The 72,089-nt window shown below is 43.1% G+C and overlaps 7 long non-coding RNA genes across 7 annotated transcripts in view; all 7 read left to right on the top strand.

Annotated features, from left to right (window-relative positions):
• Window positions 1-19,539: 19,539 nt before the first annotated feature.
• On the top strand, window positions 19,540-23,476 carry LOC142485846 (uncharacterized). Its single transcript, XR_012798720.1, has 3 exons — window positions 19,540-19,644; window positions 22,247-22,366; window positions 23,387-23,476. It is a non-coding gene; the product is annotated as an uncharacterized LOC142485846 (long non-coding RNA).
• Window positions 23,477-26,267: 2,791 nt separating this feature from the next.
• Window positions 26,268-30,075, top strand: LOC142485841 (uncharacterized). Its single transcript, XR_012798715.1, has 3 exons — window positions 26,268-26,369; window positions 28,761-28,882; window positions 29,901-30,075. It is a non-coding gene; the product is annotated as an uncharacterized LOC142485841 (long non-coding RNA).
• A 2,737-nt stretch (window positions 30,076-32,812) lies between these two features.
• On the top strand, window positions 32,813-37,003 carry LOC142485847 (uncharacterized). The gene is made up of 3 exons (XR_012798721.1): window positions 32,813-32,871; window positions 35,792-35,911; window positions 36,932-37,003. It is a non-coding gene; the product is annotated as an uncharacterized LOC142485847 (long non-coding RNA).
• A 2,820-nt stretch (window positions 37,004-39,823) lies between these two features.
• LOC142485848 (uncharacterized) lies at window positions 39,824-43,531 on the top strand. The gene is made up of 3 exons (XR_012798722.1): window positions 39,824-39,925; window positions 42,324-42,443; window positions 43,464-43,531. It is a non-coding gene; the product is annotated as an uncharacterized LOC142485848 (long non-coding RNA).
• A 1,052-nt stretch (window positions 43,532-44,583) lies between these two features.
• On the top strand, window positions 44,584-51,210 carry LOC142485844 (uncharacterized). Its single transcript, XR_012798718.1, has 5 exons — window positions 44,584-44,680; window positions 45,909-46,019; window positions 48,433-48,554; window positions 49,573-49,668; window positions 51,113-51,210. It is a non-coding gene; the product is annotated as an uncharacterized LOC142485844 (long non-coding RNA).
• A 1,245-nt stretch (window positions 51,211-52,455) lies between these two features.
• On the top strand, window positions 52,456-57,733 carry LOC142485845 (uncharacterized). The gene is made up of 4 exons (XR_012798719.1): window positions 52,456-52,557; window positions 54,956-55,075; window positions 56,096-56,191; window positions 57,636-57,733. It is a non-coding gene; the product is annotated as an uncharacterized LOC142485845 (long non-coding RNA).
• A 1,245-nt stretch (window positions 57,734-58,978) lies between these two features.
• Window positions 58,979-72,089, top strand: part of LOC142485843 (uncharacterized) — a 17,598-nt gene continuing 4,487 nt past the window's right edge. Inside the window, exons 1-7 of the long non-coding RNA XR_012798717.1 lie at window positions 58,979-59,080; window positions 61,479-61,598; window positions 62,619-62,714; window positions 64,157-64,268; window positions 67,841-67,960; window positions 68,947-69,044; window positions 70,611-70,721. This is a non-coding gene — a long non-coding RNA (uncharacterized LOC142485843). The remainder of the gene's footprint in view (window positions 59,081-61,478; window positions 61,599-62,618; window positions 62,715-64,156; window positions 64,269-67,840; window positions 67,961-68,946; window positions 69,045-70,610; window positions 70,722-72,089) is intronic.

Below are 72,089 nucleotides of genomic sequence, written 5' to 3'. Positions count from 1 at the left end.
GAGAGAGAAGGAGAGAGAGAGAGTGATGAGGGAGTGACAAGGAAAAGGGAGAGAGAAGGGAGAGGGAGAGAGAAGGGAGAGGGAGAGAGGAGAGGGAGAGAGGAGAGAGAAGGGCGAGAGAGAGAAGAGGAGAGGGAGAGACAGAGAGAAGGAAGAGGGTGAGAGAGAAAGGAATGGTTGAGAGAGAGAGGAAGGAGGGGAGAGGAATGACGAGGGAGTTATAAGGGAGAGGAGAGAGAAGGGAGGGGGGAGAGAGAGAAGGGAGAGGGAGAGAGAGAGAGAAGGGAGAGGAGAGAGAGAGAAGGAGAGGGAGAGGTTGAGAATGGAAAGAGAGAGAAGGGAAAGGGAGAGAGAGAAGGGAGGTCAGGTGTTCAGGATATCCAAGCTTCAACACAGATGCTTTAATCAGTCCCTGCTTCAGCACAGGTGGCTCAATCAGGGTCTCTGTCTTCAAACAGCCTCTGTTTGAGCCACTTGTGCTGAAGCTGGAAAATCCTGAAATTCAGACATGTTTCGTGGCTTAAGGACTTGAGTTGAGCAGCCATTTGTTCAAATTCTATTATACTTTTTATTTACATTTGCATTCTAGAGTACTCTTTAGAAGCGGTTGTCTCACTTCAGAGTGGCTAGGATAGGCCGCAAAAGCCATTGAGGTTTACAGGGAAAAAAAGAGGCATAACAAACTAAGGCTGCCATCTCTTTATATCACAAGGTTACTCAGCAAACTTAACAGAAAAAACACAGAGAATACACAGAACTATGCAAAGAGCCACCCACAAACAGGGCTGGTTGATGATAAACCAATGAATACCATATTTCAACCAAAGAAAAATTAACATGTACAGTATTTAAAAGTACGTGAATGTGACCGCAATCACCGTTATGAATAGGTATATAGGATCAAACGACAGGTGCTCAAGGGGTATAGATATAATGTTTATCAGAGTTGATCAAAAAAGATTTGATCAGAAGAGTTCCCCTTATATACAGCACTCTATTGTCATTCGTATGGTAAAGGTAGACAACAATTGGTCTTGCAGTATATTACTGCAGATCTGTCAGGTTGGCCAGAATCACTGCGGATATCAGAAAATAATAAAATTTATTAATTCTACATAGATAATTAAAAACACATATACATGATTAAAATCCCTTTTTGTGGCTGATATGTAAATAGGATGAGGATTATTTGAATCTATTGCCATATATCATCATATCATGACTCTCAGAGTATAACAGCAGGTCTGTAATTGATTTGTATGTGGCTAGCTAGCAAACAAATTGGTCTTGCAGTATATTACTGCAGATCTGTCAGGTTGGCCAGAATCACTGCGGATATCAGAAAATAATAAAATTTTATTAATTCTACATAGATAATTAAAAACACATATACATGATTAAAAATCCCTTTTTGTGGCTGATATGTAAATAGGATGAGGATTATTTGGATCTATGCCATATATCATCATATCATGACTCTCAGAGTAATAACAGCAGGTCTGTAATTGATTTGTATGTGGCTAGCTAGCAAACAAATTGGTCTTGCAGTATATTACTGCAGATCTGTCAGGTTGGCCAGAATCACTGCGGATATCAGAAAATATAAAATTTTATTAATTCTACATAGATAATTAAAAACACATATACATTATTAAAAATCCCTTTTTGTGGCTGATATGTAAATAGGATGAGGATTATTTGAATCTATTGCCATATATCATCATATCATGACTCTCAGAGTAAATAACAGCAGGTCTGTAATTGATTTGCATGTGGCTAGCTAGCAAACAAATTGGTCTTGCAGTATATTACTGCAGATCTGTCAGGTTGGCCAGAATCACTGCGGATATCAGAAAATAATAACATTTTATTAATTCTACATAGATAATTAAAAACACATATACATGATTAAAAATCCCTTTTTGTGGCTGATATGTAAATAGGATGAGGATTATTTGGATCTCTTGCCATATATCATCATATCATGACTCTCAGAGTAATAACAGCAGGTCTGTAATTGATTTGTATGTGGCTAGCTAGCAAACAAATGTTGGCAAAAATCACAGTTTGAGATCATATCATAACTCACAGAGTAATAACAGCAGGTCTGTAAATGTTTTGTATGTTATTAACTCGCAGATAGATACTTGCAAAATTCACCATTCAAACCACAATCACTGTCTAACATATATACTGGTATTGCTGCTCTGATAGATAATTTACAGGGCAACTCTTCTGATCAAATCTTTTTGATCAACTGATAAACATTTACAGTATTTACAATCTTTATCAGAACTCTTATAGAGACAATAAAAAGTGGATATATATACACACACACACACACACACACACACACACACACACACACACACATTACAGTATGTGGGTGTGTATGTGTGTATATTATCTCTAGGGGTAGTTGCTCTGGGCTATTTCATACACAAGAGCCCCACAAACAGGGGTGGTTGAGCTTTCAGGTACAGACACATCTCAAATAAACACTGATACCTTATGAATATTTCTCTATTAAACAGAAAGTAATCAGCAGCTTGTGCTTTTTCAGTAACAGACCCTCTTTAATCACAGAAGATTCCCAGAGATAAAAAAATAAAGCAACTTACTGTATTTGAGACACACACCACTCGGTTAAACACTTTGAATTAAAGCCCAGGCCCATCTGACATCACATGATCAGTGACCAATTAGAGAATTTGTAGCAGACAAAAAAACTACAGTGCCCATGAAGCTTTGCTGCAAACTCATCCTGGAGTTCAAGAGTTTACAATGATTGATGTCTTACAACTGGGAGTGAGACAAATTGTAACAAAAACTAAATGTATCTATTCTGCTTATTGTAATGTCAGTGTGTGTGTCTGAGGTCCAGGGATATGTCATTTAATTGTGTGTGTTGTGTGTGTGTGTGTGTGTTGTATGTGTGTGTGTCATCTTAAATCAATCTATTCTTAACAAATAAAAATATTTTACATGTACTAATTCTCTAATTTCTTTTAATTCACTATGAATTGACTGAATTATTTTAGTATTTTTCTCTCCGCTCTTAATTATTGCTTAATTATATATTTTTTCATGTTTGTGGTTCTGAATCCACACATTAGGAAGTATAGACAGTTGCTTTCTTTCTTTCTTGCTTTCTTGCTCTCTTGCACTCTTGCACTCTTGCACTCTTGCACTCTTGCACTCTTGCACTCTTGTGGAGAGGGAGTGGCTCAGTGAGTAAAAGACACTGAGTGGCACTGAGAGTTTGAAGCCTGGGGCCTGGTTCAATTCCTGGTGTCAGATCCTTGTGACCTTGGGCAAGTCACTTTATCTCCCTGTGCCTCAGGCACCAAAAACATAGATTGTAAGCTCCATGGGGCAGGGACCTATATTATATTATTATAAATTATATTATTATATTATTGAGCATTTCCCATTTTAAATGCAAAATTACTAACTAATATGTTTTTCTCCTTGTGCTATGAAATGCCTTATTTGAATCCAAAACTCATTGTATGAGGATAGACGCCATTGATTTTTCTTTCATTATTGCACATATGAATGTACAGCTGCAGCAGCAGCGGCCTTTATTCGAACACTTCACGCTGTGTATACTTCAGAATACCCATGTAGTGGCACGTGATCTCTTCCAACCTTCCCGCCTTATCACCCACTATCACTGCTTACTGAATAGCAGTAGGCATTAAGTGCTTGATAAGTGGCTTATGAACGCTTACTGCATAGGCGTGTGTGTGTGTCTGTGTCTATCTGAGGTACTGAGATACAGTAGGTCATTTAATTGTGTGTGTGCATGTACAAACTAAAAAAAAGTAACAGTGTTATTATAGCAATTACCAGTGTTACAAATATAGAAGTGCAAATAGCTAAAATGTAAGGAATCTACCGTTTTTTTTAAAAAAGGGGGGGACTATTCCATTGTGCATTTCACTTAATGTGACTTATTACCTTGCAATTAGATTTCTAGATATCTCTTGTATTTTCTAGGGTTACTCTTTGGGAGTACACTGGCGACACACTTTATTCGAGCTTGGCTAGTCCCACGAATTCGGGTATACCCGGGTGTATTGAGGTTTGTGACTGTTTTCTGCCCGAGTGCATTGAGTTATTTTCCAGGCAGGGATTGAAGCATTTTATTCCCGCTGGCTGCAATACTGCACAGTATATATATATATACTGCATTACAATTCATGAATTTATGCCATCTGGCAGACACGCGAAGCATTGCAGCCTATTAAATCCTAATCATTATCATTTAACAGATCAGCCGCCCATCAGCCAGGCATGAACCCAGGCTGGGAAGGCAAATGCAACGGGGCTTGTCAGAGGTGAGGAGCGGCGCATTCCAGGTATCTGCCAGGTACATACCGGGTATTTGCTCTAATAAAGTGTGTCGTGCAGTATGTGTGAGAGCAAGAGACGGGTTGAGTGAAAGAAATAGAGTGGGAGTCAGGGTGAAAAAATGGAGAGAAGGGAAAGTGAGAGAGAAGGGAATGTGAGATAGAAGGGAAAATGAGAGAGAAGGGAGAGGGAGAGAGAAGGGAGAGGGAGAGAGAGCAGAGGTAAAGAGTGGTGTTTAAAGAGGGGGCAGTTTTAGTCGGGGAAGTAAGGCAAGGGTCATATCGAGAGAGATAAAGGGGGAGTGAGTGATAAAGGGAGAGAGAAAGGGGGAGAGAATGAGCTCTTAAAACAGGACTGCTTTAATGTTTTTAAAGCCTAAGAAATCAGATCAACATACACTGAAAATGAAGGATTTTTTAAAACCGATCGAATTGGCAGAACCAGACTGAAACAGCTTCGTACAAAGCCTTTTTAGATACAGATTGGACATGCGAGAAGGGCTTGCAGCATAGCAAACCATGCCAATTCGCATCTAGAGTGCTCTTTCGAAGTGATTTGTCTCACTTCAGAGTTTCTAGACTAGGCCGCAAAATCCTTTACGGTGTACAGGAAAAAAGAGACATAAAATACCAAGTCTATTTCAAAACAATGAATGCAACTTAAAGACTCAACATATCTGGCTGATGAATGCAAGGGTTAAACCTGGGAATACTATATTTTCAGTGTGACATGACCCTATTAAGATGCATTTCTCAAGGTTTACAAGTTACTGTATGGTTATTTTGCTGTTTAAAGTTTTTCTACCTTTTTTTGTTTAATTTCTTGAAATTACCTATGTACTGGTAGGAAGATAAATGTTTGAACAGGGGTTCTCAACTCCAGTACTCAAGCCTGTCCAACAGGTCAGGTTTTCAGGATATCCCACCTTAAGCACATGTGGTTCCATCAGGGGCTCAGTTTTCAACCAAGCCTCTGATTGAGCCAAGATATATGACACATATTACTAATGCAGGAATAAGTCATCAGAAATAGGCCCCTTGTTCAAAACAATATAACCATTTTCTCCTGGGATGTTGGAAGCATTAATATGCCTGATGACGCCATATGCTGGGCACAATGACCGAGATAGCAGCTGAGAGAAAGAGCAGAGAATGTAATAGTGTTTAAAATTGTTTCCCAATAGCTCAGATATAGCGATCAGTGAAAGAACAGTGTCCCATCAGCAGTGGCTGGACTGGATGTCTTGCTCACAAGTGCTATGTAATGTGGAAAAATGTTGCACACCAAAAATCAAAATAAATCTGAGATACTAATACCAGTGGGAGTCCGAGTGAAAAAATGGAGAGAAGGGAGAGTGAGAGAGAAGGGAGCGAGAAGGGAGTGGGAGAGGGAGAAGAGGTAGAGAGAGGTGATTAAAGATTGATTAGTTTGAGTCAGGGGAAGTGGGGCAAGGGTCATATAGAAGGAGATAAAGGGGGAGTGAGTGATAAAGGGAGAGAGAAAAGTTGAGAGATAAAGGGGGAGAGAATGAGCACTAAAAACAGGACTGCTATAACGTCTTGAAAGTCTAAGAAATCAGATCAACATACATAGACCTGAAAATGGAGGATTTTTTAAACCGATCGAATTGGCAGAACCAGACTGAAACAGCTTCTTATCAGCCGTCTACCACTGAGATGTATATTCTTTCAGTGGTAGAGAATGTATCATACCCTCCATTAGCAGTGTCTGATTACAATGGCTGCAGTGAAAGAAGTTAGGGTTAGGGTATCCTGAAAACCTGGCCTGTTTGCGGCTCTCGAGGACTGGAACTGTGCAGGCCTGGCTTACAGCATAGCAAAGTAGGCCAATTCACATAAAGAGAGCTATTTAGAAGTGGTTTGCCTCACTTCAGAGTTACTAGAATAGGCCACAAAATCCTTTGCGGTGTACAGGAAAAAAGAGGCATAACATACCAAGGCTGCCATCTCTTAATATTACAAGGTTACTAGATGCTCTGCAGAATTTTATAAATGCAGTAATTAATTGAAGCCAACTAAAGTGTCACTAATTTTAAATATCTTGGCATTTGGTTTCACTCCCATTTAAAATTTGAGTTGCATATTGATAATCTGACATCCAAAATCATTGCCAAACTGGGTGTACTTTATAGGAACAAATCCTCCCTAGGCCAAGGTGCATGATGGGTTAACTTTTGTATCTTACAGACATGCTTAAATGTAGTTAGTACTGCATTGCTGTGAACAGGACACATAGTGGAAAGTTACCTTAATTAAGAGAAACTCTCCAGAGTTGTATGGGAGTCTCCTGGGCCCTCCCCTAGGTCATGCTTATAGTGCCAGCAACGCGACTGGCGAAGTGACGGGTGACGTCACCTGCGAAAGTTATAATTTAACTTTCGGGGATGTCGCTGGCGACATGGGCATTGATTGGTTCAGAGGCTGTCACATGTGGCGACAGCCTCTGAAAAATCTGATTTCCCCAGCTCCAAATTTTGAGTCGCCAGCGTTACTCCCGTCGCGTCGCACTTACTATAAGCGCTGCCTAACTGGGATGTATACTGAATGCCTGGATGTGTTCTCTGACACATTTGTACAGCAGAGAAATGTGCCAGACTCTCAACTGTGGCAAAGCTGATAGTATACTCAGGACTGCGTGCAGTAAAAATTGATCACATAATAGCAACTATTGGGAGTCCCCTGGTTGTTGATGACATCATGAGCGCTATCCTGAGTGTCATAGAATGCTGAAATATATCCAAAGCTATGTATCCAATAAATTGAGCAGAAAGAGATAGGGGAAACTGTCCAAGCATTGCTGGAGTCAGAGGTAATATGGACCGCAGCCAGTTTGTTCAACTATCTGGGCTGTGGAAATACCAGATGGGTAGTGTAGGGTGGCTGTGCACTGTAGAACCCTAAACACAGTAGTGCCACTGTTGGTCGCTGTCATCGCTGACGTAGTTACTTTGGTGGAACATATGCTGTGAAGTATGTATATACAATTATACCAAGGTACAAAAATAGGAGAATGAGAAAAGGAACATAGAGTAGTACGTCTTTGGCTAAGAGAAGAAGAAACCACTTGATTGTCTCTCTCTCTCTCTCTCTCTTTTTAGATATATATATATATATATATATATATATATATATTTATATTTATTTATAAATAAATATATATATATAAAAAAAGAGAGAGAGAGAGAGAGAGAGAGAGAGAGAGAGAGAGATACTGACTGCACTGCACACAGATAGTGAGTATAACATGACCACACAATTATTACCCTATTTATTATTATCCTCTATCTACTCTATAATTCTTGATGCAATTCCTCAGATATACTACATACATTGTATCATTAATATGTCAGTGAGTTGACTGTATTACCCTGTTAATTTAATGTAATCATGTATGGTTATAACTCTGTTCCCAGGTCATTCTTGAAAATGAGAGGTAACTCTCACTGTATTACTTCCTGGTAAACATTTTATAAATACATAATCTAGTTTTTGTTAAACGAGTATAAATGGCTATTGGATTTCAGAGCGCCCTCCTGGATGCTACAAATGTGGGCGCAATGGTGTCTCACCAGTACACATATAGCAAATAGAAACAAAGAAACACAGAGTTTACAGCAGGTACAACCAAGGAATCCTTTCAGATAAAGGGATTCATCAACTGTAATACTCAATAGGTGGTATATCTCCTGACATGCACATGCGGCCTACACTATCTAGGCCATACGAAACGAACAATGTGCAAAAAGTTTTTAGAACATCGGCGCACTAATGTCAAGGGATTCGTAGTCCTTTCAGTAGCTATCAGGAAGGTGATAAACCAAATCAAGGAATTTTCTGATAAGGGGATATCAAGGGCTCAAGAGCACTATAGTCAGAGATGTACAGCGGTTCCTATGTAAATCTGAAGAGTCATTTAAAATGCATGCCCATTAAGTAATAGATATTGCAAGCTTACAAAAACTGTTGAATACAGGGACACCGATATAATCTAATACAATTAAAATTAGAATTTGAGATTGTATTATGCTTAATGAACCATTTATTGAACAAAACAGCCAGCAAATAAACGAGTGCACAGAGATATCTTCATAAGATCCCCTAATATTCTCTAAGTAGGTGGAGCATTATGAACTTTTCCCACTTTTGTTATATGAAGGGGTGATTAGATTTTCTAGGCCCAACGCCTGGAACAGGTTGAAATGTAACTTACACGAATAGCTTTGGGCAAACCTCAATGAATGAAAAGTGTTATGATATTGCCTAGATTGAATAGGATGCCTACCGAGCAGACATTATGTATTAACATTGTTTCCCATTTTGATTTTATCATTTTATTATTGTTAGAACTTTAATAAAAATTATTTTAACTTTAGTTCCTATATGGATTTCACTAGCACTATAAGTGCTATAATGAAAACACTTGGGTGAAAAAAAGAAAAATACTTTTAACCATTAAGTTTTTTTCTCATTATGGCTTTTTAAAAATATATTCATACCCATAATTACTTGCACTTTTATGTTTATTATTATTCATGTATGTTTAATAAATGGGCATCAAAGTGTCAAGGACCAAATAATACCTCTCTTAAAATGTTATTGTTGAGTTTTCCCTAGCTGAGGATGTTTGAGCTCATTCATATGTATTTTTATTCATGTCAATTTTATGCCATTATTTATTTTATTATATTTATTTAAAAAATCTTTTACCCAAGGAGCTGACAGTCAACCCATTTCACATGCTGGGAGGAGGTAAACTTAGGTCATATAGTGTTACACTGGCGACACACTTTATTCGAGCTGGGCTAGTCCCACGAATTCGGGTATACCCGGGTGTATTGAGGTTTGTGACTGTTTTCTGCCCGAGTGCATTGGGTTATTTTCCAGTCAGGGATTGAAGCATTTTATTCCCGCTGGCTGCAATACTGCACAGTATATATATATATACTGCATTACAATTCATGAATTTATGCCATCTGGTAGACACGCGAAGCATTGCAGCCTATTAAATCCTAATCATTATCATTTAACAGATCAGCCGCCCGTCAGCCAGGCATGAACCCAGGCTGGGAAGGCAAACACAACGGGGCTTGTCAGAGGTGAGGAGCGGCGCATTCCAGGTATCTGCCAGGTACATACTGGGTATTTGCTCGAATAAAGTGTGTCGGTGCAGTATACCACTTAATTTATTTGCACCAATCACCATCTATAGACATTGCACTCCCAGTGTATAAATTGGGGGCTGTTCCCCATCTGGGTTATCTCAGATGAAGTCACCTAGTGGCGAAATGCATTACGAGTTAGTGTTGGAGCATTTGCCACCAGCTAGCATGAGCTAGAACCCGTTGCCTTAGCTGCAGCACTCCTAGGCTGTGCAGAGGCACCCTGTATGATCACAGAGCTTTGTCAGCTGTTTGGAGACCAGCTACTGCGGGCCCAGGGAATCCCTTTCCTGATACAGGAAGTAGTCATATGTTTTTAAACGTATTGCGAGGGAGTGGGGGCTTCTATATACACTGGCGACACACTTTATTCGAGCTCGGCTAGTCCCACGAATTCGGGTATACCCGGGTGTATTGAGGTTTGTGACTGTTTTCTGCCCGAGTGCATTGAGTTATTTTCCAGGCAGGGATTGAAGCATTTTATTCCCACTGGCTGCAATACTGCACAGTATATATATATATACTGCATTACAATTCATGAATTTATGCCATCTGGTAGACACGCGAAGCATTGCAGCCTATTAAATCCTAATCATTATCATTTAACAGATCAGCCGCCCATCAGCCAGGCATGAACCCAGGCTGGGAAGGCAAATGCAACGGGGCTTGTTAGAGGTGAGGAGCGGCGCATTCCAGGTATCTGCCAGGTACATACTGGGTATTTGCTCGAATAAAGTGTGTCGGTGCAGTATGTCTTGGGGCTTTTTTTATATGAATTGGAGGGGTTTTATGTGCATTGGGGAGGTGGGTGGTTGTGTGAATTTGGGGGTTGCAGATTTTTTTGTATGTATTTGGGGGTGGGAATTTTTTTGCATTGGGGTGGTTTTTTTTTGGCATATATTTTGTGGGTGGAATTATGTGAGGGAGAGGGAATTGAGTCAGAGTGTTGTAATTGATGGAAGGGTGAGAGGAGAGAGGGAGAGAGAGAGTGAGGAAAAGAGGGAGTAGGGGTAAGAAATACATGTGAGGGGGGGTAGGTTTAGAGGGAGAGTTGGGTAATTGATGGCGGGGGGAGAGTGAGAGGTGAGACAGAGGGAAGAAAAATACATGGGAAAAGGGAGGGAAATAGAGAGGGCCTACAAAGTGTAAAATGGGGGGGTTTGTGAGGTGTGAAATAGGCCTTGCAACACTACCATTTGAGTAAAAGTTGTGCCCTAAAAAAAATGTCATGGTAGGTGTGCTATGGGGTAGGGAGGGGGGCCTGATCCTTGCATTTGTCCTGGGCCCCAAGATTTCTGCTGGCGGCCCTACTGACAAGGGATTCCTCAAATTGGGCCCAGCAGAAGCTACTTCCCAAGCAAGCAATTGCCTTTTTATATTATTTGTTCTGCTTTTTACTATTACCAGTATATATATGTAACATCGCCAAAAGAAGGGTCGTGCGGTCACTGCTGTATTTCATCTCCTGTCTGCACCGCTGATAAGAGGCATAGAGGAATTTGTGAGGGCGGACCCTCGCTCTCGCAGAGGGGAGGGGTTTGATGTCTGTCTGTGTGTGTGTGTGTGTGTGTGAGAGGGAGAGAGAGAGTGTGTGTGTAAGAGGGAGAGTGTGTGTGTGTGTGTGTGTGTGTGTGTGTGTGTGTGTGTGTGTGTGTGTGTGTGTGTGTGTGTGTGTGTGTGTGTGTGTGTGTGTGTGTGTGTGTGTCACCCACCCTGTTTCCCTCTGTCTCACTTTCTGTCGCCCTCTGTCTCACTTTCTGTCACCCTCTGTCTCACTTTCTGTCACCCTCTGTTTCCCCCTGTCACCCTCTGTCTCACCCTGTCACCCTTTGTCTCACCCTGTCACCCTGTGTCACACCATGTCACCCATTTTCTCCCTGTCAACCTCTGTATCTCTCGGTATCACCCTGTCATTCTCTGTCTCACCCTGTCACCCTCTGCCTCACCCTGTCACCCTCTGCCTCACCCTGTCACCCTCTGCCTCACCCTATCTCACACACTCTCTGTGTCTCACACACTCTCTGTGTCTCACACACTCTCTGTGTCACACACACACGCACACTCTCTCTGTGTCACACACACACTCTTAACAAGGACTAATTGTAGTATAATGTAATACAATAAATAAACATGTCAAAAACGAATGTTGTTCTTACTAGGAATTTATTCAATTTTTTTTAAAGCGGGCCTGGGGCGGGGCTAGGTGATGAGTAGATTTTTTTGTTCAGCGAGTAGATTTTTGGGTGATTTGTCAACCACAATATATATATATATATATATATATATATATATGTAAGGGGGCCACTCCCGGCTTCCCTGATGTTCCTTTGCCCCTTGCCTTACCCCTGTGGCAGTGGGGGAAGGGGATGGCGACTTTTCCCAGTTGGCGCCGCTATCTGTGCCGGCGCCGTCGGGGGCCCTGATGCTCGAGCATGCGCAGATAGCCACAGCGGCCATGTTGTGTTTGGTGCGAGGTTCGCGCAATACGCAGAGGTTGGCAAGGGTAGTGGTGGCCATTACAAGTGTACAGGAGATCTGGTAGGTTGCGCAGGTGCAGTTATGTGTAGCGGTGGCCACTACAGCTTTGCACAGGTGCAGTAGAGACCGCGCACACAGTCCCCATAGGAAAGAGGTTCTGAGTGGACTACATCCCCCAGCAGCCTCTGGTGAATGCCCTATGTTCCCTGTCACCTGCAACCAACCAGCCACTGAGACTTGCAGATTCTCTGCAGCAGGGAATTTGATACATTGTTTTGTGCAGTCAGGAAGCAGACTGGGAAGCACATGAGTGAGTGAGACTTAGGGGACAAAGGGGGAAAGAAGGTGGGCAGAGAGCTGCGAGATTCTGCCCTAGGCCAGAAATCCCCAGGCTAGAGTTGAGGCCCTGACTTCCCACTAGTGAGGGTGGGTGGTCACAGGGACAGGCCCTAGTACAGGAACCTGTCACTTTAGAGAGAGAGAGAAGTGAAGGAAGCAGAGACTGTCGCAGCACCATTACAGAGGTTTAGGATCAGACCTCTTCAAGCACAGCAGCAACCAACCGGGTGGGATCGCCCTGGAAGGTAACCCTGACGTATCTTCACCGTCGGATCCTTTGCGAAGTCTGTTTGCAGGTCCTAGCGCTGGAGCGCTCGGCAGGTAACATCCATAAGTGCACCAACTATAAATCAGTACATAGTGGCTGTGCAGTCACACACACACATACCTTACTTTGGGGGTGGGGTTGTGGTGTGGGGAGTTGGACATGGTGTGGGTACACGGTGAGGGGTTGCATCCTGCGAGACACGTGAGTTACTGTGTCTCCTAGAAGAGAGACACTTAATGTATGACATGCATAGTTATGTTACTGTTAGAAAAGTCACTGTTCTTTTATATGCTGTGTGCGTGATATTATATTATTGTCCTGTGAGGAACAACTCCCGCTCTGCTTGGAGCCATCACAGGTGGAGGCGCTGCACCATATAGTATTGTTCAGGAGGATACACCCCAGGCTCTCATTGGCGGAGGCTCAGGCCTCCTGTGAGCCTCACAGGTAAAGCACCACACTGGGTAATACATATAGCTCCCCTCACATGCACCCTATCTGCGATTGGGTGGGGGAATATGGGTTACATATATATATATATATATATATATATATATATATATATATATATATATAGTACCGACACACTTTATTCGAGTGTGGCCGGTACCGCAAGCCGGGAGATTTCCCGGCTTGCTAGTGGCCGCCCCTCGGCGTGCCGCGCGTCATAGACGCGCGGTCACGCGTCTTCGGGAGCGTGCGCCCCCTGCACGCGCGTCCAGGGGCTCCCCGAGGGAGCCCTGGTGTCCCGCGATCGCGGGACAGCGGCAGGGGGTTCCGGGGGACCCGGCGGACCCGGCAGCGGTAGGGAGAGCGCCCCGATCGGAGGGCGCTCTTCCGCTGCTTCGGCGCGCGCCCGTCACTCTCGGGCGCGCGCCAGGCTACTGCTGCGGCCAAGAACGGGCAAATGCTCGAATAAACTTGGCCGCAGCAGTATATATATATATATATATATATATATATATATATATATATATATATATATATATATATATATATATACTTATTATTAGGCTATAACTGCAGCACTGATTATTGTGCTACCTAGTTCTTGTTGGTTCTTAATAGATTGCTATGAGGGATATTGTTATATGCACTTATGATATAATACACCTCATTTAGCAATCAGGACGCCACACTCCATATATTTTAGCACCCTCCCCATCAGTTACATATGTTGCTGGTACCATGGTTTTTTACCTCACTACTTCTTATTGGGACTCACACTGGTACTGTCATTTAGCGCATGAATATTTATTTTGTTCTAACAAAATTAACACAGTATAGGAAAATATGCATTTGTCAGAGGGAAAGGCCAATAATCTGGAGTCAGGTCACCCTAATGTATATTAAAAATAAACACAGGCCTGTCTGATACTCCCTGATATTATAAAGTAAAGAGGCCACTCTATAATAAATATTTACACAGGCCTTTTTAAGTCTGTCCCTAATAATCTGTAATCAGGAGGTCATTATAAGTGTTAAACAGTAGTGGTACTGTGATATTAAAGTGACAATCCCATACAAGTTTAATTCAGCCCAAATCCACACAATAATGTTAATAAATGCATTATAAATATCACATGACCATATGTATACTGTCTTAGTTCATGGCTGTGTTATTACATCATTACATGTGTAATTAAATCCGTGACATTCTCAGGCTCCCCCCTTCTGTGACAATCATACAGCCGGGCCGTTACATTGCAACACACTAATCCCGCCCCTAGTGACATCACGTAATCAGTAACCAGTCAGAGAAGCTAGCAGGCAAAGAACTACATTTCCCACAATGCACCTCGTGGAGTGTGGCTAGCAGCTACACCTTCTCTCACTAGTTTGTCTCCTGCGAGCTTCCGTACACAGCGTCTTGTTAGAGTGGGGCGTGGACATGTGTAAACTTCAATGGTGGGAAAATGAGACAGTTTTAGCTGCTAGCTGAGCAGTGGTACAGCGCTCTGTAGAAGGCGCTCTCAGTCGGGTGAGTGATTTTTCAATGTGTGTGTTTATTTTATTTCATTTCTCATTTTACTTTCACTTTAAGTACTGCTGTGAGCCGATTCCTCCATTGAAGGAGGAGCTATGAGGCCAACCTATCACAGCTACTGTACCATCCTCAGTTGCTTTCAGTATACTGATTAATCCACGGCACAGAATATGCAACTTCAAATACATCTATCAACTGTCTATATGTTAAGCCCCCGGACAAGCATTTGCTTGTTAGTTATACACTAGTTTCATACAAGCACTTCACACAGGGGGCTTCAACTTAGGTAGTACTTGACCGGCCGGTCTGAGTGTTCTCATTTCCATATATTTCTTGCCTCTACACTTTATTTACATACTTTGTACTTATTACTGCAGTGTAGCATTTTTCCCCACACCTTAAGGTTCAGTTTATAACAGCTTTGTAGGTCACCACTGCTCCTCATTTTAACCATTTATGTGTATGTGATTAATAAACCTTTATTGATACAATTTGTGTATGTTAGAGTGCTATTCAGGGGATTCTTTTTTTCTGTGTTAGTTTTCATATATATGTGTGTGTGTGTGTGTGTGTGTGTGTGTGTGTGTGTGTGTGTGTGTGTGTGTGTGTGTGTGTATATATGTATATATTTATGTATATATATTTGTGTGTGTGTGACCTTGGGCAAGTCACTTCATATCCTCTGTGCCTCAGGCACCAATGTCATAGATTGTAAGCTCTATGGGGCAGGGACTTGTGTCTGCAAAATGTCTCTGTATAGCGCTACGTAAAACTAGCAGCGCTTTAAAAGAACATGCTGTTATTATTATTATATATAAATGTGTATGTATTTATTTATATAGCACTATTAATGTATATAGCGTTTCACAGTAGTAATACATGTGAAAATCCTATAAATAACAAATACAAATATCAGGTCATGGGAATAAGTGATTTGGACATAAAAGTAACATTTCGGAAGTGTGGACAACTAATACATCTTGTAGATTGCCTTTACAGTGTGATGTCATTGATTCAGTAGATTGTGTGCAGACCAGGACTGCAGTACAGTGTCACTCACATGGATGACTTGCGTGGTAGAAGCTCAAGAACAAGGATGTCAAACTCCAGTCCTCGAGGGCAGCAAACAGGCCAGGTTTTCAGGATATCCCTACTGAAAACCTGGCCTGTTTGGGACCCTCGAGGACTGGAGTTTGACATGCATGCTCTAGACGGAGCACAGCTGTGGGTGGGAGGTGGATTTGCTTTGCATCAAATGGTTTGGAGCAAGGTTTATTGTATGTATTATCATAATAACAATGCAATGCTTAACTTTTATTTCAGGAGGGATGACTGCAGAACAGAAGTGAATATTGAAGCCATGTGTTCCTTTTCTTGCAAAAGAGAAAATTTGAAGGACAGTTGAACAGAATGAAAATTACTACACAGAGACAGATAAGCAATGTGTATATTTCTCATTTACCATTTAGTATTTGTCGTTTTATTGACTCCACACAATCCGGCTGCTACGGGTTTCACATTGAACATTTTCATCTCTACTCTACCCCTTCCTGTGATCTGAACCATGCAAGTTTTCATTGATTCAATACATCATGAGTAGAGTGTGGCTACAGTATGAAGTAAAGACCCAAGGACCACATCTACTACCATTCATAACAAGAACATGTGCAGTAGCGCACAGCTGCAGTTCTATGTGATTGTTATGAAAGGTTGAGGTGGTTCAATTCTATGAATCTGGAGTGGGATGGATCCTGTTTGCATCACATGGTTTCATCTAGGCCAGTAGATTATATAACTCTCAGTACAGGTTACACATGGCATCAGTATTAGTGATGTAAAGAGGAGGAAAGCTTCAATGTGGAGAACAAAGCCAAGTAATGTTGAAGTTACTCCTTTTACCATTTACTTGGTCAGTCTGTACTGTCTACTCCCCACACAGCTGCTAAGGGTCTTCCATTTTAAATACTTTCACCTCCTATTCTGCACTGCTTTGCTGCCCATTATTTAGAGATGCGTTCCAGTCATGTTTACCACTCTGAATCTCTCTGCAGTCATTGATTCAGCACATCATGGGTAGAGCATGGCTACAGATACAGAAAGCTTTTATTATTTTACCGGCTGATCATCCATAATATTGCATTAAAACATAGAATATCACTTAATTTCCAAAAGATTCAGTGATGCTGATAATGCAGAATCTCACAACATTTCCCATCATAATGCCATAATGCACCAGAGGAAGAAATAATCCTTGCTATATCTGTACATTGTGTGACGTATTACCTCCATGACCATTGATAGCAAGTACATCTTCTGTATAGAGCAGCTGTGTTATGATGCAGTTATTGATCATCATTGACATAATCACAAGAATCTTATGCAAAGGGAAATTGTCCGCAGCGAAGTGAGATGTGTGCCTGTTTTAAGTCCTCCAGCTTAACGCCCCTACACCTCCCACTACACAGACATACTTACTTATGCATACACTGACATCTGGCATACCTACACACACCCCAGGGCCACTTCCTTCCCCTGATGTCAGGGAGAGGATGGGCATGCAGAGTGCAGTAAGTCTCCACGTTACTCTGGCCAACAGTCTTGGCCTACCCCCAGCATCTGTCACCCACAACATCTGTTCCCTCCTTGTAAAGTGCTGAACTATCTCACCTGGGTCAGTGCTATAGCTGATCACAGTGCCCGATCATGATGTCACTGTGACAGGCAGCAGTGCAGATTGACCGGTCAATCAATGCAGTGCCGCACCATATGCACTAAATGAGATTTCCGTGCCCCCTGTCAGGTTACTCCCTGGGCAGTGACCCTGCTCACCCCCTCCCCTAGTTCCACCTCTGACCACAATTATCTCTCTTGGAGAGTGTAGCAAATTGGTGTTGGTGGAATCTCACCTCTGCCATGCATGGTCACAATCTGGGCACAGGACCCAAATAGTGGGCAATGTGGCACTTCTTACAGTAGAGAATAAGTAACTATATTCTTTACTTGTGTATTAAGGACCTTATTTGCATTAAAATTCAGTCCCCATGGGACCAAGACTTTCTGGCTTACTGAACAAAGTGGAATTGTTTCGTAGAGGGTGGAGAATTGTATTTTATCTGAAATTACCCCCTCTGCACAAAATACAAACAATTATACACATACACGTACCTTGTGGAAGTTGTTGCCCTCTATCTTCCTGTGGTCTCTCCCTGTTTCTCACGTGCCTCCTCCCATTTCCTTGCACCTCTGCGTCTCCGCATATATCCCTATACTCAGAGCCGGCTCCGGTCAGTGACATGGGATGCCCAAATATGAGCATATCCATACATGGGCATCCATGCCACTGACCGGAGCCCACTCTGTTGCGGATATGGAGAGAGACTGGGAGATTTACATCCCCTTATAATTCATATGGTGCATAGTACCGGCACGTATTGTTTTACCGTTACTGTGTACCTTCCTACTTTCACACTGGTACAGTATGTGCTGCAGTGGGACTGAGAGGGATATATTGGTAACACATAGTTATTGTTGGGGGAATTCAATCCATTTTGAAAATAGTAATGCAATGTTTTATACTTTTTTTTTTGCAGTAATGAAGAATGAAAAAGTTCTGTTAAAATTGAATTGGAGGTGAACTGGAATCATCATCAACTCTGCACCAGTGTGAATTGATGTTCTTTAATGTTCTGATAAGGTACATGCAACATCTCTTCCTCAACCCCTACACCACTCTCTGCCTCTTGCCTCTCTCTCTCCACCTCCCTGCTAAGCGTATTAACCCATCTAATGTAATCCACATTCCTTGTCTCACTTTACTCTTCACTTCTCACGTGCCCTCTGGAATGTCTGCTCTCTGACTAACAAGGTCTATTTGTACATGACCTCTTCTGCTCTCATCATCCACCACTTCTCATTCCCCTCACCCCTGTCCTACTCGATACCTCAGCTTAATTGAACTCTCTCCTCTGACATCTACCCTTATCTCTAACCTCTCCTCACTTTCTGCTTAAACTAACTATCTTGTTAACTTTTACAATGCTATCATCTCCTCCTCCTCCCTCCTCCCTCCTCCATTATATATTTATATGCCCCTTCTAGGCTCTGACACACTCATCCCTCTAAGGCCATGATTATCATGGGCACATGCTTGGTCATCCACAGTGCGTGCGAGCGATGCAGAGCCGCCTCGGACCTCAGTGCAGGGATTGCTGCATACCCCAGCATCTTTCACCCACAAACAATACACACACTAATACTCCCCACAATACACACTATAATACCTCCTCAATACTAATCTCTCCAATAATATTATAGCTCCAAACACAATATACACAACACCCTTACACAAGATACACAATCTAGTACTCTCCTCTGCACCTCTACACACAATATAATACTCCCACACACACAATATACACACTACCCTCCTACCCCCATAAAATACAACCAATAATACACACACACTTTGTGGATGTTGGGACCAGCTCCCGGCATGCACCAGTGAAAGAGAGAGGCCAGCAGAAGCTCGGAAGAACTCCCTCTCTCCATCCGTGCCTCCCTCCGTTTCCCATCTTCTCCCTGTCTCTCTCCCTCCCTTTCCTTGCATCTCCCTGCGTCTTTACGTATACCCAGTCAGTGACGGCTCTGGTCACGTGATGCCTTAATATGGGCTTATCCATATATGTTCATCCACGTCACTAATGTGATGCCCGCACTGTTGCGGAGCTGGTACTTACGACGCGCACTTATTGTTTTATCAGTACTGCGTACCTGACTCTACCGGCCTACTTTCAACACTAGTACAATAAGTGCTTCACTACGAGTGAGTGGGGAATATTGGCATCACACAGTCACTGTTGAATATGCCATTCAATCCATTTTGAAAATAGTAATGCAATGTGGTTTTGTTTTGTTTGCTTTTTGCAGTAATGAAGAATGGATAAGTTATATTAAAATTAAATTGGAGGGGAACTGGATTCAGCATTTCATCATGAACTCTGCACTTGTGAGAATTTACCTTCTTGAATGCCCTGACAGGTACACGCAACTTTAAGACTATAATCTGCTGTGCAAGCTTTCGTGCTATACCTCCCCCTCAGGTTTTGATTTATACATTTGCTCCCTCAAGTCATGTCCTCTAATATTTGAAAGCTCTCTCCTAGCATTTTCTCTCTACCACAGAACGTCATCCCAATGTAACCTCTCTCTTGTTCTCTCTGCTTGCTGTTTCCTCACTCCTCTGTTAAACTTTTCTAATTTCTCTAACTTCCACACTCCTGCTTTTATCCACATGTTCTCCTCTTTCCTTCCCCTACCTTTGCATGTGTCTACACACTGCACCATTTGTACAGACCTCTATTGCAGCTATTTCTGCACTGCTCAATGAAAAGCACTCATGTACATCCTATTCTCTGCGCCCCCTCTCTCTGCGCCCCCTCTCTCTCTGCACCCCTCTCTCTCTGCGCCCCCTCTCTCTCTGCGCCCCCTCTCTCTCTGCGCCCCCTCTCTCTCTGCGCCCCCTCTCTCTCTGCGCCCCCTCTCTCTCTGCGCCCCCTCTCTCTCTGCGCCCCCTCTCTCTCTGCGCCCCCTCTCTCTCTGCGCCCCCTCTCTCTCTGCGCCCCCTCTCTCTCTGCGCCCCCTCTTTCTGCGCCCCCTCTCTCTGCGCCCCCTCTCTCTGCGCCTATCTGTCTCATTCTCTCTACGTCCCTCTCTCTCTACATAGAGCTATCTCTGGCTCTCTCTACACCTATCTCTGTGTCTCCTTCTATGTTTGCTGATGTGTGGGATATCTCTTATAATCTTGAACCTGCTCATATACACATCGGGTCTCCCTGCCTCTGCCTCCCTGCTAAGAGTGTTAACCTATCTAATGTAATCCACATTCCTTTCCTTACTTTTCTCTTCCCTTCTCCTATGCCCTCTGGAATGTCCGTTCTCTGACTAACAAGGCTCTAGTTGTACATGACCTCTTCTGCTCTCATCATTCACAATCAGTCATTCCCCTCACCCCATCTTACCTGTCCCACTGATTTTCCTCTGCTTAATTAAACTCTCCTCTGACATCTACTCTAACCTCTCTGCTCTCTCTCTCTCTCTCTTTCTGCTTAAACTGACAATCTTATTAACTCTTACAATGCTATCCTCTATATGCCCCTTCAAGCTCTGACACACTCGTCCCTCTAACCCACACCCTTGGCTAAATTCCCAAACATGTTCATCACACTTCCACTCGCTGTTCTTAATGCCTATGAAGGAAATCTCACACTTGATGTTTGATTTTTCTACAGTAAAAATGTCTCCAGTCCTGTATAAAGCTGCTCTCTGGGGCCAAACCACACTACTTTTTTTTCCACATTCATCAACACACAAATTTAATTTACGCTGTCTTTTTTCCCCTGTATTTGACTCCCTCCACTAACCTTCTTCTCACACTTGCCATCCTTCCTTCACTTCTCCTCAAGCATTTGACTACTTCAGAGGCAAGGTGGATGCCACCCACAAGGAGATTCCTTCTGTCCCTTCCCCCTTCTCTCCTTCTACCTAATTCTCCTTCTGCATTTGACTCCTTTTCTTCTCTTACAGAGCTGGAAGCTAATCATCTTCTCTTCTCCCTCTACCACATGCCCTCTAGATCGTATCCCCTCACACCTTACTGCATCTCTTAGTCCCCACTCTCACCCACATCTTCAAGTCCTCCCTATTCTCTGGCTCTTTACCCTCTTACTTTAAGCCTGTAGTGGTCACCCTTTTCTCAGAAACAACCTACACCCTATGTGCCTTACTAACTACCGCCCTATATCCCTCCTGCTGTTTGTCTCCTAATTGCTAGAATGTCAACATTCTTAAATCACATGCCCTCCTGGATCCTTTACAACCTGCCTTTCGTACAGCTCGTTCTACAGACTGTGCTTAAAGCAAATTCCCAAGGTCACTTTTCCCTACTAATCCTACTTGATCTATCTGCTGCGTTTGATGCTCTCAATCACTCTCCTCCTTCATATTCTAAACTCTCTCTTGGTATCCGTAACACAGTTCTATCCTGGTTTTCATCATAACTTTCCTGTCACACATTCTCCATCTCTGTTGCTAACATGTCTTCGTCTTCTATTGATCTGTCTGTGGGTATACATCAGGGCTCTGTTCTGAGATCTCTCTTTCTCTCTACATACTATCATTTGGTGACCTCATCAACTCTTTGTGACAATCCTATAAATAACAAATACAAATATCAGGTCATGGGAATAAGTGATTTGGACATAAAAGTAACATTTCGGAAGTGTGGACAACTAATACATCTTGTAGATTGCCTTTACAGTGTGATGTCATTGATTCAGTAGATTGTGTGCAGACCAGGACTGCAGTACAGTGTCACTCACATGGATGACTTGCGTGGTAGAAGCTCAAGAACAAGGATGTCAAACTCCAGTCCTCGAGGGCAGCAAACAGGCCAGGTTTTCAGGATATCCCTACTGAAAACCTGGCCTGTTTGGGACCCTCGAGGACTGGAGTTTGACATGCATGCTCTAGAAGGAGCACAGCTGTGGGTGGGAGGTGGATTTGCTTTGCATCAAATGGTTTGGAGCAAGGTTTATTGTATGTATTATCATAATAACAATGCAATGCTTAACTTTTATTTCAGGAGGGATGACTGCAGAACAGAAGTGAATATTGAAGCCATGTGTTCCTTTTCTTGCAAAAGAGAAAATTTGAAGGACAGTTGAAGAGAAGGAAAATTACTACACAGAGACAGATAAGCAATGTGTATATTTCTCATTTACCATTTAGTATTTGTCGTTTTATTGACTCCACACAATCCGGCTGCTACGGGTTTCACATTGAATATTTTCATCTCTACTCTACCCCTTCCTGTGATCTGAACCATGCAAGTTTTCGTTGATTCAATACATCATGAGTAGAGGGTGGCTACAGTATGAAGTAAAGACCCAAGGACCACATCTACTACCATTCATAACAAGAACATGTGCAGTAGCGCACAGCTGCAGTTCTATGTGATTGTTATGAAAGGTTGAGGTGGTTCAATTCTATGAATCTGGAGTGGGATGGATCCTGTTTGCATCATATGGTTTCATCTAGGCCAGTAGATTATATAACTCTCAGTACAGGTTACACATGGCATCAGTATTAGTGATTTAAAGAGGAGGAAAGCTTCAATGTGGAGAACAAAGCCAAGTAATGTTGAAGTTACTCCTTTTACCATTTACTTGGTCAGTCTGTACTGTCTACTCTCCACACAGCTGCTAAGGATCTTCCATTTTAAATACTTTCACCTCCTATTCTGCACTGCTTTGCTGCCCATTATTCAGAGATGCGTTCCAGTCATGTTTAGCACTCTGAATCTCTCTGCAGTCATTGGTTCAGCACATCATGGGTAGAGCATGGCTACAGATACAGCAAGCTATTATTATTTTACCGGCTGATCACCCATAATATTGCATTAAAACATAGAATATCACTTAATTTCCAAAAGATTCAGTGATGCTGATAATGCAGAATCTCACAACATTTCCCATCATAATGCCATAATGCACAAGTGGGAGAAATAATCCTTGCTATATCTGTACATTGTGTGACGTATTACCTCAATGACCAATGAGAGCAAGTACATCTTCTGTATAGAGCGGCTGTGTTATGATGCAGTTATTGATCATCATTGACATAATCACAAGAATCTTATGCAAAGGGAAATTGTCCGCAGCGAAGTGAGATTTCAGCCCCCAAACGTCTGTAATATTAATGCAATGTCTTACTTTTGTTGCAGTGAACACTGAAGAGACGGATCTACTACAACACTGTACAGAATGAGCATACGCTACAAGCAGCAAAATGATCTTGCAGTTGACAGTATGTTGTTCTGGTAATGTGCACAATTATTATTTATGGGCTACACACCACAGTGCTGGACATATTCTGTTAACTTCAACTCTACTCCTAACATGGAGATGTCTTCCTGGTGTTACTGATTCAGTACATCATATGCACAGTGTGGTTATGATATGATGGATTGATTTAATGAACCCACCAACCAATGATGACATCTGCATCATCTTCTGTAAAGTGCAGCTACAGCATGATATTATCAGCATTTGGTGCGGTATAATCAGAGGTATCTATGTGCTTTTGTGCCTGTTTTAAGTCCTCCAGCTTAACGCCCCTACACCTCCCACTACACAGGCATACTTACTTATGCATACACTGACATCTGGCATACCTACACACACCCCAGGGCCACTTCCTTCCCCTGATGTCAGGGAGAGGATGGGCATGCAGAGTGCAGTAAGTCTCCACGTTACTCTGGCCAACAGTCTTGGCCTACCTCCAGCATCTGTCACCCACAACATCTGTTCCCTCCTTGTAAAGTGCTGAACTATCTCACCTGGGTCAGTGCTATAGCTGATCACAGTGCCCGATCAGGATGTCACTGTGACAGGCAGCAGTGCAGATTGACCGGTCAATCAATGCAGTGCCGCAACATATGCACTAAATGAGATTTCCGTGCCCCCAGTCCGGTTACTCCCTGGGCAGTGACCCTGCTCACACCCTCCCCTAGTTCCACCTCTGATCACAATTATCTCTCTTGGAGAGTGTAGCAAATTGGAGTTGGGGGAATCTCACCTCTGCCATGCATGGTCACAATCTGGGCACAGGACCCAAATAGTGGGCAATGTGGCACTTCTTACAGTAGAGAATAAGTAACTTTATTCTTTACTTGTGTATTAAGGACCTTATTTGCATTAAATTCAGTCCACATGGGACCAAGACTTTCTGGCTTACTGAACAAAGTGGAATTGTTTCGTAGAGGGTGGAGAATTGTATTTTATCTGAAATTACCCCCTCTGCACAAAATACAAACAATTATACCCATACAAGTACCTTGTGGAAGTTGTTGCCCTCTATCTTCCTGTGGTCTCTCCCTGTTTCTCACCGTGCCTCCTCCCATTTCCTTGCACCTCTGCGTCTCCGCATATATCCCTATACTCAGAGCCGGCTCCGGTCAGTGACATGGGATGCCCAAATATGAGCATACCCATATATGGGCATCCATGCCACTGACCGGAGCCCGCTCTGTTGCGGATATGGAGAGAGACTGGGAGATTTACATCCCCTTATAATTCATATGGTGCATAGTACCGGCACGTATTGTTTTACCGGTACTGTGTACCTTCCTACTTTCACACTGGTACAGTATATGCTGCAGTGGGACTGAGAGGGATATATTGGTAACACATAGTCATTGTTGGGGGAATTCAATCCATTTTGAAAATAGTAATGAAATGTTTTTTACTTTTCTTTTTTTTCAGTAATGAAGAATGAAACATTTCTGTTAAAATTGAATTGGAGGTGAACTGGATTCATCATCAACTCTGCACCAGTGTGAATTGATGTTCTTTAATGTTCTGATAAGGTACATGCAACATCTCTTCCTCAACCCCTGCACCACTCTCTGCCTCTTGCCTCTCTCTCTCCACCTCCCTGCTAAGCGTATTAACCCATCTAATGTAATCCACATTCCATGTCTCACTTTACTCTTCACTTCTCACGTGCCCTCTGGAATGACTGCTCTCTGACTAACAAGGTCTATTTGTACATGACCTCTTCTGCTCTCATCCACCACCTCTCATTCCCCTCACCCCTTTCCTACTCGATACCTCAGCTTAATTGAACTCTCTCCTCTGACATCTACCCTTATCTCTAACCTCTCCTCACTTTCTGCTTAAACTAACTATCTTGTTAACTTTTACAATGCTATCATCTCCTCCTCCTCCCTCCTCCTCCTCCCTCCTCCATCATATATATGCCCCTTCTAGGCTCTGACACACTCATCCCTCTAAGGCCATGATTATCATGGGCACATGCTTGGTCATCCACAGTGTGTGCGAGCGATGCAGAGCCGCCTCGGACCTCAGTGCAGGGATTGCTGCATACCCCCAGCATCTGTCACCCACAAACAATACACACACTAATACTCCCCACAATACACACTATAATACCTCCTCAATACTAATCTCCCCAATAATATTATAGCTCCAAACACAATATACACAACACCCTTACACAAGATACACAATCTAGTACTCTCCTCTGCACCTCTACACACAATATAATACTCCCACACACACAATATACACACTACCCTCCTACCCCCATAAAATACAACCAATAATACACACACACTTTGTGGATGTTGGGACCAGCTCCCGGCATGCACCAGTGAAAGAGAGAGGCCCGCAGAAGCTCGGAAGAACTCCCTCCATCCGTGCCTTCCTCCGTTTCACATCTTCTCCCTGTCTCTCTCCCTCCCTTTCCTTGCATCTCCCTGCGTCTTTACGTATACCCAGTCAGTGACGGCTCTGGTCACGTGATGCCTTAATATGGGCTTATCCATATATGTTCATCCACGTCACTAATGTGATGCCCGCACTGTTGCGGAGCTGGTACTTACGACGGGCACTTATTGTTTTATCAGTACTGCGTACCTGACTCTACCGGCCTACTTTCAACACTAGTACAATATGTGCTTCACTACGAGTGAGTGGGGAATATTGGCATCACACAGTCACTGTTGAATATGCCATTCAATCCATTTTGAAAATAGTAATGCAATGTGGTTTTGTTTTGTTTGCTTTTTGCAGTAATGAAGAATGGAAAAGTTATATTAAAATTAAATTGGAGGGGGACTAGATTCAGCATTTCATCATGAACTCTGCACTTGTGAGAATTTAACTTCTTGAATACCCTGACAGGTACACGCAACATTAAGACTATAATCTGCTGTGCAAGCTTTCGTGCTATACCTCCCCCTCAGGTTTTGATTTATACATTTGCTGCCTCAATTCATGTCCTCTAATATTTGAAAGCTCTCTCCTAGCATTTTCTCTTTACCACAGAACGTCATCCCAATGTAACCTCTCTCTTGTTCTTTCTGCTTGCTGTTTCCTCACTCCTCTGTTAAACTTTTCTAATTTCTCTAACTTCCACACTCCTGCTTTTATCCACATGTTCTCCTCTTTCCTTCCCCTACCTTTGCATGTGTCTACACACTGCACCATTTGTACAGACCTCTATTGCAGCTATTTCTGCACTGCTCAATGAAAAGCACTCTTTAATATCCTATTCTCTGTGCCCCCTCTCTCTGCGCCCCCTCTTTTGGCGCCTCCTCTCTCTGCGCCCCCTCTCTCTGCGCCTATCTGTCTCATTCTCTCTACGTCCCTCTCTCTCTACATAGAGCTATCTCTGTCTCTCTCTACACCTATCTCTGTGTCTCCTTCTATGTTTGCTGATGTGTGGGATATCTCTTATAATCTTGAACCTGCTCATATACACATCGGGCCTCCCTGCCTCTGCCTCCCTGCTAAGAGTGTTAACCTATCTAATGTAATCCACATTCCTTTCCTTACTTTTCTCTTCCCTTCTCCTATGCCATCTGGAATGCCCGTTCTCTGACTAACAAGGCTCTAGTTGTACATGACCTCTTCTGCTCTCATCATTCACAATCAGTCATTCCCCTCACCCCATCTTACCTGTCCCACTGATTTTCCTCTGCTTAATTAAACTCTCCTCTGACATCTACTCTAACCTCTCTCTCTCTTTCCGCTTAAACTAACAATCTTATTAACTCTTACAATGCTATCCTCCTATCTATATGCCCCCTCTAGGCTCTGACACACTTGTCCCTCTAGCCCACACCCTTGGCTAAATTCCCAAACATGTTCATCACACTTCCACTCGCTGTTCTTAATGCCTATGAAGGAAATCACACAATTGATATTTGATTTTTCTACAGTAAAAATGTCTCCAGTCCTGTATAAAGCTGCTCTCTGGGGCCAAACCACACTACTTTTTTTTCACATTCATCAACACTCAAATTTAATTTACGCTGTCTTTTTTTCCCTGTATTTGACTCCCTCCACTAACCTTCTCCTCACACTTGCCATCCTTCCTTCACTTCTCCTCAAGCATTTGACTACTTCAGAGGCAAGGTGGATGCCACCCACAAGGAGATTCCTTCTGTCCCTTCCCCCTTCTCTCCTTCTACCTAATTCTCCTTCTGCATTTGACTCCTTTTCTTCTCTTACAGAGCTGGAAGCTAATCATCTTCTCTTCTCCCTCTACCACATGCCCTCTAGATCGTATCCCCTCACACCTTACTGCATCTCTTAGTCCCCACTCTCACCCACATCTTCAATTCCTCCCTATTCTCTGGCTCTTTACCCTCTTACTTTAAGCCTGTAGTGGTCACCCTTTTCTCAGAAACAACCTACACCCTATGTGCCTTACTAACTACCGCCCTGTATCCCTCCTGCTGTTTGTCTCCTAATTGCTAGAATGTCAACATTCTTAAATCACATTCCCTCCTGGATCCTTTACAACCTGCCTTTCGTACAGCTCGTTCTACAGACTGTGCTTAAAGCAAATTCCCAAGGTCACTTTTCCCTACTAATCCTACTTGATCTATCTGCTGCGTTTGATGCTCTCAATCACTCTCCTCCTTCATATTCTAAACTCTCTCTTGGTATCCGTAACACAGTTCTATCCTGGTTTTCATCATAACTTTCCTGTCACACATTCTCCATCTCTGTTGCTAACATGTCTTCGTCTTCTATTGATCTGTCTGTGGGTATACATCAGGGCTCTGTTCTGATATCTCTCTTTCTCTCTACATACTATCATTTGGTGACCTCATCAACTCTTTGTGACAATCCTATAAATAACAAATACAAATATCAGGTCATGGGAATAAGTGATTTGGACATAAAAGTAACATTTCGGAAGTGTGGACAACTAATACATCTTGTAGATTGCCTTTACAGTGTGATGTCATTGATTCAGTAGATTGTGTGCAGACCAGGACTGCAGTACAGTGTCACTCACATGGATGACTTGCGTGGTAGAAGCTCAAGAACAAGGATGTCAAACTCCAGTCCTCGAGGGCAGCAAACAGGCCAGGTTTTCAGGATATCCCTACTGAAAACCTGGCCTGTTTGGGACCCTCGAGGACTGGAGTTTGACATGCATGCTCTAGAAGGAGCACCGCTGTGGGTGGGAGGTGGATTTGCTTTGCATCAAATGGTTTGGAGCAAGGTTTATTGTATGTATTATCATAATAACAATGCAATGCTTAACTTTTATTTCAGGAGGGATGACTGCAGAACAGAAGTGAATATTGAAGCCATGTGTTCCTTTTCTTGCAAAAGAGAAAATTTGAAGGACAGTTGAAGAGAAGGAAAATTACTACACCGAGACAGATAAGCAATGTGTATATTTCTCATTTACCATTTAGTATTTGTCGTTTTATTGACTCCACACAATCCGGCTGCTACGGGTTTCACATTGAATATTTTCATCTCTACTCTACCCCTTCCTGTGATCTGAACCATGCAAGTTTTCGTTGATTCAATACATCATGAGTAGAGGGTGGCTACAGTATGAAGTAAAGACCCAAGGACCACATCTACTACCATTCATAACAAGAACATGTGCAGTAGCGCACAGCTGCAGTTCTATGTGATTGTTATGAAAGGTTGAGGTGGTTCAATTCTATGAATCTGGAGTGGGATGGATCCTGTTTGCATCATATGGTTTCATCTAGGCCAGTAGATTATATAACTCTCAGTACAGGTTACACATGGCATCAGTATTAGTGATTTAAAGAGGAGGAAAGCTTCAATGTGGAGAACAAAGCCAAGTAATGTTGAAGTTACTCCTTTTACCATTTACTTGGTCAGTCTGTACTGTCTACTCCCCACACAGCTGCTAAGGGTCTTCCATTTTAAATACTTTCACCTCCTATTCTGCACTGCTTTGCTGCCCATTATTCAGAGATGCGTTCCAGTCATGTTTACCACTCTGAATCTCTCTGCAGTCATTGGTTCAGCACATCATGGGTAGAGCATGGCTACAGATACAGCAAGCTATTATTATTTTACCGGCTGATCATCCATAATATTGCATTAAAACATAGAATATCACTTAATTTCCAAAAGATTCAGTGATGCTGATAATGCAGAATCTCACAACATTTCCCATCATAATGCCATAATGCACCAGAGGAAGAAATAATCCTTGCTATATCTGTACATTGTGTGACGTATTACCTCCATGACCATTGAGAGCAAGTACATCTTCTGTATAGAGCGGCTGTGTTATGATGTAGTTATTGATCATCATTGACATAATCACAAGAATCTTATGCAAAGGGAAATTGTCCGCAGCGAAGTGAGATTTCAGCCCCCAAACGTCTGTAATATTAATGCAATGTCTTACTTTTGTTGCAGTGAACACTGAAGAGATGGATCTACTACAACACTGCACAGGACGAGCATACACTACAAGCAGCAAAATGATCTTGCAGTTGACAGTATGTTGTTCTGGTAATGTGCACAATTATTATTTATGGGCTACACACCACAGTGCTGGACATATTCTGTTAACTTCAACTCTACCCCTAACATGGAGATGTCTTCCTGGTGTTACTGATTCAGTACATCATATGCACAATGTGGCTATGATATGATGGATTGATTTAATGAACCCACCAACAACTGATGACATCTGCATCATCTTCTGTAAAGTGCAGCTACAGCATGATATTATCAGCATTTGGTGCGGTATAATCAGAGGTATCTATGTGCTTTTGTGCCTGGTTTAAGTCCTCCAGATTAACGCCCCTACACCTCCCACTCCACAGGCATACTTACTTATGCATACACTGTCATCTGGCATACCTACACACACCCCAGGGCCACTTCCTTCCCCTGATGTCAGGGAGAGGATGGGCATGCAGAGTGCAGTAAGTCTCCACATTACTCTGGCCAACAGTCTTGGCCTACCCCCAGCATCTGTCACCCACAACATCTGTTCCCTCCTTGTAAAGTGCTGAACTATCTCACCTGGGTCAGTGCTATAGCTGATCACAGTGCCCGATCATGATGTCACTGTGACAGGCAGCAGTGCAGATTGACCGGTCAATCAATGCAGTGCCGCAACATATGCACTAAATGAGATTTCCGTGCCCCCAGTCAGGTAACTCCCTGGGCAGCGACCCTGCTCACCCACTCCCCTAGTTCCACCTCTGATCACAATTATCTCTCTTGGAGAGTGTAGCAAATTGGAGTTGGGGGAATCTCACCTCTGCCATGCATGGTCACAATCTGGGCACAGGACCCAAATAGTGGGCAATGTGGCACTTCTTACAGTAGAGAATAAGTAACTATATTCTTTACTTGTGTATTAAGGACCTTATTTGCATTAAATTCAGTCCACATGGGACCAAGACTTTCTGGCTTACTGAACAAAGTGGAATTGTTTCGTAGAGGGTGGAGAATTGTATTTTATCTGAAATTACCCCCTCTGCACAAAATACAAACAATTATACCCATACAAGTACCTTGTGGAAGTTGTTGCCCTCTATCTTCCTGTGGTCTCTCCCTGTTTCTCACCGTGCCTCCTCCCATTTCCTTGCACCTCTGCGTCTCCGCATATATCCCTATACTCAGAGCCGGCTCCGGTCAGTGACATGGGATGGCCAAATATGAGCATACCCATATATGGGCATCCATGCCACTGACCGGAGCCCGCTCTGTTGCGGATATGGAGAGAGACTGGGAGATTTACATCCCCTTATAATTCATATGGTGCATAGTACCGGCACGTATTGTTTTACCGGTACTGTGTACCTTCCTACTTTCACACTGGTACAGTATATGCTGCAGTGGGACTGAGAGGGATATATTGGTAACACATAGTCATTGTTGGGGGAACTCAATCCATTTTGAAAATAGTAATGCAATGTTTTTTACTTTTCTTTTTTTTCAGTAATGAAGAATGAAAAATTTCTGTTAAAATTGAATTGGAGGTGAACTGGATTCATCATCAACTCTGCACCAGTGTGAATTGATGTTCTTTAATGTTCTGATAAGGTACATGCAACATCTCTTCCTCAACCCCTGCACCACTCTCTGCCTCTTGCCTCTCTCTCTCCACCTCCCTGCTAAGCGTATTAACCCATCTAATGTAATCCACATTCCATGTCTCACTTTACTCTTCACTTCTCACGTGCCCTCTGGAATGTCTGCTCTCTGACTAACAAGGTCTATTTGTACATGACCTCTTCTGCTCTCATCATCCACCACCTCTCATTCCCCTCACCCCTGTCCTACTCGATACCTCAGCTTAATTGAACTCTCTCCTCTGACATCTACCCTTATCTCTAACCTCTCCTCACTTTCTGCTTAAACTAACTATCTTGTTAACTTTTACAATGCTATCATCTCCTCCCTCCTCCATCATATATATGCCCCTTCTAGGCTCTGACACACTCATCCCTCTAAGGCCATGATTATCATGGGCACATGCTTGGTCGTCCACAGTGTGTGCGAGCGATGCAGAGCCGCCTCGGACCTCAGTGCAGGGATTGCTGCATACCCCCAGCATCTGTCACCCACAAACAATACACACACTAATACTCCCCACAATACACACTATAATACCTCCTCAATACTAATCTCCCCAATAATATTATAGCTCCAAACACAATATACACAACACCCTTACACAAGATACACAATCTAGTACTCTCCTCTGCACCTCTACACACAATATAATACTCCCACACACACAATATACACACTACCCTCCTACCCCCATAAAATACAACCAATAATACACACATACTTTGTGGATGTTGGGACCAGCTCCCAGCATGCACCAGTGAAAGAGAGAGGCCCGCAGAAGCTCGGAAGAACTCCCTCTCTCCATCCGTGCCTTCCTCCGTTTCACATCTTCTCCCTGTCTCTCTCCCTCCCTTTCCTTGCATCTCCCTGCGTCTTTACGTATACCCAGTCAGTGACGGCTCTGGTCACGTGATGCCTTAATATGGGCTTATCCATATATGTTCATCCACGTCACTAATGTGATGCCCGCACTGTTGCGGAGCTGGTACTTACGACGGGCACTTATTGTTTTATCAGTACTGCATACCTGACTCTACCGGCCTTCTTTCAACACTAGTACAATATGTGCTTCACTACGAGTGAGTGGGGAATATTGGCATCACACAATCACTGTAGAATATGCCATTCAATCCATTTTGAAAATAGTAATGCAATGTGGTTTTGTTTTGTTTGCTTTTTGCAGTAATGAAGAATGGAAAAGTTATATTAAAATTAAATTGGAGGGGAACTAGATTCAGCATTTCATCATGAACTCTGCACTTGTGAGAATTTAACTTCTTGAATACCCTGACAGGTACACGCAACATTAAGACTATAATCTGCTGTGCAAGCTTTCGTGCTATACCTCCCCCTCAGGTTTTGATTTATACATTTGCTCCCTCAATTCATGTCCTCTAATATATGAAAGCTCTCTCCTAGCATTTTCTCTTTACCACAGAACGTCATCCCAATGTAACCTCTCTCTTGTTCTTTCTGCTTGCTGTTTCCTCACTCCTCTGTTAAACTTTTCTAATTTCTCTAACTTCCACACTCCTGCTTTTATCCACATGTTCTCCTCTTTCCTTCCCCTACCTTTGCATGTGTCTACACACTGCACCATTTGTACAGACCTCTATTGCAGCTATTTCTGCACTGCTCAATGAAAAGCACTCATGTACATCCTATTCTCTGCGCCCCCTCTCTCTGCGCCCCCTCTCTCTCTGCACCCCTCTCTCTCTGCGCCCCCTCTCTCTCTGCGCCCCCTCTCTCTCTGCGCCCCCTCTCTCTCTGCGCCCCCTCTCTCTCTGCGCCCCCTCTCTCTCTGCGCCCCCTCTCTCTCTGCGCCCCCTCTTTCTGCGCCCCCTCTCTCTGCGCCCCCTCTCTCTGCGCCTATCTGTCTCATTCTCTCTACGTCCCTCTCTCTCTACATAGAGCTATCTCTGGCTCTCTCTACACCTATCTCTGTGTCTCCTTCTATGTTTGCTGATGTGTGGGATATCTCTTATAATCTTGAACCTGCTCATATACACATCGGGTCTCCCTGCCTCTGCCTCCCTGCTAAGAGTGTTAACCTATCTAATGTAATCCACATTCCTTTCCTTACTTTTCTCTTCCCTTCTCCTATGCCCTCTGGAATGTCCGTTCTCTGACTAACAAGGCTCTAGTTGTACATGACCTCTTCTGCTCTCATCATTCACAATCAGTCATTCCCCTCACCCCATCTTACCTGTCCCACTGATTTTCCTCTGCTTAATTAAACTCTCCTCTGACATCTACTCTAACCTCTCTGCTCTCTCTCTCTCTCTTTCTGCTTAAACTGACAATCTTATTAACTCTTACAATGCTATCCTCTATATGCCCCTTCAAGCTCTGACACACTCGTCCCTCTAACCCACACCCTTGGCTAAATTCCCAAACATGTTCATCACACTTCCACTCGCTGTTCTTAATGCCTATGAAGGAAATCTCACACTTGATGTTTGATTTTTCTACAGTAAAAATGTCTCCAGTCCTGTATAAAGCTGCTCTCTGGGGCCAAACCACACTACTTTTTTTTCCACATTCATCAACACACAAATTTAATTTACGCTGTCTTTTTTCCCCTGTATTTGACTCCCTCCACTAACCTTCTTCTCACACTTGCCATCCTTCCTTCACTTCTCCTCAAGCATTTGACTACTTCAGAGGCAAGGTGGATGCCACCCACAAGGAGATTCCTTCTGTCCCTTCCCCCTTCTCTCCTTCTACCTAATTCTCCTTCTGCATTTGACTCCTTTTCTTCTCTTACAGAGCTGGAAGCTAATCATCTTCTCTTCTCCCTCTACCACATGCCCTCTAGATCGTATCCCCTCACACCTTACTGCATCTCTTAGTCCCCACTCTCACCCACATCTTCAAGTCCTCCCTATTCTCTGGCTCTTTACCCTCTTACTTTAAGCCTGTAGTGGTCACCCTTTTCTCAGAAACAACCTACACCCTATGTGCCTTACTAACTACCGCCCTATATCCCTCCTGCTGTTTGTCTCCTAATTGCTAGAATGTCAACATTCTTAAATCACATGCCCTCCTGGATCCTTTACAACCTGCCTTTCGTACAGCTCGTTCTACAGACTGTGCTTAAAGCAAATTCCCAAGGTCACTTTTCCCTACTAATCCTACTTGATCTATCTGCTGCGTTTGATGCTCTCAATCACTCTCCTCCTTCATATTCTAAACTCTCTCTTGGTATCCGTAACACAGTTCTATCCTGGTTTTCATCATAACTTTCCTGTCACACATTCTCCATCTCTGTTGCTAACATGTCTTCGTCTTCTATTGATCTGTCTGTGGGTATACATCAGGGCTCTGTTCTGAGATCTCTCTTTCTCTCTACATACTATCATTTGGTGACCTCATCAACTCTTTGTGACAATCCTATAAATAACAAATACAAATATCAGGTCATGGGAATAAGTGATTTGGACATACACTGGCGACACACTTTATTCGAGCTCGGCTAGTCCCACGAATTCTGGTATACCCGGGTGTATTGAGGTTTGTGACTGTTTTCTGCCCGAGTGCATTGAGGTATTTTCCATGCAGGGATTGAAGCATTTTATTCCCGCTGGCTGCAATACTGCACAGTATATATATATATACTGCATTACAATTCATGAATTTATGCCATCTGGTAGACACGCGAAGCATTGCAGCCTATTAAATCCTAATCATTATCATTTCACAGATCAGCCGCCCGTCAGCCAGGCATGAACCCAGGCTGGGAAGGCAAACGCAACGGGGCTTGTCAGAGGTGAGGAGCGGCGCATTCCAGGTATCTGCCAGGTACATACTGGGTATTTGCTCGAATAAAGTGTGTCGGTGCAGTAAAAGTAACATTTCGGAAGTGTGGACAACTAATACATCTTGTAGATTGCCTTTACAGTGTGATGTCATTGATTCAGTAGATTGTGTGCAGACCAGGACTGCAGTACAGTGTCACTCACATGGATGACTTGCGTGGTAGAAGCTCAAGAACAAGGATGTCAAACTCCAGTCCTCGAGGGCAGCAAACAGGCCAGGTTTTCAGGATAAACCTGGCCTGTTTGGGACCCTCGAGGACTGGAGTTTGACATGCATGCTCTAGAAGGAGCACAGCTGTGGGTGGGAGGTGGATTTGCTTTGCATCAAATGGTTTGGAGCAAGGTTTATTGTATGTATTATCATAATAACAATGCAATGCTTAACTTTTATTTCAGGAGGGATGACTGCAGAACAGAAGTGAATATTGAAGCCATGTGTTCCTTTTCTTGCAAAAGAGAAAATTTGAAGGACAGTTGAAGAGAAGGAAAATTACTACACAGAGACAGATAAGCAATGTGTATATTTCTCATTTACCATTTAGTATTTGTCGTTTTATTGACTCCACACAATCCGGCTGCTACGGGTTTCACATTGAATATTTTCATCTCTACTCTACCCCTTCCTGTGATCTGAACCATGCAAGTTTTCGTTGATTCAATACATCATGAGTAGAGGGTGGCTACAGTATGAAGTAAAGACCCAAGGACCACATCTACTACCATTCATAACAAGAACATGTGCAGTAGCGCACAGCTGCAGTTCTATGTGATTGTTATGAAAGGTTGAGGTGGTTCAATTCTATGAATCTGGAGTGGGATGGATCCTGTTTGCATCATATGGTTTCATCTAGGCCAGTAGATTATATAACTCTCAGTACAGGTTACACATGGCATCAGTATTAGTGATTTAAAGAGGAGGAAAGCTTCAATGTGGAGAACAAAGCCAAGTAATGTTGAAGTTACTCCTTTTACCATTTACTTGGTCAGTCTGTACTGTCTACTCTCCACACAGCTGCTAAGGATCTTCCATTTTAAATACTTTCACCTCCTATTCTGCACTGCTTTGCTGCCCATTATTCAGAGATGCGTTCCAGTCATGTTTAGCACTCTGAATCTCTCTGCAGTCATTGGTTCAGCACATCATGGGTAGAGCATGGCTACAGATACAGCAAGCTATTATTATTTTACCGGCTGATCACCCATAATATTGCATTAAAACATAGAATATCACTTAATTTCCAAAAGATTCAGTGATGCTGATAATGCAGAATCTCACAACATTTCCCATCATAATGCCATAATGCACAAGTGGGAGAAATAATCCTTGCTATATCTGTACATTGTGTGACGTATTACCTCAATGACCAATGAGAGCAAGTACATCTTCTGTATAGAGCGGCTGTGTTATGATGCAGTTATTGATCATCATTGACATAATCACAAGAATCTTATGCAAAGGGAAATTGTCCGCAGCGAAGTGAGATTTCAGCCCCCAAACGTCTGTAATATTAATGCAATGTCTTACTTTTGTTGCAGTGAACACTGAAGAGACGGATCTACTACAACACTGTACAGAATGAGCATACGCTACAAGCAGCAAAATGATCTTGCAGTTGACAGTATGTTGTTCTGGTAATGTGCACAATTATTATTTATGGGCTACACACCACAGTGCTGGACATATTCTGTTAACTTCAACTCTACTCCTAACATGGAGATGTCTTCCTGGTGTTACTGATTCAGTACATCATATGCACAGTGTGGTTATGATATGATGGATTGATTTAATGAACCCACCAACCAATGATGACATCTGCATCATCTTCTGTAAAGTGCAGCTACAGCATGATATTATCAGCATTTGGTGCGGTATAATCAGAGGTATCTATGTGCTTTTGTGCCTGTTTTAAGTCCTCCAGCTTAACGCCCCTACACCTCCCACTACACAGGCATACTTACTTATGCATACACTGACATCTGGCATACCTACACACACCCCAGGGCCACTTCCTTCCCCTGATGTCAGGGAGAGGATGGGCATGCAGAGTGCAGTAAGTCTCCACGTTACTCTGGCCAACAGTCTTGGCCTACCTCCAGCATCTGTCACCCACAACATCTGTTCCCTCCTTGTAAAGTGCTGAACTATCTCACCTGGGTCAGTGCTATAGCTGATCACAGTGCCCGATCAGGATGTCACTGTGACAGGCAGCAGTGCAGATTGACCGGTCAATCAATGCAGTGCCGCAACATATGCACTAAATGAGATTTCCGTGCCCCCAGTCAGGTTACTCCCTGGGCAGTGACCCTGCTCACACCCTCCCCTAGTTCCACCTCTGATCACAATTATCTCTCTTGGAGAGTGTAGCAAATTGGAGTTGGGGGAATCTCACCTCTGCCATGCATGGTCACAATCTGGGCACAGGACCCAAATAGTGGGCAATGTGGCACTTCTTACAGTAGAGAATAAGTAACTTTATTCTTTACTTGTGTATTAAGGACCTTATTTGCATTAAATTCAGTCCACATGGGACCAAGACTTTCTGGCTTACTGAACAAAGTGGAATTGTTTCGTAGAGGGTGGAGAATTGTATTTTATCTGAAATTACCCCCTCTGCACAAAATACAAACAATTATACCCATACAAGTACCTTGTGGAAGTTGTTGCCCTCTATCTTCCTGTGGTCTCTCCCTGTTTCTCACCGTGCCTCCTCCCATTTCCTTGCACCTCTGCGTCTCCGCATATATCCCTATACTCAGAGCCGGCTCCGGTCAGTGACATGGGATGCCCAAATATGAGCATACCCATATATGGGCATCCATGCCACTGACCGGAGCCCGCTCTGTTGCGGATATGGAGAGAGACTGGGAGATTTACATCCCCTTATAATTCATATGGTGCATAGTACCGGCACGTATTGTTTTACCGGTACTGTGTACCTTCCTACTTTCACACTGGTACAGTATATGCTGCAGTGGGACTGAGAGGGATATATTGGTAACACATAGTCATTGTTGGGGGAATTCAATCCATTTTGAAAATAGTAATGAAATGTTTTTTACTTTTCTTTTTTTTCAGTAATGAAGAATGAAACATTTCTGTTAAAATTGAATTGGAGGTGAACTGGATTCATCATCAACTCTGCACCAGTGTGAATTGATGTTCTTTAATGTTCTGATAAGGTACATGCAACATCTCTTCCTCAACCCCTGCACCACTCTCTGCCTCTTGCCTCTCTCTCTCCACCTCCCTGCTAAGCGTATTAACCCATCTAATGTAATCCACATTCCATGTCTCACTTTACTCTTCACTTCTCACGTGCCCTCTGGAATGACTGCTCTCTGACTAACAAGGTCTATTTGTACATGACCTCTTCTGCTCTCATCATCCACCACCTCTCATTCCCCTCACCCCTGTCCTACTCGATACCTCAGCTTAATTGAACTCTCTCCTCTGACATCTACCCTTATCTCTAACCTCTCCTCACTTTCTGCTTAAACTAACTATCTTGTTAACTTTTACAATGCTATCATCTCCTCCTCCCTTCTCCTCCTTCCTCCTCCCTCCTCCATTATATATATACCCCTTCTAGGCTCTGACACACTCATCCCTCTAAGGCCATGATTATCATGGGCACATGCTTGGTCGTACACAGTGCGTGCGAGCGATGCAGAGCCGCCTCGGACCTCAGTGCAGGGATTGCTGCATACCCCCAGCATCTGTCACCCACAAACAATACACACACTAATACTCCCCACAATACACGCTATAATACCTCCTCAATACTAATCTCCCCAATAATATTATAGCTCCAAACACAATATACACAACACCCTTACACAAGATACACAATCTAGTACTCTCCTCTGCACCTCTACACACAATATAATACTCCCACACACACAATATACACACTACCCTCCTACCCCCATAAAATACAACCAATAATACACACACACTTTGTGGATGTTGGGACCAGCTCCCGGCATGCACCAGTGAAAGAGAGAGGCCCGCAGAAGCTCGGAAGAACTCTCTCCATCCGTGCCTTCCTCCGTTTCACATCTTCTCCCTGTCTCTCTCTCTCCCTCCCTTTCCTTGCATCTCCCTGCGTCTTTACGTATACCCAGTCAGTGACGGCTCTGGTCACGTGATGCCTTAATATGGGCTTATCTATATATGTTCATCCACGTCACTAATGTGATGCCCGCACTGTTGCGGAGCTGGTACTTACGACGGGCACTTATTGTTTTATCAGTACTGCGTACCTGACTCTACCGGCCTACTTTCAACACTAGTACAATATGTGCTTCACTACGAGTGAGTGGGGAATATTGGCATCACACAGTCACTGTTGAATATGCCATTCAATCCATTTTGAAAATAGTAATGCAATGTGGTTTTGTTTTGTTTGCTTTTTGCAGTAATGAAGAATGGAAAAGTTATATTAAAATTAAATTGGAGGGGGACTAGATTCAGCATTTCATCATGAACTCTGCACTTGTGAGAATTTAACTTCTTGAATACCCTGACAGGTACACGCAACATTAAGACTATAATCTGCTGTGCAAGCTTTCGTGCTATACCTCCCCCTCAGGTTTTGATTTATACATTTGCTCCCTCAATTCATGTCCTCTAATATTTGAAAGCTCTCTCCTAGCATTTTCTCTTTACCACAGAACGTCATCCCAATGTAACCTCTCTCTTGTTCTTTCTGCTTGCTGTTTCCTCACTCCTCTGTTAAACTTTTCTAATTTCTCTAACTTCCACACTCCTGCTTTTATCCACATGTTCTCCTCTTTCCTTCCCCTACCTTTGCATGTGTCTACACACTGCACCATTTGTACAGACCTCTATTGCAGCTATTTCTGCACTGCTCAATGAAAAGCACTCTTTAATATCCTATTCTCTGTGCCCCCTCTCTCTGCGCCCCCTCTTTTGGCGCCTCCTCTCTCTGCGCCCCCTCTCTCTGCGCCTATCTGTCTCATTCTCTCTACGTCCCTCTCTCTCTACATAGAGCTATCTCTGTCTCTCTCTACACCTATCTCTGTGTCTCCTTCTATGTTTGCTGATGTGTGGGATATCTCTTATAATCTTGAACCTGCTCATATACACATCGGGCCTCCCTGCCTCTGCCTCCCTGCTAAGAGTGTTAACCTATCTAATGTAATCCACATTCCTTTCCTTACTTTTCTCTTCCCTTCCCCTATGCCATCTGGAATGTCCGTTCTCTGACTAACAAGGCTCTAGTTGTACATGACCTCTTCTGCTCTCATCATTCACAATCAGTCATTCCCCTCACCCCATCTTACCTGTCCCACTGATTTGCCTCTGCTTAATTAAACTCTCCTCTGACATCTACTCTAACCTCTCTGCTCTCTCTCTCTTTCCGCTTAAACTAACAATCTTATTAACTCTTACAATGCTATCCTCCTATCTATATGCCCCCTCTAGGCTCTGACACACTTGTCCCTCTAGCCCACACCCTTGGCTAAATTCCCAAACCTGTTCATCACACTTCCACTCGCTGTTCTTAATGCCTATGAAGGAAATCACACAATTGATATTTGATTTTTCTACAGTAAAAATGTCTCCAGTCCTGTATAAAGCTGCTCTCTGGGGCCAAACCACACTACTTTTTTTTCACATTCATCAACACTCAAATTTAATTTACGCTGTCTTTTTTTCCCTGTATTTGACTCCCTCCACTAACCTTCTCCTCACACTTGCCATCCTTCCTTCACTTCTCCTCAAGCATTTGACTACTTCAGAGGCAAGGTGGATGCCACCCACAAGGAGATTCCTTCTGTCCCTTCCCCCTTCTCTCCTTCTACCTAATTCTCCTTCTGCATTTGACTCCTTTTCTTCTCTTACAGAGCTGGAAGCTAATCATCTTCTCTTCTCCCTCTACCACATGCCCTCTAGATCGTATCCCCTCACACCTTACTGCATCTCTTAGTCCCCACTCTCACCCACATCTTCAATTCCTCCCTATTCTCTGGCTCTTTACCCTCTTACTTTAAGCCTGTAGTGGTCACCCTTTTCTCAGAAACAACCTACACCCTATGTGCCTTACTAACTACCGCCCTGTATCCCTCCTGCTGTTTGTCTCCTAATTGCTAGAATGTCAACATTCTTAAATCACATTCCCTCCTGGATCCTTTACAACCTGCCTTTCGTACAGCTCGTTCTACAGACTGTGCTTAAAGCAAATTCCCAAGGTCACTTTTCCCTACTAATCCTACTTGATCTATCTGCTGCGTTTGATGCTCTCAATCACTCTCCTCCTTCATATTCTAAACTCTCTCTTGGTATCCGTAACACAGTTCTATCCTGGTTTTCATCATAACTTTCCTGTCACACATTCTCCATCTCTGTTGCTAACATGTCTTCGTCTTCTATTGATCTGTCTGTGGGTATACATCAGGGCTCTGTTCTGAGATCTCTCTTTCTCTCTACATACTATCATTTGGTGACCTCATCAACTCTTTGTGACAATCCTATAAATAACAAATACAAATATCAGGTCATGGGAATAAGTGATTTGGACATAAAAGTAACATTTCGGAAGTGTGGACAACTAATACATCTTGTAGATTGCCTTTACAGTGTGATGTCATTGATTCAGTAGATTGTGTGCAGACCAGGACTGCAGTACAGTGTCACTCACATGGATGACTTGCGTGGTAGAAGCTCAAGAACAAGGATGTCAAACTCCAGTCCTCGAGGGCAGCAAACAGGCCAGGTTTTCAGGATATCCCTACTGAAAACCTGGCCTGTTTGGGACCCTCGAGGACTGGAGTTTGACATGCATGCTCTAGAAGGAGCACAGCTGTGGGTGGGAGGTGGATTTGCTTTGCATCAAATGGTTTGGAGCAAGGTTTATTGTATGTATTATCATAATAACAATGCAATGCTTAACTTTTATTTCAGGAGGGATGACTGCAGAACAGAAGTGAATATTGAAGCCATGTGTTCCTTTTCTTGCAAAAGAGAAAATTTGAAGGACAGTTGAAGAGAAGGAAAATTACTACACAGAGACAGATAAGCAATGTGTATATTTCTCATTTACCATTTAGTATTTGTCGTTTTATTGACTCCACACAATCCGGCTGCTACGGGTTTCACATTGAATATTTTCATCTCTACTCTACCCCTTCCTGTGATCTGAACCATGCAAGTTTTCGTTGATTCAATACATCATGAGTAGAGGGTGGCTACAGTATGAAGTAAAGACCCAAGGACCACATCTACTACCATTCATAACAAGAACATGTGCAGTAGCGCACAGCTGCAGTTCTATGTGATTGTTATGAAAGGTTGAGGTGGTTCAATTCTATGAATCTGGAGTGGGATGGATCCTGTTTGCATCATATGGTTTCATCTAGGCCAGTAGATTATATAACTCTCAGTACAGGTTACACATGGCATCAGTATTAGTGATTTAAAGAGGAGGAAAGCTTCAATGTGGAGAACAAAGCCAAGTAATGTTGAAGTTACTCCTTTTACCATTTACTTGGTCAGTCTGTACTGTCTACTCTCCACACAGCTGCTAAGGATCTTCCATTTTAAATACTTTCACCTCCTATTCTGCACTGCTTTGCTGCCCATTATTCAGAGATGCGTTCCAGTCATGTTTAGCACTCTGAATCTCTCTGCAGTCATTGGTTCAGCACATCATGGGTAGAGCATGGCTACAGATACAGCAAGCTATTATTATTTTACCGGCTGATCATCCATAATATTGCATTAAAACATAGAATATCACTTAATTTCCAAAAGATTCAGTGATGCTGATAATGCAGAATCTCACAACATTTCCCATCATAATGCCATAATGCACAAGTGGGAGAAATAATCCTTGCTATATCTGTACATTGTGTGACGTATTACCTCAATGACCAATGAGAGCAAGTACATCTTCTGTATAGAGCGGCTGTGTTATGATGCAGTTATTGATCATCATTGACATAATCACAAGAATCTTATGCAAAGGGAAATTGTCCGCAGCGAAGTGAGATTTCAGCCCCCAAACGTCTGTAATATTAATGCAATGTCTTACTTTTGTTGCAGTGAACACTGAAGAGACGGATCTACTACAACACTGTACAGGATGAGCAAACTCTACAAGCAGCAAAATGATCTTGCAGTTGACAGTATGTTGTTCTGGTAATGTGCACAATTATTATTTATGGGCTACACACCACAGTGCTGGACATATTCTGTTAACTTCAACTCTACTCCTAACATGGAGATGTCTTCCTGGTGTTACTGATTCAGTACATCATATGCACAGTGTGGTTATGATATGATGGATTGATTTAATGAACCCACCAACCAATGATGACATCTGCATCATCTTCTGTAAAGTGCAGCTACAGCATGATATTATCAGCATTTGGTGCGGTATAATCAGAGGTATCTATGTGCTTTTGTGCCTGTTTTAAGTCCTCTTATCTCTCTTGGAGAGTGTAGCAAATTGGAGTTGGGGGAATCTCACCTCTGCCATGCATGGTCACAATCTGGGCACAGGACCCAAATAGTGGGCAATGTGGCACTTCTTACAGTAGAGAATAAGTAACTTTATTCTTTACTTGTGTATTAAGGACCTTATTTGCATTAAATTCAGTCCACATGGGACCAAGACTTTCTGGCTTACTGAACAAAGTGGAATTGTTTCGTAGAGGGTGGAGAATTGTATTTTATCTGAAATTACCCCCTCTGCACAAAATACAAACAATTATACCCATACAAGTACCTTGTGGAAGTTGTTGCCCTCTATCTTCCTGTGGTCTCTCCCTGTTTCTCACCGTGCCTCCTCCCATTTCCTTGCACCTCTGCGTCTCCGCATATATCCCTATACTCAGAGCCGGCTCCGGTCAGTGACATGGGATGCCCAAATATGAGCATACCCATATATGGGCATCCATGCCACTGACCGGAGCCCGCTCTGTTGCGGATATGGAGAGAGACTGGGAGATTTACATCCCCTTATAATTCATATGGTGCATAGTACCGGCACGTATTGTTTTACCGGTACTGTGTACCTTCCTACTTTCACACTGGTACAGTATATGCTGCAGTGGGACTGAGAGGGATATATTGGTAACACATAGTCATTGTTGGGGGAATTCAATCCATTTTGAAAATAGTAATGAAATGTTTTTTACTTTTCTTTTTTTTCAGTAATGAAGAATGAAACATTTCTGTTAAAATTGAATTGGAGGTGAACTGGATTCATCATCAACTCTGCACCAGTGTGAATTGATGTTCTTTAATGTTCTGATAAGGTACATGCAACATCTCTTCCTCAACCCCTGCACCACTCTCTGCCTCTTGCCTCTCTCTCTCCACCTCCCTGCTAAGTGTATTAACCCATCTAATGTAATCCACATTCCATGTCTCACTTTACTCTTCACTTCTCACGTGCCCTCTGGAATGACTGCTCTCTGACTAACAAGGTCTATTTGTACATGACCTCTTCTGCTCTCATCCACCACCTCTCATTCCCCTCACCCCTGTCCTACTCGATACCTCAGCTTAATTGAACTCTCTCCTCTGACATCTACCCTTATCTCTAACCTCTCCTCACTTTCTGCTTAAACTAACTATCTTGTTAACTTTTACAATGCTATCATCTCCTCCTCCTCCCTCCTCCTCCTCCCTCCTCCATCATATATATGCCCCTTCTAGGCTCTGACACACTCATCCCTCTAAGGCCATGATTATCATGGGCACATGCTTGGTCATCCACAGTGTGTGCGAGCGATGCAGAGCCGCCTCGGACCTCAGTGCAGGGATTGCTGCATACCCCCAGCATCTGTCACCCACAAACAATACACACACTAATACTCCCCACAATACACACTATAATACCTCCTCAATACTAATCTCCCCAATAATATTATAGCTCCAAACACAATATACACAACACCCTTACACAAGATACACAATCTAGTACTCTCCTCTGCACCTCTACACACAATATAATACTCCCACACACACAATATACACACTACCCTCCTACCCCCATAAAATACAACCAATAATACACACATACTTTGTGGATGTTGGGACCAGCTCCCGGCATGCACCAGTGAAAGAGAGAGGCCCGCAGAAGCTCGGAAGAACTCCCTCCATCCGTGCCTTCCTCCGTTTCACATCTTCTCCCTGTCTCTCTCCCTCCCTTTCCTTGCATCTCCCTGCGTCTTTACGTATACCCAGTCAGTGACGGCTCTGGTCACGTGATGCCTTAATATGGGCTTATCCATATATGTTCATCCACGTCACTAATGTGATGCCCGCACTGTTGCGGAGCTGGTACTTACGACGGGCACTTATTGTTTTATCAGTACTGCGTACCTGACTCTACCGGCCTACTTTCAACACTAGTACAATATGTGCTTCACTACGAGTGAGTGGGGAATATTGGCATCACACAGTCACTGTTGAATATGCCATTCAATCCATTTTGAAAATAGTAATGCAATGTGGTTTTGTTTTGTTTGCTTTTTGCAGTAATGAAGAATGGAAAAGTTATATTAAAATTAAATTGGAGGGGGACTAGATTCAGCATTTCATCATGAACTCTGCACTTGTGAGAATTTAACTTCTTGAATACCCTGACAGGTACACGCAACATTAAGACTATAATCTGCTGTGCAAGCTTTCGTGCTATACCTCCCCCTCAGGTTTTGATTTATACATTTGCTCCCTCAATTCATGTCCTCTAATATTTGAAAGCTCTCTCCTAGCATTTTCTCTTTACCACAGAACGTCATCCCAATGTAACCTCTCTCTTGTTCTTTCTGCTTGCTGTTTCCTCACTCCTCTGTTAAACTTTTCTAATTTCTCTAACTTCCACACTCCTGCTTTTATCCACATGTTCTCCTCTTTCCTTCCCCTACCTTTGCATGTGTCTACACACTGCACCATTTGTACAGACCTCTATTGCAGCTATTTCTGCACTGCTCAATGAAAAGCACTCTTTAATATCCTATTCTCTGTGCCCCCTCTCTCTGCGCCCCCTCTTTTGGCGCCTCCTCTCTCTGCGCCCCCTCTCTCTGCGCCCCCTCTCTCTGCGCCTATCTGTCTCATTCTCTCTACGTCCCTCTCTCTCTACATAGAGCTATCTCTGTCTCTCTCTACACCTATCTCTGTGTCTCCTTCTATGTTTGCTGATGTGTGGGATATCTCTTATAATCTTGAACCTGCTCATATACACATCGGGCCTCCCTGCCTCTGCCTCCCTGCTAAGAGTGTTAACCTATCTAATGTAATCCACATTCCTTTCCTTACTTTTCTCTTCCCTTCTCCTATGCCATCTGGAATGTCCGTTCTCTGACTAACAAGGCTCTAGTTGTACATGACCTCTTCTGCTCTCATCATTCACAATCAGTCATTCCCCTCACCCCATCTTACCTGTCCCACTGATTTGCCTCTGCTTAATTAAACTCTCCTCTGACATCTACTCTAACCTCTCTGCTCTCTCTCTCTTTCCGCTTAAACTAACAATCTTATTAACTCTTACAATGCTATCCTCCTATCTATATGCCCCCTCTAGGCTCTGACACACTTGTCCCTCTAGCCCACACCCTTGGCTAAATTCCCAAACATGTTCATCACACTTCCACTCGCTGTTCTTAATGCCTATGAAGGAAATCACACAATTGATATTTGATTTTTCTACAGTAAAAATGTCTCCAGTCCTGTATAAAGCTGCTCTCTGGGGCCAAACCACACTACTTTTTTTTCACATTCATCAACACTCAAATTTAATTTACGCTGTCTTTTTTTCCCTGTATTTGACTCCCTCCACTAACCTTCTCCTCACACTTGCCATCCTTCCTTCACTTCTCCTCAAGCATTTGACTACTTCAGAGGCAAGGTGGATGCCACCCACAAGGAGATTCCTTCTGTCCCTTCCCCCTTCTCTCCTTCTACCTAATTCTCCTTCTGCATTTGACTCCTTTTCTTCTCTTACAGAGCTGGAAGCTAATCATCTTCTCTTCTCCCTCTACCACATGCCCTCTAGATCGTATCCCCTCACACCTTACTGCATCTCTTAGTCCCCACTCTCACCCACATCTTCAATTCCTCCCTATTCTCTGGCTCTTTACCCTCTTACTTTAAGCCTGTAGTGGTCACCCTTTTCTCAGAAACAACCTACACCCTATGTGCCTTACTAACTACCGCCCTGTATCCCTCCTGCTGTTTGTCTCCTAATTGCTAGAATGTCAACATTCTTAAATCACATTCCCTCCTGGATCCTTTACAACCTGCCTTTCGTACAGCTCGTTCTACAGACTGTGCTTAAAGCAAATTCCCAAGGTCACTTTTCCCTACTAATCCTACTTGATCTATCTGCTGCGTTTGATGCTCTCAATCACTCTCCTCCTTCATATTCTAAACTCTCTCTTGGTATCCGTAACACAGTTCTATCCTGGTTTTCATCATAACTTTCCTGTCACACATTCTCCATCTCTGTTGCTAACATGTCTTCGTCTTCTATTGATCTGTCTGTGGGTATACATCAGGGCTCTGTTCTGAGATCTCTCTTTCTCTCTACATACTATCATTTGGTGACCTCATCAACTCTTTGTGACAATCCTATAAATAACAAATACAAATATCAGGTCATGGGAATAAGTGATTTGGACATAAAAGTAACATTTCGGAAGTGTGGACAACTAATACATCTTGTAGATTGCCTTTACAGTGTGATGTCATTGATTCAGTAGATTGTGTGCAGACCAGGACTGCAGTACAGTGTCACTCACATGGATGACTTGCGTGGTAGAAGCTCAAGAACAAGGATGTCAAACTCCAGTCCTCGAGGGCAGCAAACAGGCCAGGTTTTCAGGATATCCCTACTGAAAACCTGGCCTGTTTGGGACCCTCGAGGACTGGAGTTTGACATGCATGCTCTAGAAGGAGCACCGCTGTGGGTGGGAGGTGGATTTGCTTTGCATCAAATGGTTTGGAGCAAGGTTTATTGTATGTATTATCATAATAACAATGCAATGCTTAACTTTTATTTCAGGAGGGATGACTGCAGAACAGAAGTGAATATTGAAGCCATGTGTTCCTTTTCTTGCAAAAGAGAAAATTTGAAGGACAGTTGAAGAGAAGGAAAATTACTACACCGAGACAGATAAGCAATGTGTATATTTCTCATTTACCATTTAGTATTTGTCGTTTTATTGACTCCACACAATCCGGCTGCTACGGGTTTCACATTGAATATTTTCATCTCTACTCTACCCCTTCCTGTGATCTGAACCATGCAAGTTTTCGTTGATTCAATACATCATGAGTAGAGGGTGGCTACAGTATGAAGTAAAGACCCAAGGACCACATCTACTACCATTCATAACAAGAACATGTGCAGTAGCGCACAGCTGCAGTTCTATGTGATTGTTATGAAAGGTTGAGGTGGTTCAATTCTATGAATCTGGAGTGGGATGGATCCTGTTTGCATCATATGGTTTCATCTAGGCCAGTAGATTATATAACTCTCAGTACAGGTTACACATGGCATCAGTATTAGTGATTTAAAGAGGAGGAAAGCTTCAATGTGGAGAACAAAGCCAAGTAATGTTGAAGTTACTCCTTTTACCATTTACTTGGTCAGTCTGTACTGTCTACTCTCCACACAGCTGCTAAGGATCTTCCATTTTAAATACTTTCACCTCCTATTCTGCACTGCTTTGCTGCCCATTATTCAGAGATGCGTTCCAGTCATGTTTAGCACTCTGAATCTCTCTGCAGTCATTGGTTCAGCACATCATGGGTAGAGCATGGCTACAGATGCAGCAAGCTATTATTATTTTACCGGCTGATCATCCATAATATTGCATTAAAACATAGAATATCACTTAATTTCCAAAAGATTCAGTGATGCTGATAATGCAGAATCTCACAACATTTCCCATCATAATGCCATAATGCACAAGTGGGAGAAATAATCCTTGCTATATCTGTACATTGTGTGACGTATTACCTCCATGACCAATGAGAGCAAGTACATCTTCTGTATAGAGCGGCTGTGTTATGATGCAGTTATTGATCATCATTGACATAATCACAAGAATCTTATGCAAAGGGAAATTGTCCGCAGCGAAGTGAGATTTCAGCCCCCAAACGTCTGTAATATTAATGCAATGTCTTACTTTTGTTGCAGTGAACACTGAAGAGACGGATCTACTACAACACTGTACAGGATGAGCATACGCTACAAGCAGCAAAATGATCTTGCAGTTGACAGTATGTTGTTCTGGTAATGTGCACAATTATTATTTATGGGCTACACACCACAGTGCTGGACATATTCTGTTAACTTCAACTCTACTCCTAACATGGAGATGTCTTCCTGGTGTTACTGATTCAGTACATCATATGCACAGTGTGGTTATGATATGATGGATTGATTTAATGAACCCACCAACCAATGATGACATCTGCATCATCTTCTGTAAAGTGCAGCTACAGCATGATATTATCAGCATTTGGTGCGGTATAATCAGAGGTATCTATGTGCTTTTGTGCCTGTTTTAAGTCCTCCAGCTTAACGCCCCTACACCTCCCACTACACAGGCATACTTACTTATGCATACACTGACATCTGGCATACCTACACACACCCCAGGGCCACTTCCTTCCCCTGATGTCAGGGAGAGGATGGGCATGCAGAGTGCAGTAAGTCTCCACGTTACTCTGGCCAACAGTCTTGGCCTACCTCCAGCATCTGTCACCCACAACATCTGTTCCCTCCTTGTAAAGTGCTGAACTATCTCACCTGGGTCAGTGCTATAGCTGATCACAGTGCCCGATCAGGATGTCACTGTGACAGGCAGCAGTGCAGATTGACCGGTCAATCAATGCAGTGCCGCAACATATGCACTAAATGAGATTTCCGTGCCCCCAGTCAGGTTACTCCCTGGGCAGTGACCCTGCTCACACCCTCCCCTAGTTCCACCTCTGATCACAATTATCTCTCTTGGAGAGTGTAGCAAATTGGAGTTGGGGGAATCTCACCTCTGCCATGCATGGTCACAATCTGGGCACAGGACCCAAATAGTGGGCAATGTGGCACTTCTTACAGTAGAGAATAAGTAACTTTATTCTTTACTTGTGTATTAAGGACCTTATTTGCATTAAATTCAGTCCACATGGGACCAAGACTTTCTGGCTTACTGAACAAAGTGGAATTGTTTCGTAGAGGGTGGAGAATTGTATTTTATCTGAAATTACCCCCTCTGCACAAAATACAAACAATTATACCCATACAAGTACCTTGTGGAAGTTGTTGCCCTCTATCTTCCTGTGGTCTCTCCCTGTTTCTCACCGTGCCTCCTCCCATTTCCTTGCACCTCTGCGTCTCCGCATATATCCCTATACTCAGAGCCGGCTCCGGTCAGTGACATGGGATGCCCAAATATGAGCATACCCATATATGGGCATCCATGCCACTGACCGGAGCCCGCTCTGTTGCGGATATGGAGAGAGACTGGGAGATTTACATCCCCTTATAATTCATATGGTGCATAGTACCGGCACGTATTGTTTTACCGGTACTGTGTACCTTCCTACTTTCACACTGGTACAGTATATGCTGCAGTGGGACTGAGAGGGATATATTGGTAACACATAGTCATTGTTGGGGGAATTCAATCCATTTTGAAAATAGTAATGAAATGTTTTTTACTTTTCTTTTTTTTCAGTAATGAAGAATGAAACATTTCTGTTAAAATTGAATTGGAGGTGAACTGGATTCATCATCAACTCTGCACCAGTGTGAATTGATGTTCTTTAATGTTCTGATAAGGTACATGCAACATCTCTTCCTCAACCCCTGCACCACTCTCTGCCTCTTGCCTCTCTCTCTCCACCTCCCTGCTAAGCGTATTAACCCATCTAATGTAATCCACATTCCATGTCTCACTTTACTCTTCACTTCTCACGTGCCCTCTGGAATGACTGCTCTCTGACTAACAAGGTCTATTTGTACATGACCTCTTCTGCTCTCATCATCCACCACCTCTCATTCCCCTCACCCCTGTCCTACTCGATACCTCAGCTTAATTGAACTCTCTCCTCTGACATCTACCCTTATCTCTAACCTCTCCTCACTTTCTGCTTAAACTAACTATCTTGTTAACTTTTACAATGCTATCATCTCCTCCCTCCTCCTCCCTCCTCCATCATATATATGCCCCTTCTAGGCTCTGACACACTCATCCCTCTAAGGCCATGATTATCATGGGCACATGCTTGGTCGTCCACAGTGTGTGCGAGCGATGCAGAGCCGCCTCGGACCTCAGTGCAGGGATTGCTGCATACCCCCAGCATCTGTCACCCACAAACAATACACACACTAATACTCCCCACAATACACACTATAATACCTCCTCAATACTAATCTCCCCAATAATATTATAGCTCCAAACACAATATACACAACACCCTTACACAAGATACACAATCTAGTACTCTCCTCTGCACCTCTACACACAATATAATACTCCCACACACACAATATACACACTACCCTCCTACCCCCATAAAATACAACCAATAATACACACATACTTTGTGGATGTTGGGACCAGCTCCCAGCATGCACCAGTGAAAGAGAGAGGCCCGCAGAAGCTCGGAAGAACTCCCTCTCTCCATCCGTGCCTTCCTCCGTTTCACATCTTCTCCCTGTCTCTCTCTCTCCCTCCCTTTCCTTGCATCTCCCTGCGTCTTTACGTATACCCAGTCAGTGACGGCTCTGGTCACGTGATGCCTTAATATGGGCTTATCCATATATGTTCATCCACGTCACTAATGTGATGCCCGCACTGTTGCGGAGCTGGTACTTACGACGGGCACTTATTGTTTTATCAGTACTGCGTACCTGACTCTACCGGCCTACTTTCAACACTAGTACAATATGTGCTTCACTACGAGTGAGTGGGGAATATTGGCATCACACAGTCACTGTTGAATATGCCATTCAATCCATTTTGAAAATAGTAATGCAATGTGGTTTTGTTTTGTTTGCTTTTTGCAGTAATGAAGAATGGAAAAGTTATATTAAAATTAAATTGGAGGGGGACTAGATTCAGCATTTCATCATGAACTCTGCACTTGTGAGAATTTAACTTCTTGAATACCCTGACAGGTACACGCAACATTAAGACTATAATCTGCTGTGCAAGCTTTCGTGCTATACCTCCCCCTCAGGTTTTGATTTATACATTTGCTCCCTCAATTCATGTCCTCTAATATTTGAAAGCTCTCTCCTAGCATTTTCTCTTTACCACAGAACGTCATCCCAATGTAACCTCTCTCTTGTTCTTTCTGCTTGCTGTTTCCTCACTCCTCTGTTAAACTTTTCTAATTTCTCTAACTTCCACACTCCTGCTTTTATCCACATGTTCTCCTCTTTCCTTCCCCTACCTTTGCATGTGTCTACACACTGCACCATTTGTACAGACCTCTATTGCAGCTATTTCTGCACTGCTCAATGAAAAGCACTCTTTAATATCCTATTCTCTGTGCCCCCTCTCTCTGCGCCCCCTCTTTTGGCGCCTCCTCTCTCTGCGCCCCCTCTCTCTGCGCCCATCTGTCTCATTCTCTCTACGTCCCTCTCTCTCTACATAGAGCTATCTCTGTCTCTCTCTACACCTATCTCTGTGTCTCCTTCTATGTTTGCTGATGTGTGGGATATCTCTTATAATCTTGAACCTGCTCATATACACATCGGGCCTCCCTGCCTCTGCCTCCCTGCTAAGAGTGTTAACCTATCTAATGTAATCCACATTCCTTTCCTTACTTTTCTCTTCCCTTCTCCTATGCCATCTGGAATGTCCGTTCTCTGACTAACAAGGCTCTAGTTGTACATGACCTCTTCTGCTCTCATCATTCACAATCAGTCATTCCCCTCACCCCATCTTACCTGTCCCACTGATTTGCCTCTGCTTAATTAAACTCTCCTCTGACATCTACTCTAACCTCTCTGCTCTCTCTCTCTTTCCGCTTAAACTAACAATCTTATTAACTCTTACAATGCTATCCTCCTATCTATATGCCCCCTCTAGGCTCTGACACACTTGTCCCTCTAGCCCACACCCTTGGCTAAATTCCCAAACATGTTCATCACACTTCCACTCGCTGTTCTTAATGCCTATGAAGGAAATCACACAATTGATATTTGATTTTTCTACAGTAAAAATGTCTCCAGTCCTGTATAAAGCTGCTCTCTGGGGCCAAACCACACTACTTTTTTTTCACATTCATCAACACTCAAATTTAATTTACGCTGTCTTTTTTTCCCTGTATTTGACTCCCTCCACTAACCTTCTCCTCACACTTGCCATCCTTCCTTCACTTCTCCTCAAGCATTTGACTACTTCAGAGGCAAGGTGGATGCCACCCACAAGGAGATTCCTTCTGTCCCTTCCCCCTTCTCTCCTTCTACCTAATTCTCCTTCTGCATTTGACTCCTTTTCTTCTCTTACAGAGCTGGAAGCTAATCATCTTCTCTTCTCCCTCTACCACATGCCCTCTAGATCGTATCCCCTCACACCTTACTGCATCTCTTAGTCCCCACTCTCACCCACATCTTCAATTCCTCCCTATTCTCTGGCTCTTTACCCTCTTACTTTAAGCCTGTAGTGGTCACCCTTTTCTCAGAAACAACCTACACCCTATGTGCCTTACTAACTACCGCCCTGTATCCCTCCTGCTGTTTGTCTCCTAATTGCTAGAATGTCAACATTCTTAAATCACATTCCCTCCTGGATCCTTTACAACCTGCCTTTCGTACAGCTCGTTCTACAGACTGTGCTTAAAGCAAATTCCCAAGGTCACTTTTCCCTACTAATCCTACTTGATCTATCTGCTGCGTTTGATGCTCTCAATCACTCTCCTCCTTCATATTCTAAACTCTCTCTTGGTATCCGTAACACAGTTCTATCCTGGTTTTCATCATAACTTTCCTGTCACACATTCTCCATCTCTGTTGCTAACATGTCTTCGTCTTCTATTGATCTGTCTGTGGGTATACATCAGGGCTCTGTTCTGAGATCTCTCTTTCTCTCTACATACTATCATTTGGTGACCTCATCAACTCTTTGTGACAATCCTATAAATAACAAATACAAATATCAGGTCATGGGAATAAGTGATTTGGACATAAAAGTAACATTTCGGAAGTGTGGACAACTAATACATCTTGTAGATTGCCTTTACAGTGTGATGTCATTGATTCAGTAGATTGTGTGCAGACCAGGACTGCAGTACAGTGTCACTCACATGGATGACTTGCGTGGTAGAAGCTCAAGAACAAGGATGTCAAACTCCAGTCCTTGAGGGCAGCAAACAGGCCAGGTTTTCAGGATATCCCTACTGAAAACCTGGCCTGTTTGGGACCCTCGAGGACTGGAGTTTGACATGCATGCTCTAGAAGGAGCACAGCTGTGGGTGGGAGGTGGATTTGCTTTGCATCAAATGGTTTGGAGCAAGGTTTATTGTATGTATTATCATAATAACAATGCAATGCTTAACTTTTATTTCAGGAGGGATGACTGCAGAACAGAAGTGAATATTGAAGCCATGTGTTCCTTTTCTTGCAAAAGAGAAAATTTGAAGGACAGTTGAAGAGAAGGAAAATTACTACACAGAGACAGATAAGCAATGTGTATATTTCTCATTTACCATTTAGTATTTGTCGTTTTATTGACTCCACACAATCCGGCTGCTACGGGTTTCACATTGAATATTTTCATCTCTACTCTACCCCTTCCTGTGATCTGAACCATGCAAGTTTTCGTTGATTCAATACATCATGAGTAGAGGGTGGCTACAGTATGAAGTAAAGACCCAAGGACCACATCTACTACCATTCATAACAAGAACATGTGCAGTAGCGCACAGCTGCAGTTCTATGTGATTGTTATGAAAGGTTGAGGTGGTTCAATTCTATGAATCTGGAGTGGGATGGATCCTGTTTGCATCATATGGTTTCATCTAGGCCAGTAGATTATATAACTCTCAGTACAGGTTACACATGGCATCAGTATTAGTGATTTAAAGAGGAGGAAAGCTTCAATGTGGAGAACAAAGCCAAGTAATGTTGAAGTTACTCCTTTTACCATTTACTTGGTCAGTCTGTACTGTCTACTCTCCACACAGCTGCTAAGGATCTTCCATTTTAAATACTTTCACCTCCTATTCTGCACTGCTTTGCTGCCCATTATTCAGAGATGCGTTCCAGTCATGTTTAGCACTCTGAATCTCTCTGCAGTCATTGGTTCAGCACATCATGGGTAGAGCATGGCTACAGATGCAGCAAGCTATTATTATTTTACCGGCTGATCATCCATAATATTGCATTAAAACATAGAATATCACTTAATTTCCAAAAGATTCAGTGATGCTGATAATGCAGAATCTCACAACATTTCCCATCATAATGCCATAATGCACAAGTGGGAGAAATAATCCTTGCTATATCTGTACATTGTGTGACGTATTACCTCCATGACCAATGAGAGCAAGTACATCTTCTGTATAGAGCGGCTGTGTTATGATGCAGTTATTGATCATCATTGACATAATCACAAGAATCTTATGCAAAGGGAAATTGTCCGCAGCGAAGTGAGATTTCAGCCCCCAAACGTCTGTAATATTAATGCAATGTCTTACTTTTGTTGCAGTGAACACTGAAGAGACGGATCTACTACAACACTGTACAGGATGAGCATACGCTACAAGCAGCAAAATGATCTTGCAGTTGACAGTATGTTGTTCTGGTAATGTGCACAATTATTATTTATGGGCTACACACCACAGTGCTGGACATATTCTGTTAACTTCAACTCTACTCCTAACATGGAGATGTCTTCCTGGTGTTACTGATTCAGTACATCATATGCACAGTGTGGTTATGATATGATGGATTGATTTAATGAACCCACCAACCAATGATGACATCTGCATCATCTTCTGTAAAGTGCAGCTACAGCATGATATTATCAGCATTTGGTGCGGTATAATCAGAGGTATCTATGTGCTTTTGTGCCTGTTTTAAGTCCTCCAGCTTAACGCCCCTACACCTCCCACTACACAGGCATACTTACTTATGCATACACTGACATCTGGCATACCTACACACACCCCAGGGCCACTTCCTTCCCCTGATGTCAGGGAGAGGATGGGCATGCAGAGTGCAGTAAGTCTCCACGTTACTCTGGCCAACAGTCTTGGCCTACCTCCAGCATCTGTCACCCACAACATCTGTTCCCTCCTTGTAAAGTGCTGAACTATCTCACCTGGGTCAGTGCTATAGCTGATCACAGTGCCCGATCAGGATGTCACTGTGACAGGCAGCAGTGCAGATTGACCGGTCAATCAATGCAGTGCCGCAACATATGCACTAAATGAGATTTCCGTGCCCCCAGTCAGGTTACTCCCTGGGCAGTGACCCTGCTCACACCCTCCCCTAGTTCCACCTCTGATCACAATTATCTCTCTTGGAGAGTGTAGCAAATTGGAGTTGGGGGAATCTCACCTCTGCCATGCATGGTCACAATCTGGGCACAGGACCCAAATAGTGGGCAATGTGGCACTTCTTACAGTAGAGAATAAGTAACTTTATTCTTTACTTGTGTATTAAGGACCTTATTTGCATTAAATTCAGTCCACATGGGACCAAGACTTTCTGGCTTACTGAACAAAGTGGAATTGTTTCGTAGAGGGTGGAGAATTGTATTTTATCTGAAATTACCCCCTCTGCACAAAATACAAACAATTATACCCATACAAGTACCTTGTGGAAGTTGTTGCCCTCTATCTTCCTGTGGTCTCTCCCTGTTTCTCACCGTGCCTCCTCCCATTTCCTTGCACCTCTGCGTCTCCGCATATATCCCTATACTCAGAGCCGGCTCCGGTCAGTGACATGGGATGCCCAAATATGAGCATACCCATATATGGGCATCCATGCCACTGACCGGAGCCCGCTCTGTTGCGGATATGGAGAGAGACTGGGAGATTTACATCCCCTTATAATTCATATGGTGCATAGTACCGGCACGTATTGTTTTACCGGTACTGTGTACCTTCCTACTTTCACACTGGTACAGTATATGCTGCAGTGGGACTGAGAGGGATATATTGGTAACACATAGTCATTGTTGGGGGAATTCAATCCATTTTGAAAATAGTAATGAAATGTTTTTTACTTTTCTTTTTTTTCAGTAATGAAGAATGAAACATTTCTGTTAAAATTGAATTGGAGGTGAACTGGATTCATCATCAACTCTGCACCAGTGTGAATTGATGTTCTTTAATGTTCTGATAAGGTACATGCAACATCTCTTCCTCAACCCCTGCACCACTCTCTGCCTCTTGCCTCTCTCTCTCCACCTCCCTGCTAAGCGTATTAACCCATCTAATGTAATCCACATTCCATGTCTCACTTTACTCTTCACTTCTCACGTGCCCTCTGGAATGACTGCTCTCTGACTAACAAGGTCTATTTGTACATGACCTCTTCTGCTCTCATCATCCACCACCTCTCATTCCCCTCACCCCTGTCCTACTCGATACCTCAGCTTAATTGAACTCTCTCCTCTGACATCTACCCTTATCTCTAACCTCTCCTCACTTTCTGCTTAAACTAACTATCTTGTTAACTTTTACAATGCTATCATCTCCTCCCTCCTCCTCCCTCCTCCATCATATATATGCCCCTTCTAGGCTCTGACACACTCATCCCTCTAAGGCCATGATTATCATGGGCACATGCTTGGTCGTCCACAGTGTGTGCGAGCGATGCAGAGCCGCCTCGGACCTCAGTGCAGGGATTGCTGCATACCCCCAGCATCTGTCACCCACAAACAATACACACACTAATACTCCCCACAATACACACTATAATACCTCCTCAATACTAATCTCCCCAATAATATTATAGCTCCAAACACAATATACACAACACCCTTACACAAGATACACAATCTAGTACTCTCCTCTGCACCTCTACACACAATATAATACTCCCACACACACAATATACACACTACCCTCCTACCCCCATAAAATACAACCAATAATACACACATACTTTGTGGATGTTGGGACCAGCTCCCAGCATGCACCAGTGAAAGAGAGAGGCCCGCAGAAGCTCGGAAGAACTCCCTCTCTCCATCCGTGCCTTCCTCCGTTTCACATCTTCTCCCTGTCTCTCTCTCTCCCTCCCTTTCCTTGCATCTCCCTGCGTCTTTACGTATACCCAGTCAGTGACGGCTCTGGTCACGTGATGCCTTAATATGGGCTTATCCATATATGTTCATCCACGTCACTAATGTGATGCCCGCACTGTTGCGGAGCTGGTACTTACGACGGGCACTTATTGTTTTATCAGTACTGCGTACCTGACTCTACCGGCCTACTTTCAACACTAGTACAATATGTGCTTCACTACGAGTGAGTGGGGAATATTGGCATCACACAGTCACTGTTGAATATGCCATTCAATCCATTTTGAAAATAGTAATGCAATGTGGTTTTGTTTTGTTTGCTTTTTGCAGTAATGAAGAATGGAAAAGTTATATTAAAATTAAATTGGAGGGGGACTAGATTCAGCATTTCATCATGAACTCTGCACTTGTGAGAATTTAACTTCTTGAATACCCTGACAGGTACACGCAACATTAAGACTATAATCTGCTGTGCAAGCTTTCGTGCTATACCTCCCCCTCAGGTTTTGATTTATACATTTGCTCCCTCAATTCATGTCCTCTAATATTTGAAAGCTCTCTCCTAGCATTTTCTCTTTACCACAGAACGTCATCCCAATGTAACCTCTCTCTTGTTCTTTCTGCTTGCTGTTTCCTCACTCCTCTGTTAAACTTTTCTAATTTCTCTAACTTCCACACTCCTGCTTTTATCCACATGTTCTCCTCTTTCCTTCCCCTACCTTTGCATGTGTCTACACACTGCACCATTTGTACAGACCTCTATTGCAGCTATTTCTGCACTGCTCAATGAAAAGCACTCTTTAATATCCTATTCTCTGTGCCCCCTCTCTCTGCGCCCCCTCTTTTGGCGCCTCCTCTCTCTGCGCCCCCTCTCTCTGCGCCCATCTGTCTCATTCTCTCTACGTCCCTCTCTCTCTACATAGAGCTATCTCTGTCTCTCTCTACACCTATCTCTGTGTCTCCTTCTATGTTTGCTGATGTGTGGGATATCTCTTATAATCTTGAACCTGCTCATATACACATCGGGCCTCCCTGCCTCTGCCTCCCTGCTAAGAGTGTTAACCTATCTAATGTAATCCACATTCCTTTCCTTACTTTTCTCTTCCCTTCTCCTATGCCATCTGGAATGTCCGTTCTCTGACTAACAAGGCTCTAGTTGTACATGACCTCTTCTGCTCTCATCATTCACAATCAGTCATTCCCCTCACCCCATCTTACCTGTCCCACTGATTTGCCTCTGCTTAATTAAACTCTCCTCTGACATCTACTCTAACCTCTCTGCTCTCTCTCTCTTTCCGCTTAAACTAACAATCTTATTAACTCTTACAATGCTATCCTCCTATCTATATGCCCCCTCTAGGCTCTGACACACTTGTCCCTCTAGCCCACACCCTTGGCTAAATTCCCAAACATGTTCATCACACTTCCACTCGCTGTTCTTAATGCCTATGAAGGAAATCACACAATTGATATTTGATTTTTCTACAGTAAAAATGTCTCCAGTCCTGTATAAAGCTGCTCTCTGGGGCCAAACCACACTACTTTTTTTTCACATTCATCAACACTCAAATTTAATTTACGCTGTCTTTTTTTCCCTGTATTTGACTCCCTCCACTAACCTTCTCCTCACACTTGCCATCCTTCCTTCACTTCTCCTCAAGCATTTGACTACTTCAGAGGCAAGGTGGATGCCACCCTCAAGGAGATTCCTTCTGTCCCTTCCCCCTTCTCTCCTTCTACCTAATTCTCCTTCTGCATTTGACTCCTTTTCTTCTCTTACAGAGCTGGAAGCTAATCATCTTCTCTTCTCCCTCTACCACATGCCCTCTAGATCGTATCCCCTCACACCTTACTGCATCTCTTAGTCCCCACTCTCACCCACATCTTCAATTCCTCCCTATTCTCTGGCTCTTTACCCTCTTACTTTAAGCCTGTAGTGGTCACCCTTTTCTCAGAAACAACCTACACCCTATGTGCCTTACTAACTACCGCCCTGTATCCCTCCTGCTGTTTGTCTCCTAATTGCTAGAATGTCAACATTCTTAAATCACATTCCCTCCTGGATCCTTTACAACCTGCCTTTCGTACAGCTCGTTCTACAGACTGTGCTTAAAGCAAATTCCCAAGGTCACTTTTCCCTACTAATCCTACTTGATCTATCTGCTGTGTTTGATGCTCTCAATCACTCTCCTCCTTCATATTCTAAACTCTCTCTTGGTATCCGTAACACAGTTCTATCCTGGTTTTCATCATAACTTTCCTGTCACACATTCTCCATCTCTGTTGCTAACATGTCTTCGTCTTCTATTGATCTGTCTGTGGGTATACATCAGGGCTCTGTTCTGAGATCTCTCTTTCTCTCTACATACTATCATTTGGTGACCTCATCAACTCTTTGTGACAATCCTATAAATAACAAATACAAATATCAGGTCATGGGAATAAGTGATTTGGACATAAAAGTAACATTTCGGAAGTGTGGACAACTAATACATCTTGTAGATTGCCTTTACAGTGTGATGTCATTGATTCAGTAGATTGTGTGCAGACCAGGACTGCAGTACAGTGTCACTCACATGGATGACTTGCGTGGTAGAAGCTCAAGAACAAGGATGTCAAACTCCAGTCCTCGAGGACAGCAAACAGGCCAGGTTTTCAGGATATCCCTACTGAAAACCTGGCCTGTTTGGGACCCTCGAGGACTGGAGTTTGACATGCATGCTCTAGAAGGAGCACAGCTGTGGGTGGGAGGTGGATTTGCTTTGCATCAAATGGTTTGGAGCAAGGTTTATTGTATGTATTATCATAATAACAATGCAATGCTTAACTTTTATTTCAGGAGGGATGACTGCAGAACAGAAGTGAATATTGAAGCCATGTGTTCCTTTTCTTGCAAAAGAGAAAATTTGAAGGACAGTTGAAGAGAAGGAAAATTACTACACAGAGACAGATAAGCAATGTGTATATTTCTCATTTACCATTTAGTATTTGTCGTTTTATTGACTCCACACAATCCGGCTGCTACGGGTTTCACATTGAATATTTTCATCTCTACTCTACCCCTTCCTGTGATCTGAACCATGCAAGTTTTCGTTGATTCAATACATCATGAGTAGAGGGTGGCTACAGTATGAAGTAAAGACCCAAGGACCACATCTACTACCATTCATAACAAGAACATGTGCAGTAGCGCACAGCTGCAGTTCTATGTGATTGTTATGAAAGGTTGAGGTGGTTCAATTCTATGAATCTGGAGTGGGATGGATCCTGTTTGCATCATATGGTTTCATCTAGGCCAGTAGATTATATAACTCTCAGTACAGGTTACACATGGCATCAGTATTAGTGATTTAAAGAGGAGGAAAGCTTCAATGTGGAGAACAAAGCCAAGTAATGTTGAAGTTACTCCTTTTACCATTTACTTGGTCAGTCTGTACTGTCTACTCTCCACACAGCTGCTAAGGATCTTCCATTTTAAATACTTTCACCTCCTATTCTGCACTGCTTTGCTGCCCATTATTCAGAGATGCGTTCCAGTCATGTTTAGCACTCTGAATCTCTCTGCAGTCATTGGTTCAGCACATCATGGGTAGAGCATGGCTACAGATGCAGCAAGCTATTATTATTTTACCGGCTGATCATCCATAATATTGCATTAAAACATAGAATATCACTTAATTTCCAAAAGATTCAGTGATGCTGATAATGCAGAATCTCACAACATTTCCCATCATAATGCCATAATGCACAAGTGGGAGAAATAATCCTTGCTATATCTGTACATTGTGTGACGTATTACCTCCATGACCAATGAGAGCAAGTACATCTTCTGTATAGAGCGGCTGTGTTATGATGCAGTTATTGATCATCATTGACATAATCACAAGAATCTTATGCAAAGGGAAATTGTCCGCAGCGAAGTGAGATTTCAGCCCCCAAACGTCTGTAATATTAATGCAATGTCTTACTTTTGTTGCAGTGAACACTGAAGAGACGGATCTACTACAACACTGTACAGGATGAGCATACGCTACAAGCAGCAAAATGATCTTGCAGTTGACAGTATGTTGTTCTGGTAATGTGCACAATTATTATTTATGGGCTACACACCACAGTGCTGGACATATTCTGTTAACTTCAACTCTACTCCTAACATGGAGATGTCTTCCTGGTGTTACTGATTCAGTACATCATATGCACAGTGTGGTTATGATATGATGGATTGATTTAATGAACCCACCAACCAATGATGACATCTGCATCATCTTCTGTAAAGTGCAGCTACAGCATGATATTATCAGCATTTGGTGCGGTATAATCAGAGGTATCTATGTGCTTTTGTGCCTGTTTTAAGTCCTCCAGCTTAACGCCCCTACACCTCCCACTACACAGGCATACTTACTTATGCATACACTGACATCTGGCATACCTACACACACCCCAGGGCCACTTCCTTCCCCTGATGTCAGGGAGAGGATGGGCATGCAGAGTGCAGGAAGTCTCCACGTTACTCTGGCCAACAGTCTTGGCCTACCTCCAGCATCTGTCACCCACAACATCTGTTCCCTCCTTGTAAAGTGCTGAACTATCTCACCTGGGTCAGTGCTATAGCTGATCACAGTGCCCGATCAGGATGTCACTGTGACAGGCAGCAGTGCAGATTGACCGGTCAATCAATGCAGTGCCGCAACATATGCACTAAATGAGATTTCCGTGCCCCCAGTCAGGTTACTCCCTGGGCAGTGACCCTGCTCACACCCTCCCCTAGTTCCACCTCTGATCACAATTATCTCTCTTGGAGAGTGTAGCAAATTGGAGTTGGGGGAATCTCACCTCTGCCATGCATGGTCACAATCTGGGCACAGGACCCAAATAGTGGGCAATGTGGCACTTCTTACAGTAGAGAATAAGTAACTTTATTCTTTACTTGTGTATTAAGGACCTTATTTGCATTAAATTCAGTCCACATGGGACCAAGACTTTCTGGCTTACTGAACAAAGTGGAATTGTTTCGTAGAGGGTGGAGAATTGTATTTTATCTGAAATTACCCCCTCTGCACAAAATACAAACAATTATACCCATACAAGTACCTTGTGGAAGTTGTTGCCCTCTATCTTCCTGTGGTCTCTCCCTGTTTCTCACCGTGCCTCCTCCCATTTCCTTGCACCTCTGCGTCTCCGCATATATCCCTATACTCAGAGCCGGCTCCGGTCAGTGACATGGGATGCCCAAATATGAGCATACCCATATATGGGCATCCATGCCACTGACCGGAGCCCGCTCTGTTGCGGATATGGAGAGAGACTGGGAGATTTACATCCCCTTATAATTCATATGGTGCATAGTACCGGCACGTATTGTTTTACCGGTACTGTGTACCTTCTTACTTTCACACTGGTACAGTATGTGCTGCAGTGGGACTGAGAGGGATATATTGGTAACACATAGTCATTGGTGGGGGAATTCAATCCATTTTGAAAATAGTAATGCATTGTTTTTTACTTTTTTTTTTGCAGTAATGAAGAATGAAAAAGTTCTGTTAAAATTGAATTGGACGTGAACTGGATTCAGCATTTCATCATCAACTCTGCACCAGTGTGAATTGACGTTCTTTAATGTTCTGACAAGGTACATGCAACATCTCTTCCTCTACCCCTACACCACCCTCTGCCTCTTGCCTCTCTCTCCACCTCCCTGCTAAGCGTATTAACCCATCTTATGTAATCCACATTCCTTGTCTCACTTTACTCTTCCCTTCTCACGTGCCCTCTGGAATGTCCACCACTTCTCATTCCCCTCACCCCTGTCCTACTCGATACCTCAGCTTAATTGAACTCTCTCCTCTGACATCTACCCTTATCTCTAACCTCTCCTCACTTTCTGCTTAAACTAACTATCTTGTTAACTCTTACAATGCTATCATCTCCTCCTCCCTCCTCCTCCATCATCTATATGCCCCTTCTAGGCTCTGACACACTCATCCCTCTAAGGCCGTGATTATCATGGGCACACGCTTGGTCGTCCACAGTGCGTGCGAGCGATGCAGGGCCTCCCCGTCGCCTCGGACCTCAGTGCAGGGATTGCTGGAGCGACAGGCATGCGCTAACTTTGCCTTCTGTTGCGTGCTTACTATAGACGCAGCCTAACCCATGCATTGGTTTAATTCACAAGCACGCTCTCATCACACTTCATCACATCACACTGCTGCTCTTAACACCTATGGAGGAAATCTCACAGTCTGATTTTCTACACTAAACCTTTGTCCTGTTCTGTAAAACTCTGCTCCTTTTTTTAAGGTCAAACACTACTTTTTCCTCACTCATCAACACTCCAATTTCATTCACACTGTCTTCTATGTATTTGAGTCCCACCACTGACTTTCTCCTCCCACTTAACATCCATCCTTTATTTCTCCTCAAGCCTTTGCTCACTTGAGGCAAGGTGGATGCCATCCACAAGTAGATTCGTTCTCTCCCTTCCCCCTCTCTCTTTTTCTATCTAGATCTCATTGCACTCTTGACTCCTTTTCTCCTGTCACAAAGCTGGAACCTGATCTTCTCTTCTCCCTCTACCACATGCCCTCTCAATCCTATATTCTCACTCTCACCCACATCTTCAATTCCTCCATATCCTTTGGCTCTTTCAACTCTTCCTTTTAAGCATGCAGTGGTCACCCCTATTCTCAAAAATAACCTTGACCTTGTGTGAATTTCTAACTATCGCCCTGTATCCGTCCTACCATTTGCCTCCTAATTGCTAGAACGTCTTGTGATCTCCCGTTTGATCAACATTCTTAAATCACATGCTCCTCTGGGCCCTTCACAATCTGCCTTTCCCAATGTAACCAATTATGTACATAAAGAAAATTCCCAAGGTCCATTTTACTTACTAATCCTGCTTGATCTCTCTTCTGCTTTTGATACTGTCAATCACTCTTCTCATTCATATTCTAAACTCTTTCTTCGTATCCGCAGCAAACTTATATCCTGGTTTTCATCATACTTCTCCATCACACATTCTCCATCTCTGTTGCTAACGTGTCTTTGTCTCCTGTTGTTTTGTCTGTTGGTATACCTCAGGACTCTGTTCTGGGACCTCTCTCACTACATACTATCACTAGTTGACCTTATCAACTATTTTGGCCCTTGATATCATCTCTATGCAGATGATACACACACCTATCCACCCTACCGTCACTCCTGCAATTTAGTTCCTAGTTTCGGGTCGCCTCCTGGCTATATCCTCCATGGATGACACTCTTCTGCCTTAAACCTAATGTCTAAAACTGAGCTCCTCATATTTCCCCCTAAATCTGGCCTAATATCACCTTTCTCCATCGCAGTAAACAGTACTACCATCATCCTGTCATGAAAGCACATTGCCTAGGAGTAACATTTGACTCTTCCCTTTCCATCTTCATTCACGACACTGGCTAAAGTTTGTCGATTCTTTCTCTGTAATATTTCCAAGATTTGCCCTTTTCTCTGTCAATCTACTGCTAAAACGCCAATGCATGCCCTTATCGTATGGGTTAACATACTGCTAACAGGGCTCCCTGCTTCACAACTTTCTCATTTGCAATCTATCCAAAACTCTGCTGCTTGAATAATTTCCCTTTCTCCCACAACAGTATCTGCTCATCTCCTCCTCCTCCTTAAATCCCTCTCCTTGCTTCCCATCAAGTTTCAGATCACCTACAAAGTTCTCCTCCTTACCTTTTTGTTAAGGTTCTCTATTAGTGGTGTACCGAGTACCCGGCGTTACCCAACACATTTCCAGCTACCCGGACATTACTCGAAACCGGCCACTGAGAAGTGGACTTGGCCGGGTAATACCCGGCGTCGGGTAATGTCAGGGCAGCTGGAAATAATCTTTTATACTTACCTTTCCTAAGACATCTAGGATCAGCAGCAGCAGTCCTCTGATGTTGGCAGCATCAGAGGTGTCTTCACCTGGCGGGGGGAGCTGCAGGAATCACTTCCACAGCACCGAAGCAGGTAAGCTGTGTCTGTGAGCCTGCAGCTCCCCCGCCGGCTGAAGACACCACAGATGCTGCCACCGTCACAGGACTGCTGCTGATCCTAGATGTCACCGCCACCCGGAAGGTAAGTGCCAAACCGTGTACCCGACCGGGTAGAACCTTTCATTTTGGCCGGGTACCCGTTACCCATTTTTTTATAGTTGAGGACCCAGTCCAACACTATTCTCTATTCATCTGCTCCTTCCTACATATCATCTTTGGTCTCGTTATGCCCTTCCTCGTCTCCTAAGCTCTACTAATAACTGTCTCCATTATACTTCTTACACCTCTACTGCGCACTCGCTCTCTTGCCTGAAACCCTTTCCCATCAATTTACCTGTGAAACTCACACACACTCAGTATATGCCAACATACCCTCTTCCACCCACATTTAAGATCAACCTTAAAATTCACAACTTAAATGAAGCATTTCAATAGCTTTTACTCGTTGCTACTGTCACTCATTCAGTCACTAACTATTGTTCCCAAGAAGTGCTTTATACTACAAGTACCCACCATTAAGGACAAGCATTGTCATCTACTGCACTTGTTCCCCCACCTGTTGTCTCTCTGTAAGTCTCCTTACATTTCTCTTAGATTGTAAACTACCCAGGACAGGGATTTACTTTCCTATTGTCTGTTTTTGTTTGTTGAACTTATTGTATAATAATTTCCTGTACTTTTTGGTCTCTCTTGTAAAGCGCTGAGTACACAATGGGTGGTATATAAATAGAGATATTTGCAGAGTCTAGAGACAAGGCACACGTGTATAGGTAGCTACAGTTTATCCGGGACCGTATGCATCCTTGAAGTGCCTGTCCCAGTTATTTTCTATTGATTGCAATGTAGGAGTGTCTGTCCTGTCTTATTTTTTTTATTATTATTATTATTATTATTATTATATATACAAAGATATATACAAAGATTGTTTCCTGTCGTTAGCATGACATTGTGTGACACAGTGTGATGTCATTGATTCAGTAGATTGTGTGCAGACCGGGACTGCAGTACAGTTTCACTGACATGAATAACTTGTGTGGTAGAAGCTCTAGAAGGAGCACAGCTGTGGGAGGGAGGTGGATTTGCTTTGTATCACATGGTTTGGAGCAAGGTTCATTGTATGTATCGTCAATAATAATTATAATAATAATAATGCAATGCTTAACTTTTTTATTTCAAGAGGAAAGACTGCAGAACAGAAGTGAATATTGAAGCCATGTGTTCATTTTCTTGCAAAATAGAAAATTGAAGGACAGTTGAAGAGGAGGAAAATGACTACACAGAGACAGATAAGCAATGTGTATATTTCTCATTTAGTATTTGTCGTTTTATTGACTCCAAAAAATCCGGCTGCTAAGGGTTTCGCATTGGACATATTCACCTCTACTCCACCCCTTCCTGTGATCTGTACCATGCAGATTTTTGTTGATTCAATACATCATGAATAGAGTGTGGCTACAGTATGAAGTACTGACCCAAGGACCACATCTACTACCATTCATAACAAGAACATGTGCAGTAGCGCACTGCTGCAGTTCTATGTTATTGCTATGAAAGGTTGAGGTGGTGCAATCATATGAATCTTGAGTGGGAGGGATCCTGTTTGCATCATTTAATTTGATCTAGGCCAGTAGAGTATATAACTCTCAGTACAGGTTACATATGGCATCAGTATTAGTGATTTAAAGAACAGAAAAACAGGAGTGGAGAACAAAACCAAGTAATGTTGAAGTTACTACTTTTTACTATTTACTTGGTCAGTCTGTACTGTCTACTCCCCACACAGCTGCTAAGGGTTTCCATTTGAGATACATTCACCTTCTACTCTGCACTACTGTGCTACCCTCTATTCAGAGATGAGTTCAAGTCATGTTTACCACTCTAAATCGCTCTGCAGTCATTGATTCAGCACATCATGGGTAGAGCATGGCTATAGATACAGCAAGCTTTATTTTACCCTAATATTGCATTAAAAAATAGAATATCACTCAGTTTCCTACAGATTTACTGATGCTGATAATGCAGAATCTCACCCTCCCATCATAATACACCAGAGGAAGAAATAATCCTTGCTATATATGTACATTGTGTGACATATTGCCTCCATGACCATTGATGGCAAATACATATTCTGTATAGAGCAGCTGTGTTATGATGTAGTTGTTATTGATCATCATTGAGATATAATCACAAGAATCTTATGCAAAGGGAAACTGTCATTAGCATAGTGGGATTTCAGCCCCCAAACTTCTGTAATATTAATGCAATGTCTTACTTTTATTGCAGTGAACACCGAAGAGACGGATCTACTACAACACTGCACAGGACAAGAGTATACACTACAAGCAGCAAAATGATCATGCAGTTGACAATATGTTGTTCTGGTAATGTGCACAATTATTATGTATGGGCTCCACACCACAGTGCTGGACATATTTTGTTAACTTCAACACTACCCCTACCATGGAGATGTCTTCCTGTGATTGGTGTTACTGATTCAGTACATCATATGCACAGTGTGGCTATTATATGATGGATTGATTTAATGAACCCACCAAACACTGATGACATCTGTATCATCTTCTGTAAAGTGCATCTACAGCAGGATATTATCAGCATTTGGGGTGATATAATCAGAGGCATCTATGTGCTTTTGTGCTGGGTAAAGTCCTCCAGCTGAACCGCCCCCCGCCCCCCACCCCCCTACACCTCCTGCCACACAGGCAAACTTACTTACACACACAGCACACTTACTTATGCACACTGACACTTGGCATACCTACACACACACACCCCACAGCCACTGGCATGCATGCAGAGTCCTGGGCATGCAGGATGGGCATGCAGAGTACAGAATATCTCCACCTTGCTCTGGCCCGTACTCTTGGCCTACCCCCAGCATCTGTCACCCACAACCTCTGTTCCCTCCCTGTAAATTGCTGCACTAACACACCTTGGTCAGCGCTGCAACCGATCACAGCACCGGATCATGTCACTGTGATAGGAAGCAGTGCTAATTGACCGGTCAATCAATGCCACGTGGCAACATACGCACCAAAAAAGATTTCCATGCCCCCTGACAGGCTACTCCCTGGGCAGTGACCCTGCTCATCTTCCACCTCTGATCACAATATTCTCTCTTGGAGAGTGTAGCAAATTGGAGTTGGGGGAATTTCACCTCTGCAGTACATGTAGAGTCCTGTATGCAGAGTACAGAAAGTCTCCACCTTAGTCTGGCCCGTACTCTTGGCCTACCCACAGCATCTGTCACCCACAAATAATACATACACTAATACTCCCCACAATACACACTTTAATACCTCCTCAATAATAATCTCCCCAATAATATTATAGTCTTAAACACAATATACACAATACCCCCTAACACAAGATACCCAATCTAACACTCTCCTCTGCACCTCAACATAATATACACACTATAATACCCTACACACAATATAATACTCCCACACACACACAATATACACACTATCCTCCTACCGCCATAAAACACAACCAATAATACACACACACTTTGTGGATGTTGGGACCAGCTCCTTGCATGCACCAGTGAAAGAGAGAGGCCTGCCATCCGTGCCTCCCTCCGTTTCCCATCTTCTCCCTGTCTCTCTCCCTCCCTTTCTTTGCATCTCCCTGCATCTTTGCGTATACCCAGTCAGTGACGGCTCCGGTCACGTGATGCCTTAATATGGGCTTATCCATATATCTGTTGCAGAGATGGAGAGAGACCTGGAGATTTTACATTTCCTTATAATTAATATTGGTACTTAGTACGGGCACTTATTGTTTTATCAGTACTGGGTACCTGACCGTACTGGCCTACGAGTGAGAAGGCAATATTGGCATCACACAGTTACTGTTGAATATGTCATTCAATCCATTTTGAAAATAGTAATGCAATGTGGTTTTGTTTTGTTTGCTTTTTGCAGTAATGAAGAATGAAAAAGTTATATTAAAATTAAATTGGAGGGGAACTGGATTCAGCATTTCTTCATGAACTCTGCACTTGTGAGCATTGACCTTCTTGAGTGCCCTGACAGGTACACGCAACTTTAAGACTATAATCTTCATCAACTGCTGTGCAAGCTTTCGTGCTATACCTCCCCCTCCGGTTTTGATTTATACATTTGCTCTCTCAATTCATGTCCTCTAATATCTGGAGGCTCTCTCCTAGCATTTCTCTCTACCACAGCACGTCATCCCAATGTAACCTCTCTCTTGTTCTTTCTGTTTACTGTTTCCTCACTCCTCTGTAAAACTTTTCTAATTTCTCTAACTTCCACACTCCTGCTTTTATCCACATGTTCTATACACTTTCCTTCCCCTACCTTTGCATGTGTCTACACAAAGCACCATTTGTACAGACCTCTATTGCAGCTATTTCTGCACTGCTCAATGAAATGCACTCCTGCACATCCTATTCTCTTCCACCTTCCCTCATTCTCTACGCCCCCCTCTCAAAGCCCCCTCTCTCTATGTCTCCTCTCTCTACGCCTATCTGTCTCATTCTCTTGACGCCCTTCTCTCTCTACATATCCCTATCTCTGTCTCTCTCTACACCTATCTCTGTGTCTCCTTCTATGCTCGCTGATGTTGGGGGATATCTCTTATAATCTTGGACCGGCTCATATACACATCAGGCCTCCCTACTAAGAGTGTTAACCTATCTAATGTAATCCACATTCCTTTCCTTACTTTTCTCTTCCCTTCTCCTGTGCCCTCTGGAATGTCCACTCTTACTAACAAGGCTCTAGTTGTACATAACCTCTTCTGCTCTCATCAGTCACAATCAGTCATTCCCCTCACCGCATCTTACCTGTCCCACTGATTTGCCTCTGCTTAATTAAACTCTCCTCTGACATCTACTCTAACCTCTCTTCTCTCTTCTCTCTCTTTCTTTCTGCTTAAACTAACAATCTTATTAACTCTTACAATGCTATCCTCCTATCTATATGCCCCCTATAGGCTCTGACACACTCATCCCTCTAACCCACACCTTTGGCTAAATTCCCAAACACACTCATCACACTTCCACTCGCTGTTCTTAATACCTACGGAGGAAATCTCACACTTTGTTTGATTTTTCTACAGTAAAAATGTCTCCTGTCCTGTTTAAAGCTGCTCTCTAGGGCTAAATACACTACTTTTTTCCACACTCATCAACACTCAAATTTAATTTACGCTGTTTTTTTTCTCTGTATTTGACTCCCTCCACTGACCTTCTCCTCCCACTTGCCATCCTTCCTTCACTTCTCCTCAAGCATTTGACTACTTCAGAGGCAAGGTGGATGCCACCCAAAAGGAGATTCCTTCTGTCCCTTCCCCCTTCTCTCCTTCTACCCAAATCTCCTTCTGCACTTGACTCCTTTTCTTCTCTTACAGAGCTGGAAGCTAATCATCTTCTATTC

The sequence above is a fragment of the Ascaphus truei genome, unplaced genomic scaffold (assembly GCF_040206685.1).
Source record: "Ascaphus truei isolate aAscTru1 unplaced genomic scaffold, aAscTru1.hap1 HAP1_SCAFFOLD_643, whole genome shotgun sequence".
In the NCBI taxonomy this organism is placed as follows: domain Eukaryota; kingdom Metazoa; phylum Chordata; class Amphibia; order Anura; family Ascaphidae; genus Ascaphus; species Ascaphus truei.
The sequence above is the reverse complement of the archived record's forward strand: the minus strand, read 5'-3'. Positions and strand labels throughout refer to the sequence as shown.